We start from the raw sequence: 72089 nt of genomic DNA, 5'->3' as shown, positions 1-72089 counted from the left end.
GTGTTATCAGCACCATGCTCTGAGTGAGTGGCTAACCAGCTGGCCCTGCCTTTTTTCTCTCAAAATATCTTTTGTATTGTACTAACCCTTGCTCTTCCTGTGATCTCTTGATCTGATAACTGAGACAACTACTAAGTGACTAATGGGTGGGCAGCATATATAGTGTGAATGGGCCTGGGTGGGTGGAGTGGGATGGCACAAGATTTCACCACACTACTCAGATAGGTGCACAATTTAAAATTTACAAATTGTTTATTTCTGGAATTTTTCATTTAATATTTTTGGGCCATGGCTGACCACAAGTAACCGAAACCACAAAAATGGAAATTGTGGATAAGGGCGGGGCTACTGTAAATGCTGTCTGAGAGATTCACTTCAGATCTAAAGACACAAATAGGTTGAAAGTGGTCAACTGATTTTTTGACAAGGATGCCAAGACCATTTAGTAGTGAAAGAAGTCTTTTCAACAAATGACGCTAGGAAAATTGGATATCCACATGCAAAAGAATGAAGCTAGACTCTTACCTTATACCATATCCAAAAATTAATTCAAAATGGATTGAAGTCCTAATCTTAAGACCTAAAACTATAAAGCTCTTAGAAAAATAGACAAATTGAACTTCATCAAAATTAATATCTTTTGTGCCTCAAAGGTCAAAAGTGAATAGACAATCCACAGAATGGGAGAAAATATTTGCAAATCATATATCTATTAAGGGATTAATGCCCAAAATATGAAAAAAGCTCCTATAACAACAATAACCAAAAAACCAAAAAATCCAATGCAAAAATGTGCAAGGGACTTGAATGGACATTTCTCTAAAGAAGATATACAAATGGCCACTAAGCACATGAAAAGATGCAAATCCTTTTTAATATTATAATTTAATATATTAATTAATATAAGGATAAGAATGAAACAATCATCTTCTTAGATGCTGAAAAGTTATTCAACAAAAATTTTAACTCTCACTTTTACCAAAAAAACAAAAAAACAAAAAAGGCTGCGATAGGACATTAGATGGCTACTTCCTTAACAGGATATAAGCAGTCTGTCATGTGAAACACTAGAGGCATTCTGACTAAATCAGGATCTTTTACTTGAAGCATGATGGCAAGACAACATAAAGATTTTAAAAAATCACAATGAGATACTATAAAGGCATTAGAGGTAGAAAATAATAAAGGAGGATAAACTATCAATATTTGAATATAAGATTATGTATCTGAAAAGAGATACTAAACTCAAGAGAATCAACTAAACAAACTATTACAAATGAATAAAATAATTTTCTTAAGATAATGGGATATGGATTTGATAAAGACAGCTCCATATACAAACAATTACTAGTTAGAAGATATAATATGAAAGATCCCATTTAAAATAGCAGCCAAAAAAAGAAAACCTAGGAATCAACTTAACTGGAAAAGTGCAAGTCTTATGTGTGAATAGCAACTTGAACATGCCACTGAATATCACAAAAACACTTGTGCAAATGGAGACATATATCATATTTTTGGACTAAATAAAAAATCATTTATCTTAAATTAATTTATAAAGTTAATGTAATTCCAACATAGGCACAAAAAATAAATATATATATATATTTTTTGGAAATAGACAAGCTGATCCTGAATTTCATTTGGAAAAACAAACAAGAGTAGCTAGAAAACTTCTGATTTAAAAAAGAAAAAGAAAAAAGGAGCAGTAGGGGAGGGTACTTTCACTAGAAATAAAAGCATTATTTTATAACATATTATGACATAAATAGAAAGTCTTTATATATTAGAACTGTGTGGGGCTATTGCATGAATAGCTAATGATACCGAATAAAAACTACATAAGCCCCATATACATTTATGAATTTAGTATGTTATAGGTAGCAACTCAAGTCAGTTATGGAAAAGATGGACAATTTAATAAGTAGTACTGGCAAGTAGATGGTCATTTGAAACAAAATTAAGTTGGATTCCTACCACACATCATAAAGGAATAGAAAAAAATACAAGTGATGTCCTTTATTACTTTGGAATGGGGGAAATCCCTTTTAACTATTCAAAAACTATTAAAATCCAGAAGTCATAAAATAAAAGACTGACAAAATCTCTATATTAAACAAATATTTTTGCAAAGCAAAAACATAAGCAAAGCAAAAGATAGACTGAGAATAAAGTATTTGTTTCTATAGCAGAGAGGAAGGGCTAATCTCCCATATAAAGAATTCCTAGGAGAATAAGAAAAGGACCAAAAATAGATAAGTGGGTGCTATAGTCTGAATGTTTGTGTTCCTCCAGAATTCATGTGTTGAAACCATCACCAATGTGATGATATTAGGAGGTGGGGCCTTTGGGGCTCTGCCCTCAAGAATGAGATTAGTGCCCTTATAAAAGAGGCCCTACAGAGCTGCTTTGCCCCTTCCACCATGTGCAGACACAATGAGAAGACGTCTATGAACCAGGAAACGGGCCCTCACAAGACACCAAATGTGCCAGCACCTTGATCTCAGTCTTTTTAGCCACTAGAATTGTAATAAATAAAGTTCTGTTGTTTATAAGCCACCCAAGCTGTGGTACTTTGTTCTATCAGCCCAAATGGGTGAAGATAGAGGGCAAGCGCTATAAGCAAACTGTTCACAGAAAGGGAAATAATGGCTTTTAACTATATGACAAGATGAGAGTTGATAACACACTGTGTTGGGGGAAGGCTGTGGGAGGCAGCACTGATGCATTGCTGTTGGGAGTATAAATTCCTAGGGTCCCTGAGGAAGGCAATCCAGTTGTAAATATTAAAATTAAAAATGCATATAGCCTATCACCTAGTAATTTCACATCTGGTAACTTATCTTCCACATATACTCATATTGGTGGACGATAACATATAAATAAGGCTATTCACTGAAGTACTACTTGTAAGAGTGATTAGTTGGATCTAATACCATCAATAAAGAAATGGTGGATGGATGACGTGACACCTACACCATACGACAACAAAGAAGAGGGAAATTATGCATTGACAGGGAAAGATCCCAAGGACTATTGCTAAGAGAAAAAAAAAAGTGCAGAAAGCTGGTATACTTTATATTAAAGAGAGGAAAAGTAGGAATTTTTATTCCTCTTTCTTTGTACTGTATAAAGGAACTTTGTAAGAATACATGAAAAGTTAGTAAGAGTGGCTACATGTAGTTGGGGACTCGAACTTACGAGAACTAGGTAGATGAAGGACTGTGGAGGCCAACAAAACTTTCACTATCTCCCCTTAATACATATATTTTTTATTTTGGAACCATCTAGATACATTCCCTATCCAAAACCAAATACATATAAAAGAAATAATGAAGGATCTTGCCCTTGAAGAAGTAGCTAGAGGCATGGGCTGGCGCCAGTACACGTTCCTATTTCTGCTCTCTCCACATAGCTCCCCTGGTATTTTAAGGATGACCAGAATGCTGAGAGAGAGAGAGGCTTCCCAGCTCTCTGGTGTCTTCTTTCTGATCTCCCCTTATAACTCCAGTGGTATTTTCAGAGCTAGCACCTTGCCAAAAATGAAATGGACACATGCCTCAGGCGGGAAATGATGGGCTCATTGCAATTTTAATTTTCGTTCCAATAACATGCCTGTTCCTCTTACATGGCCCTGCTCAGATAATATCAGAACTCTGAGGAAAGAGTTAAAGAGAACCACTGGTATGGTAGAAGCAGGGTATGGAAGGCTCAAATCAAGAGAAAAGAAATGAAAACTAGACACAGCAATGTGTTAGGAGAGAAAAAAATAAATCACAACAATAAAGAGTAATAAAAATATACATATATAAAAGAAAATGGAAGTAGTATTTAAGTGAGACTTAAAATTACAGTTAGCAGAATGAATGTGAAAGTGTAAAATCCCTCTGGCAAATATCTAGAGCGCAGCTCTTCTGTTTGGTTGATTGAGAGTGTAAATTAAGGCATCAACTGTTAGGGGACCTAGGGGTGGGAGAAAGAAGTTCTCTGCATGTTGAGAAGCCTAACCAGAAGAGCCATCACACTGCCCTACCTTGATGAGCTGCGGGGTAGTAAAGACCTGGCCATGGTTCTTCTCAGGAAAAAACTTCAAATTTGCTTTTAATCACAGACAGTCAGGCCATTGAGGGCCCACACTTCTGCTCCATATAGCACAGACTCAATAATTTTATGCTGTAAAATGTTTAAGGAAGGTGTAACCAAAAGCCCACAGTGGCACATTTTTAAAAAAGAGGGAGCAAACTCAATAAAGCTTCCATAGAATGACTAGCTTTGAGCAGTGTTGCTTCCTGATGTACCCTCCAAGTTAAACTGTTTATGTAATGGAGGCCAAAGTAATGGAATGAAGTGATGTACTATATGCAATCATAAACTATACACAAGCCATAACTTGGAGAAAATCTCGTTTTGTAAAAAAATAAAACTAAGAGTTCTTTATGTAAGGATATTAAAAGTAGGTCTATTCATTTTTAAAATGTTTTTTTCAATTTGCCTTTTGATTTTATTTATGGCATTTCTTTCGACTAAGAGAAATATTTCTTTTTTATGTGAGTATTGTAATAGTATGCATTTTGCTTTGTTTATATGCTTAAGCTATTCTTTCTACATCAGAGATTAGATAAAAACTAAATTGCATTTTATTTCCTTCCTTTCTTTGCTTATTTAAAATTCTATGTTCACTGTATTATGAATTTTCATATATATGAGGCTCTATTCCCAGTTTTTCTTCTAGCTCTTTGATATAGCACATGGATTTAATTGTAAATTTCTGGGTTATTATTATTAATTACAAATGCTCCCTTCATTATTCTTTGTGGCTGCCATGGAAATGCACTGCTCAGATCTCCCTTCAAAAGACCCACTGGGAGAAAGATAGTAGACAGTCTCTAACTATTAAATCTTGAGATCTGTGTTGGTTTGAAGTTCTGGCTCTCCCTGGGCTGCTGATCCCAGCCAGTAACTGGGCATAGCAGGGGTACTAGAGCCAGCCTGTTCCTGCTCAACACTTAACACCCCTGACATGTAACCATAGTTCTGGAGTTCCCCATCACCTTAACCAAGACTTTCTTGAAGCTGAACTGCAATCTGAAGCTTTTCTTACTCAATTCTCCTTCAGATGTCAGACTCGTATTGTGGACTAATGGCTTTCTCCAACTACCTTTCCCCGTCATCCTTCACAAGTATTTCCTCTAGCAAATCTATTGCATATCTAATTCTGTCTGCTTCTAGATGACCCAAACTGTCACAGTCTGAGGATGTGCATGGTAAGATGAGGTTAAGGGACTGGTTCACTCATACTCAGCTGGCAATGAGGAACCCTTACTAAGTAGAATGTGGATCCCAGAGTCCTGGGTGTAAGGTGATGTCTTAATTGCGGAAGATTTCACTGGTGGTGATCTGGGAAAATTTCCCCGTGGAGGGGAGCACCCTTACCAGTGTGATAATTGAGGCAGTAGAAGGTTTTGGAAAGAATGATGCCCACACATGAGATAGGAGGTGCTCAGTCCTCCTGGGATTGGGTTTCAGGTCACTCCCCTGGGTCTCAAATCACTCCCCTGGCATCAGCATGTGGAGATTGAAATTGTAGGGGACAGACCTATGTAATCTTGATGGCTGAGCATGCTCAGTAAAAAGGAGTTTATCTCTTGAATGACCTCCCACTGGAGGCGCTAGACAGCACCTAGAATATTTTAAGTGTATTTGGTGCATGTGGTAGAATTTGACCAATGAACATGCTCTAAAAGAGATCAGCTGAGCATATGTAAGACTATATTACAGAACTGGGAACCACCCCTTAATTGAATATTCATTAGGAATCATGAATATGTATAGTCAAATTATAAAAGTTGAATCCAGGAAGAAGGTGGGCCTGTTGCTCATTCTCTCTGGTGCCAGTCTGCACTTTGTCTATGAGGTGTGTATATCTCACTTTTTCTGTTAAACTTGCCTTTAGCAGGCTGCTGTTCACTGTGGGATCGGTCTGCACTCTGTAGTGCATATTTCTTACTTTTGTATCAAACTTGGTGTGGCTTAGCTGCATTTTCCCTGTGAAGTCTGTATTTCTTATTCTTTACATTAAATCTGTTTTCATTTCCTACTGTGACTTAGCTCTTGAATTCTTTCCTGGGGTGAAGTCAAGAACCTGGTAGAGGATGGGGTGGGTTGAGGCTGGCTATCTGACCTTCTCAGACCCTCTCCTCTGGTATCACAAGGACAGCGGAGATAGTGGGTTATTACTCAGTTATATTAATGTCCTGCAGATGGATGATGAGAAACTAAGAGCAGTTAACAGACATAGTCTGTTTTATAGCCAGAGGGTTTTTTTGGTAGCTTAAAAGTGGGAGAGCAGATACCCTGAGGAATAAGTTCAGAATTTTATAACTAGAGTCACAAAGCTCCAGAGATGTTTATATGCTCAGCCAAGACAGGTCTGTTACACTAAGATCAGTGAAATATAAGGTCACTTTGTGTGAAACTCAGGAAACTGAAACATGAGATGGGGACATATACATTCACTGGTTTAGAGAATGTGTTCTATCTATTCTAATCAGAAATTGTTTACATTCACATGAACAGACAACAATATTCATTTGTTCCTGAGCTATGGTAAGAGAGAGTTCTCACCCTCTATCATAAGATAGTCTGAAGAGATCTGGACTATTTGGACACCCCCACAGAACACACATTGATCTATTATGTTTAGGACATCATGCTGATAAAGTGGCTACCACACTGGAGGCCTTGATAAGACACATGCACTCTGGAGTGTGGGAAATAGCCATTAAAGATTAATAGACCTGCCACTTAAGTAAACTTTTCAGGGATCCAGCAGTCAGGGCTGTGCCCAGACTGGCCCATCAAAATAAAACATGCATTGCTGTATCTTGTATTCCCTACTGCAAAGAAAGAAGGTCCTAGTGCCTGGTAGGCTGCTTTGGGTTCTGGAGTCAACACATTCCATACCTAGGAATACTGCTCTCACCCTACACTAAGTGACAAAAAAGGCAACCAGCTTTTAGAGGGGCCCTAAATAGGAAAGGCTGTGCAGCAATAGAAAACATTTGTGAATGTGATAAAATGAAAATAAAATTTTATGTAAGAAAGTGTAATTAGTCAAAATAGAAGACAAGTGGCAATGGAGGAAAGTATTTGCAAAATTAGACAAAGGATTATCATCCTTATTATACAAAGAACGCTTACAGATTACCAAGAAAAAGACAAGCCTTTAGGTTACATAAGGATAAAGGAAATGAAGAAACATTAAGAAAAAAAATTGAAAACTGCAAATAACTACTCATGGCTTGATTCTCCCATTGGCCCAAACACCAAAAAATTATTTTTCCTCAAACAATTCCTTAGCTACATATGAGTTTCCCGGAGCCTCCACAGAGAGGCCTTTTCTGACTTTTGCATAGAGGAGGCCTCTTCAATATCACCTCCTTTTAAGATATTTGGAAAAGAGGGTAAGGAGGGAAGTTACAACCTCTTATCTTGAGGGTCTACTCTACACTTCCTTCAAGTTCCATGTTCCTTCCTGCTACTCTCTTCTCTGCCACTGGTCACTGTTCACTTTGCCATAGATCATAGACTAGAAATTAATGGATTATAGCCCGCCTACATGTGATGCTGCTGTTTCTCCAAAGGCCTCTGTGAGTAGGATAGGAGTTGAGCATGGAGAATACCTTACTCCTTCCACGCACCATCATATCAGGTTGTTGTAGTGTCCCATATTTTTCTGAAGGGCCAGGAAAACTAAGCCACAAGAAACAGGCATCTTCCTGAATCCTCCAGTATCCTCTAGCATACAGGAAAAAGGGGGCAGCTGAGATTACTTTCCAGTGGAAAGAGAACACCTGACTTGGTCTAAAATGAAGCCACTTCCCAGGCAGTAGCATGGTGATGTGGCAGTAAGAAGCAACAAGCATCCACAGAAGGGGCTACTACTTTGTCCCAAGGGCCAGAGTATATACCAACATCTTGAGGCTGTGGCCTGGCATCTGGTCCTCAGAGCAGCAACCTCAAAGAGAGAAACAGAATTGGCAGTTAGGGAAGAAACTGACATAGATACCACTAGAATTTTTGATAATCTTCCAAAAGAAAAGAAAACAGTATTGGGTGAGAAGGAAGGAACACAGGAAGTGAAAAGAATAAGAACTTTCAGCTTTATTTTTATGAAAAGAACTGCAGAGAACTGTGAACATTTGCTACAGGGACATCTTATGAGCTACGCAGGGACTCTAAGGGGAAATAAATGACTTGGGAGACAGGGTTTCCAAGCATGGAAACTAAGATGAAAATAATACTATTTGTATACTATGACTATTGCTCATCCTGGCTGGTGTGGTCTCAAGACACACTTACGATCACCAGACTGGCTCATTTCAAAAAGGATGTAAGACAGCTTACAACGCTAGGCAAAATATAGCCAGATAACATCATCTGTACTAGATGAGAAAAAAAAGAAAGGGGGGTGTCCAAGAATGAGGCTAATATCAATAATGAAAGTGCCCTATTCTCTGAAACGGAGCACAGATTTAGCTCTAGTTTTTTTCTTTTTTATCAGCAAACATAAAAAAAAAAAAAAAAAAAAAATTCAGTGTCCCTAAGATAGTAGCAAATGAACTATTCAGAGGAAGCACAAATATTCCAATAAGGCCAGAATGAAATAACTGTTGAGAGTCCATAAAGAGCTCATTGTGTAATGTAATCAACAACATTCCTACAGTTGACACAATGATGAATTTCACAGAACTGCTTTGGAGAGTATCCTGTAATGCTGACCAATGGCTTCAAATTCAAGACAAATTCTAGGGGTAAGCCAGGAAGTTATTGTCCAAGTAGTCTTTGCCAGGCACTTGCCTGACTTAATTCTGGGGAACATTTCAAAGAATCTGAGAAAGTGATAAAAAGGAAATCCTTAATATTCCTTTATAATTACTGTTTACCACAGACAAACCCTAGAGGTTGATACTAGCTGGCTGGGGGTTCGTTCAATACTGAATATCCTATACCTGGAGTCCAGCTATGCTAGGATTTTTGGAAAAAAAGTGGTCTTAATGGAACATTAAGCTGGTGTAGGAGCGACATCTTTCGGGGAAACTTAAGAGTCTGATATTCAGTAGTTTTTGAGAGAGAGAATACTCTAGAGTTTGGCCAAGATTCTCTTTAGGAAAAAAATTTAATCTGTGCTCTCATACAGACAGATGGGCCATTTAGGTTCCAAATTTCTGCTCAATATAACAGTCTTAATTAATTTTAGTCTGGAAAATGTTTAAGGAAGGCATAACTAAACATAGTGGCCATGAAAAAAACTACCCCCTCCCCCCAATTCCCAATAAGCATCCACAGAAAGCCTGGCTTTGAGTGCTGTGGTTTCCTGATGTTCTTCCAAGTTAAATTATTTGCGTAATATACATCAAGGTATCTCAATGAAGTGACCTTCTGTATAGAATTAGGAACCAACCGAAATTTGGAAAACACCTTGGTAATTCTAAACTGTAAGAGTTCTCTATATACTCAGGATATTAAATTTTTGACAAACACTCATGTTCTAAAATTTTCCAGCTTGTATTTTTTCTATTTATGTCTTTTGGCATACTGAAGTTTTAAATTTTCATGTAATGAAATGTAGCAATTCTCATTTTACCTCTTGATTTATCCTTAATGGGTAGTTTCTCACCTACAGATGAGACATTCACCTACATTTTCTACTTCTTATTTTATATGTCTTTAAGCCCATTAATTACTTTACATTTCTTTTGGTATATAGAGTAAAAATGGGAATTTATTGCTCCCACCCCCATAATTAAGCAATTGTCTCAGGACTATTTAAAGAATATTTCTACATTTCCCCAGTAATGTGAAAGCAAACGGTTACTTATTCTAACATATTTTATAGTAAAATCTGTTTCTATGCTTCCTTTTCTATCCATTAATCTATATATTCTTGCATCTATTCCACATGGACATAAGTGTAACTTAATAATGTTTCTAAATATCCTACTGTACCAGTCTTACCCCTCCCATTACTCTATTTAAATCTTTTCCTGGATATTCTTGTCCACGTATTAATTCTTTATAGTTTCCATTTTAAATGTTGTAGTCTCCGAGAAAGGGCTCCAGCTTCACGTCCTTTGTGTATGTACATGCTTTGAAAGTGCTGAAGCCCTCAGACTTCAACTAAATGTTTTTCTATTATTTCTTCTCTCCCAGTGACAGTGTCCTGAGGTGAGGATGAGAAGAAATGAGGCAAAAAGAAGAAAATGGTGAGTTCTTAGTTCTAGTTTGCTCTCTATACCAGAAATACTGGTCTAGTTATAAAAGAGCTAGCATCAAAAATCAAGTACTTACTGGGGATAGATAGAAAATACACATAGAATGAAGAAAACCAACAATTAAAAAAAACAAAAACACCCCCCAATAAAACTGCCAGATATAGTATCAAACTTTCTTTTACTGAATAATGGTAAAAGGCCTTTACACCATTACTATGTCAATGTGTATAATGGAGATACTTTAAATTTGAAAATTAAAAAATAAAGGGAAAATATATTCAATTATAACATTTTTCTTTCTTGGTTTATTTTACCTTGAAATTGGAGTAAGAATCTTGATAACTTTTTTACTAAGTTATAGAATGTCAGATTTTTCATTGTGATGTTCTGGACAATTTTACCTTTGAATCCTTTAAAGACAAAGGGTATTTGATTTTTTCAGTCTCATATTCTCCCAAAATTGTTCATGATTGTTACTTCTGAACACGAATAAAACATAGGTTTTAAAATTTTAAAGTAACATTCCTTATATGTAGAATTTGAGTATTCTACTATTGTCATATTTAGGTTCTGAATGGAAGTTAAATAACTTCAACTTTTGTCTCCTCATTGTACTTATCACTATTAATATGCATAGGTGAAACAAATAGTGTCATTAAATTTTTGTAAGTTTTAAAATGAGAAAAACTCTTCTGGAATTCTGTCTTCAACCTCACAATTTTGGGAATGTAGTTTAGGCCACTCCCTTTTTTGGAAACCATTTTTGGTATTACGAAAATAAGCCAAAATATACTTTTCCAAATAATTTTCCCCAAATCATGATTATCCTAAGAATGAACATATTAAGTCATACATTTATGAAATCATTTTTGAATGTCTTTGCAGAGAAATATTCAAAGTGGTAAGATGAATTTAATTGCCAACCAAATTAGCAATCCTTATTTCAGTCTTCGCTATTAAGCTAAAAAGGTCATTTTCTCTTGAATGATGTAAAGAATTCAATCTCTTTCAACAGTTCCAAAAATCTCTACATACAATGCTACCTAACTTCCTGTCATACAGCAGATTCCCATGTGGTGCATCCACTTCACCAAGCAAAACACTGAATTGTCTGTAATACGAGCCATGGATCACATCCAGTTTATGATATCAATGACTAAATCCAGGATGTGGTCTATTTTTAAGGTTTTAGTATAAAGTCATTCTTAGGGAATAGAATAATGAATGGACTTAAGTTCCATGTCCTTGCAAAACATTACCGATTTAGATGTAGGCTGAATATTTAATGCTTTTGTTGGCAATCCACAAAAATGGGAAGGTTTGGCAAAGGAAAACAGGGAAGGATCAGGGTAGAACTGAGCCAAGAAAGAACCTTTTGGAGCCAGATGGTAGATTTCTGAATGTGATTTCTATTACAGAAAATCTGAGTTTTAGAGAACCGTTGTAGTTTAACCTCAATTTTAGCATATCTAAATATTCTGTTAAACATGTTATTCTAAAGAATGGTATGATTGAGTAATGCAACTGGTTAATATCTGACTCGATGCAGGAAAAAAAAAATTAAGACATTTACCATACATAGGGGCTATCACTGTGGTAACTTCAACAATAATCTGTAACCCCTAGATTCATTAAGAAAATCAAATATAAAATATAATGTTTTTTAACTACAAGTACATTATATTTTAATTATTTTCCTTATTATACGTAATTACATGTATAAATACGGCATTGTGTATTAAATAAGAACATGTGATGAAGAGACAGGGCTTACCAGTTAAGTTTTAGGTTTGAGTTCAAATATGAGAGAAAAACTTATATGTTCACTTGGGCATCCCTGTTGGAAGATGTAAGTGCTTCCAAAAAAAGAGATACTGGTCATCTTTCTTTTTCAATTGTTTCATTGAAAAGAATCTTTTTCAGGTAATAAAACTTACAAGTTAAATTAAAATGCACTCTACTCAATGGCAAGCTACATGAGCAAGAATAATGTGATCACAGTACTTGGAAGTTTTTGATTTATAACTATACTATTCTCTACTTATAAGGCTGCAGTCTAGGAGGCAGAGCAATGAATCATTACAATTGTATATCTGGGAAATGTCAAAAGATTAAGTAAGGGCAGAAGAAGAGAGAAAAGGAAAAACACATTTCTGTTCAAGAAATACTTCTCAATTAATGGGAATATATCAGTAGCACATAAATCCAGTACAGAATTAATAATTAAATTTTTAAAATCTTTAAGTATAACTATTAGTAAACCATAATGCTTAACCTCTCTGGGTAGAAGGCAGATTATCCTCTAAAGCTCTGATAACTAGATTTTCCTTATTCAACTATCATTTAGTGATCTACCCCTAAATACTAAAAGTCTGAAAAAGCAAATTTAAGTTGAAAAAATGAATTAGAAATTTGAACCAATCACTAATGGATCCAGCTTTTTAAAAAAGAACACATATAGTTTAATTGATACTTTGCCAATACAAAAATAAGCATACACAGAATGTTTATTTACTGTTTAAATTACTCCATATTTTCATATATACTGTGAACAGAAAATATATTTTACCTCACACATAGTAAAAACAAACAAGTGCAATTTTTCAAACATTAGAAATCATAATCAAATCTGTACAATGGATAAATAAATGTATACCTCTAACAGTTACCTTGTAACAAAATGAAAACATATTGCCCAAAGTTACCAGTTTACTTAAAATTCTACTTATGATAATACATCTCAATCATAACAACTTGAATCTTTACTACACTGCACAGGTTTAGACAGATAAATATTTTTTAAAAATAGGAGGGGGTGTAATAGGAAATATCAAAATGGCTATAAAGAGCTTTCCAAACATTGGAAATAATATCCAAAAATTAATTAGAGGGAAGAAACCATATTGAATAGATCCACAGGGTACTGGTATTACACTGGTATAGCTTAAGGCAAGGAAACAGGCAAATGCTTGGACTGGAAGGAAAATTTGGCCTTTTTATAAAAAAAAAGCAATGACAACATCAACAATGACAAAACCCTGTCATGGAGCCTTAGAATAACTCTGAGACAAAGTGTACAAAGATTTAGACTTGTCTATCTGAAAACCACAGTTAGAAAGAAAAATCATGTCAGGAAACATATAACATCAGAACATGAGCACATAAATTAAAGGCATACTGTTTATCATTCCACATCATTGCACTTATAAGAAAACAATACTGCAGTCATTCTTGAGTAAGAAAATTTTCAACGAAGTAGTAAGTTCCACAATGAATATAGAAGCAGACAGTTTTATTACCACAAATTTAGTAATATCAAAACACTCAGTGGTGTCACTAAGCTAATTAAATTATCTATACTTTTTACTGGAAAGGTAATCATTTCCCTGCCTTCATATGTTAACTTAAAATCATTTATAAATGGAAATAGAGATCCAGTAGAAAAGACTTTTCACATGCAGTCCTATACAATGCATTCTGGTTCATCAATTATTTTTTAGTATTTCACATGGGATATGTACATTTCCAATATATACAACCATATATGTTCCACAGACATCACTGAACTGTCCTCTTGCCACATGTTTATATTTACATATACATTTATATCGCCAGATAGATGCTTTTGTCCTCTAGGCAGACACAAAGTAAGCCTGAAGCATTTAAGTTTTTTAGGATTTTAGGAACTTAATGTCTTGATTTATCTTGAATAGATGATAAGATGAGGAGTCCACAAAAAAATGTAGCTATACATACCAACCGTTTCAAGAGAGATGAGTTATCTTTAGGAATAATAATCTGGGCAAGATCATTAGTGATCTGAGAAATTTCATGTGCCACACAAACAAATATAAAAGTGCTGACAATGATGTTGAGCATAGGGTTTCCAGGTATGAGTACCAAGATACCCCTTGTGTCCGCTGCCAGCCATATATGATATTGGCAAATAAATAGCTAGGAGGAAAAATATTTAAAGTTAGATATTTTAAGAGGGTCCAAGAATAAATCAGTTTTTTCTAATTTCAACATTTGATAGCATAATAATGTAAGAAGGCTTTTCCAAAACCATTTAATTCTGTCTCAACTATTGGCCCTGAAAAGTCCACTGCAGTCTACACCCTAAAACTCTGACCTCTATACAATCCTTCTTATAAATGAGACTAAAGAAAATGTAGAACATTTTTTCAAGAACTCAAAGATAAATTTATTTTCCCTATTTTAAAAGACAACTTAAGTTGTATGCTCTAAAATGTATCTGTTATGATTACAATATGAATTGTTTTAAAACATTCTATTTCAAATAATAAAGCTCATACTATTCAGAATGTATTTCAAAACCTACTGTTTCAAGCAATTTTATAGATAATTTCATATTGTGTATCTCACAAAAAATGTAACAAGTTGGAATTCCAATCATAATAAGGGGGGACTTTATTATGGTTAGTATCAATAAACTGAATTAGAGTAATATAATATTCAATTATGGAGATAAACAACAAATTAAAATTCCCTCAAGCTTTATTTCATTTATATCTGGTCCAATATTTTTCTCTCCTGATCTCAGCTTAAGACAATGTAAAGAATATTTTGAAAGTCACCTATTTCTAGTCATTTTAAAATAAGGCTTTAAAAACATTCTAAAATACTTTACTGCTGTTAAAAGTTCTGAGTCTTTTCCTTGTAATTCCATAGATAATGGCTTTGGTTTACAAAAAAAGTATATGTCAGACTTACACACCCACATATATATACACATACACATGTACATGAACACATAAACACATAACACCTGGCTGTTTAAGATAAAGCAAAATAGTACTGTACCAACCTCTAATGAAATTTTTCCAAACCAAGCAAAAAATGAACTGTAAACTGAACGAGCATATCCAGGGATGTTCCTTATTAGGATGAAGGCTAAAATCTAAAGAAAAACCACAGAGATAAATATTAACAATCTTTTTATTGAAAAGCATTTTGCCTAAAGCTTTCATTTAAGTGACAACCTTATTCTTTATGTTCTTGAACTTGATACATATACAATGTTTTTTTAAAGTTATTATTGTTCTAGAGTCTACCCAAACTGTATGTCTCACATATGGTCTGTACACTGCATACCAATGTGGATTTTAGGCAGTACATGGCTGAATAATTTTATGTATACTGAAAAAATACAAACTTGCCTGATGCCCTTTCTTTAGAAAAAGTTGATATATTTATGTGGCAAAACTTCATAAAATCCCATGATATAATTTTCCTCTTTCCATAAAGTATCAGCCTGATCAGCAGCCACCCCTTTCTTGACTCTCTTCAAAAGCTTCCTTCCACTCACAGCCATGTTAGTATGGGAAATGGCATGGCTTTTAAAATGTCTTCATATTTGCTCTGCACAGCCTGGCAAATAATGTCTTGAGCTGCATTCACATGTAATATATTTTCCTCTCTGGATTTTTTTCTTCTCCAAAAGAATCTCCAGATTTTGGGCTCCTGGGCCTTCACCCCTCCCTCCTATATTTTGTACCAGGTAGAACAATGCTGTATTTCCTAAACCTCCAATTCATAGTCTCACATTAAATAACCAGTTAAACAACTCTCCTTAGGATTTACCCTTCCTATAAAGAAGCAAGCAATTGTAAAGAAAAACAGTATTTCCACTTTCACGACTACCTTTCAAAACTCTCTCTTATAAAAGGATTAAAAAACCTATTTACACTTCAGAGAAAACCCCATATTCAGTGTTGATCACCTTGGCATCTTGTCAAAGAATCTAGGAAAAAGTCTCTGAGATACATAAAAGATGAGGAAATAGGAGATATATGGATAACTCTATCACTGGGGAAAAGGAGCCAAAGTGAACTACTCAGGTATAATTAAATTCAGTGATTCTCATAGGCCATACCATGAAAGAGACTAATGTTTGAATCTGATCTTTTGCTTGTATTAGATCTGGGACTTGTAACAAGGCACATAACCTTTTGGGTCTATTTCTTCATATAAATGGAGATAAGCTTTTCTTTGAAAGTTTGATGTGAACGGTAAGTAAGAAAACATATATGAGGCACTTCTAGCACACACTGTGAGTCATTTAAAGAAACATTAGGTAATTAATAGTATAGGTAGTATATGTAAATAATAAAAATCATGAAGGTGAGACCTAAATAAAGCCATTAAACATAAAGGCATTTAATGAATTATTAAAGAATTACATAAGCTGTAAAATGCTAGAAAGAATGACATATATATAAATATATATAAATCACGACCCTGAGCAACAGAAAAGAAAATCTAGGAATAGTCCTAAGCAAGTCACTTTTCTTCTTTCTGCCTGTAATGTACCATTTCCCAATGTGTATTTCATTTCTTTCGTATATTCAAGTCTTGTATTTTATCATATACTTAGTAAACAATGGGATTAGGGAAGTACGAAATCAAAGAAATAATGGAGAAGACAACTGGAGTTTGGGGAATTATTCTTATTAGCTTGATATAGAAATAATAATAATGCTTAAAATTTGATTGGCATTTATAACTCAGTGGGTACTGTGCTAAGCACTTTACATATGCTATTTATGGTTAATTACCTGTTCTATAGCTAAATCTTTCTGGAAATTTCAATACAGACTGATGGGTAAAACCAAAAGGACAGGATTTAAGGATTATTGCATAAGACTTCTGTTGGGCTGGGCTGGGAAAATACTTTCCAACTGGATACTAGGAATTTAAACATGTTTAAAATCTTAAAGGAGCCCCCTCAGATAAGTACTCTAAGAATATATATATAGATATATCTGTATTTCTGTCTCTCACATAAGGCTGAATATATAATCACAATGTCCTACCACACACACACACACACACACACACACACACACACACACACACACACACACATCTGTTTGCATCTAACTGTAAAAGTGAAATGTGGTGTGGTCAGGATAAGAACATAATCTGTAGCATTTGAAGTTACTTGGATGCTCTTAACTTTTACAATGGTAGACAAATGCAGTTGAACAGAAGTAGCAGACAATAAAATTAGTCCTTATTTTAGCGTGTGTTCCCAGTTCATTCTTTTATTCTGCAATGGAGAAGCTGAGGCCCTCACAAAAAAAGTAACTCTGGAAATGTGAGTACACAGAGGGTGGTGCCTGGGAATGCAGGCAATACACCTCAGAAGTGCTTATGTTAGTGTTATTCTATATGCAGCCACTCTCTCCCTTAGCTCTCCTTACATGCCTATTGTTCTGTACTGGTTAACTGGGTGTGGTAATGTCTCCCTCCCATCCTGTAAATCACAGAAATGATATCAGATATAATATACAAAGCGTTATAGGTAAGCACTACTACTGTCTGTAGAAGTCACAAAAATGCTATGCAACTATAGTATAATGCTTAAAATTTCATTATCAATTGTATTTCGAGAGTCTATCATATGCTTGGTGTTACTGACTATGTAGAGGTTTAGGAGAAATAAAATAGTCCTTGCATTGACGAGAACTAAAGACCTAAGAGAAGATCCTCCAGAAATTCTCCCTGCTCCTTCTTACTGGGCTACTCATCTTTCAGACCTCAGCTTAGACACTACTCCCTCCATGAACCCTGTTCAGATATCAAGATAGGTTATGAAAAACTCCCAGGTGTTTCCAAAGCAAGCTGTGCTCAACCAACCCCACACTAATCACAGAGGTATCGTATCTTTGCAAAATGTAAATCTGATTTGAGTTGCCCCTCAGCCTCTGCCCACCTCTCAGTCATTGTCACCGGCTTTTCTAGATGCTTGCTGTCCGAGTTCCAGCCCCATTGGCCTTCTTTAAGTTTCTTGAATGTACCATGCTCTCTTCCTCTACAGGTCCCAAGTTCTTGCTGCCTGCTGTGCCTTCAAACCTCCATTCTCAGTTTAATTTTCTCAGGGAAATCATCTCTGAACCCCTGATCACCTTCCCTACAAATCTAAGTAGGTCATATACTCTGATTATATTTTCTTATAGCATTATGTACTTCTATTTATAATTATGTGGTTATTACATGATTATTATCTGTAATAGAAGAATATAGGCTTCATGAGGGTAGGAACTATCTGGTTTGGTTAACCACTGCATCCTCTGATGTAACATCTAGCAAATAATAAGTATTCAAGTATTTGTTAAATGAATAAAAAAATTCATTAAACAAATGAATGTTTATTAATCCACATCTCTATTAGACTATAAGATTCTTGAAGGCAGGAGCTGTATCTTGTTTAACACTGAGCCTCTTACATCTAGCATGGTACTTAATACATAGTAGATAATAACTATGATTAAGTAAAGAAATAAAGAAATTTGAATAAATGATAAAAAAGCAAATATGAGGAGAATTACCATTTTCTAAGTGCCTATTAAGTGACAAATACTGAGCTGCATCATATGATTTAATACACAACCCTGTGAAAGATATTTTAATATCACTATTACTACAGTGGAAGGTAGGACTTTAGAAAGATTACTAACTTCCCTGCATTTTCTGGAGTTTGATCTCAAACCTCTCTGCCTCTAAAAACTATGTTCTTATCAAGAATTAAGAAGTAAAAATTTCTCTAAATCAAGATAATTACCTGTACCACAGAAACAGATGGGTGGAGTTCATTGCACTCTGCTTTGTTTTTACAACTGCTAGCCCAGATGGAATAGGTCTAAAACAAGAAAATGTATGGATCAGTTTAGAAAAAACAGTTAAGTATTACACAGGCATAATTCTCACTTAAAAATTTTTTTTTACAGTTTTCTTTATTCATAACATTATACTTCATTATGCTTTATAAAAGTGTCAGCAGAAACTGCCTGCTGGTTTGCTCATCACTTGTCATGGTATCCTCAACTGTCCAAACAGAAGAAAGCAGAGAGAAAGGAGCACAGGTCTGTGCTTTTCTGGGTAAAGTGACCCTGAGGCAGTGATGACTTTTTATGTCGAACACTTTACATTATATTTTTTCCCAAATTTATTAAAACTTTTAAATTCCTACTTCACTGAGCTCTGTTATTCTTCATATTTAACATATATGCATTCTCTTTAAATGTATGTCCAATTATAAAAATAAAGAGAAAAAAATTTTAAAGTAAAAATGTATTTATTAAAAATAATTGGTTACATCCTATATCTTAAAGCTAATTTTCTATACCATTAGAATTTTCAAAAACTAGAAGATTACATTTTAAAACTTACCAAGAAAGAAACTACTGAAATAAACAATAGAAAATTTGAAATTTTGTTCGAAAAAAGAGGTTCACCCTTTCCTTCAGAAAGTACTTGACGCTTCTGTAAAGCCAGATAGATGAAAGCAAACAGCATTCCATGAAAGACTACCTGAAAGATACAGAAAATTTGTTTTAAACAGTTACTTTTCAAAAAATAGCAAAAATATTTGGTTAATGCGGAATATATGTATAAAAATAAGTAGGTTAAAAGCTTAAAGGTTTGGAGTTTCTATGAAGGACTTAAACTTCAAGAGTAAAACTTTAAGCAATGAAATAAAGCCAATGATTATTAGAAATCATCAGCAACAGAGACAAGCAAACATCTCTCACAACAATATGAGACAATACAAGACAAAGCTGGTCCATTAGGAGCAGTCTCAGCAGCAAGTGAAGTAATAAAGACAATTTAAAAATAATGATAAGAAACTCTCCTAAAGACACGTGATAAAACTTAAGTGTACCCAACAAAGATAAAACACATTTTGTATTGGTCCCTTCAGTCAATAAAAACAAGAATAACACAATGAATCACAATTTTAAAAGGGAGTATATGTACACAAGAGTGGGGAAAAAATATGAACCAGAAAGGACAAGAGCTTTCTTTTTTAAACAATGACTTAATGTGACCTATCACTTCAATAGACTGAGTGTTTGTGTCCCCCTGCCCCAATTCATATGTTGAAATCTAATCCTCAGTGTGATGGTTTTGGGGGTAGGGCCTTTGGAAGGTGATTAGGTCTTGAGGGTAGAGACTTCATAAATGGGATTAGTGCCCTTATAGAAGAGGCTCCAGTGAGCTGCCTTGCCCCTTCCACCATGTGAGGACACAGTGAGAAGAAGGCTGTTAATGAACCAGGAAGTAGGCCCTCCCCAGCCACTTAAACCTGCCAGCAACTTGGTCTTGTACTTCTCAGCCTCCAGAACTGAGAAATAAATTTCTGCTCTTTATAAGCCACCCAGTCTCCAGTATTCTGTTATAGCAGCCTTAATAACCTAAGACAATCATATCATAGTAGACTGCTGTAATGAGAAAGTTGAGAATTTAAAATTATTTGATGTGAAGACTTTAGCAAAAATTTTTATTCATACTCATATACAGTTTTGAGATGCAATGCAGTACATTGGAAAGTGCATAGGATTAAAAACCAGGAATGGCACAGAACAGGCACTAAGAAAACATCTGTTGAAAGAAAAAAAAAGATGAGTCAAAAATGGAAGGAAAAGGGGAAAGAGTGAAGAAATTAATATTTATTTAGTGTCTATTATTTTCCAGATGCTCTGCTAGACATTTTACACTTTCTCTGCCAGTTGAATTTTAACCACCTTTCAGTGTTAAGTTCTTGGAATAATCCCAGACACCGGTCTTTCTTCTTTGCATACTATACCACAAAATCCATACTGCACAGTTTAGTACCACATTATAAGTAGTAACCTTGGGTTTTTAAATAGATTTTTAAGGCTTGGAAGCCTGGTCTTCTTTCTCTAATATATGCCTTATGATACCAACATCTAGGGCACATATTGGGCTCAATAAATATTGTTTTGAATGGCTGAAGTATATATATATATATATATATATATATATATATATATATATATATATATATATACACACACATATATATATACATATATATATATACACATATATATATACATATATATATGATACATTACTTATAAGTCAAAATTAGAACTCAGACAAAGGCCATTTTATAGATAATATTTTTACAGTATTTTCCTGCTGACGTACATACACATGTATACTCTTTTGCTGACGTAAAGAAAAACGGGGTGGTAGTGGACTGCTTTGACTTACTAAATCAAAATGTTCATTTACTCAAAAAATAAATAGATCAAAATTTTTTGAATCATTTTCTGACAGTATAATTTGAAATGGCAAAATATTACAGAGTAAATACATACGTAACGGTCTAACCTCCATCTGAACCACCATTCATATACGTTTCCTTTCAGTTCAAAACACTTAGACAATGGCCAAAGAGAAAATATCTTCTCAAATGCACCCTGAGAAAAGGAATTCAGAAAATAAATTAAAATGATACAAGTCAATACCTGCTTTGCAATTCTATTATATACTGTAGTTTTCTAAAGTTAGAATTACATAATGGTTACTCACAATTTTTGAACTCTATTTCATTTGAAAATATAGCTTCATTTGAAATTTATTTGACAATAAATTTATTTTACTGATGGCCAATAAAGACAACCTAAAACTTTTAAAACTTATTTTCACTTCATATGAAAGATTACTGAGATTGTAAAATTGAAAAAAAAAAAAAAGAAAGAAAGAAAGAAAAATCCTTGTAATTGGAAAAGTTATTCTATTTAAGGTTTTTAATCCAGTACACAAAACAGCTAATACTTACTAATCAAACAGAAAAGTACAAAATACTTCAGCCAATATGGTATAAAGATTCCAGTAATGATTGGCAAGGTTAAGATATAGGTTTTCTTTCTTTAATTGTCCTTAACAATCTATAATTAACTATTTAAGTTAGAAGAGTTCTCTGAATTAGTCACCTTACAATCAACCACACCCAAATGCCATTACTAACCTCTGAAACAAAGTTTACAATTTTACTCTGGGCAAGTTCATGAATGGTACCCTCTTATTAATCTGACAGCCTGGAAAATGTGGGAATGTAGGGGCAGAAGTCTTGGGTACATTTCTGCACATTAATGAAGTCTTTCAAAGAAGAGAACAAAAACCTCAATTTCCAGACTAAAGAATGACGACAAACTCTATAAAGTAAAGCTCCATTATCAGACTTAATGCCACATCATAAAAAGAGTAGCATCACAATTTTTAAAAAGGCTATTAAAAGCCAAAGAAAAAATATAAAAATAATATATTTTAGGTAATGTTGAATCCCTAGGTCAGAAAAACTTTATTATTTTAATAAAATGCAATGGTCGCCATTCTGTGGTCACCACAGAATTTAAAATTCACACAGCATATCAAAAATAGGTTCTATCAAAATCTGTGACTCAGAAAATTAAGGAGATTCTTACTAAGAGCTGCAATCTGAAGTACTTATGGATCATATATATATTGACATGAATATAGATATATAGTATAATAGGTATATATCTATTAGATATAGATATATGATCTTATAGATCAGAAATATAGCATATTTATGACATACAATGTATTTACAATTTAAAATATTATTTCTAATTAAAAACTTATTTCTTATGTGATCAATAAAGAATCATTTATTAAGCACCCATTTTGTGAAAGACAGTGCTCTGCACTGGACTGTGTACTATTTTCCTTGTCAAGTGGTCAATACTGACTCAAAGCTGGGAAAACCTTCTTAGTCCTTTTATTGAACTTCTGGTTAGCTTTCCTTTTTTCCCTCAGAACTGTCCACGGAGTGTTGGAAATTTTAATGAATAACTGTCAAGTAGTTGTTGCTGTTACTTGGCTATTTCTTTATACACTTGCCTGTTGTTTCCTTATTATTTTATGTCCTTTAAAAAATCTTGGATGTCATGGGAAATAGAAATGCTTTCAATACTTCTAAGTATGAAAATAAGTATAAAAGACCTCAAAAGAATCCCCAAAACAGTTTCATAGGATTATAAATACACACAAAATGCCTCTAGAGCATTTACACCTGACAGAGCCAGGTACAAAATGGAGTGTTGGAGATGCAAGTAAACTGCAGAATATGTCACAACTACAGGCAGTCAAATTAAAATATTTTGTTATAAATACCTCACTGCCCAAATAATATGTCTGCCTGATGGATTTAACCAGCAGGCAGCAGATTGTCATCCTGCTAATAATATAACCGAGAAAAACCTCAACCATCAGAATAGGAGAAGGAAACATCAGAGCTGGGAAAATGACCAAAAATTTTATTGAATTAAACACACTACATATATACAAACACCTTTGCTCTCAAGTTGGTTTTACTAACTGCCAAAATCTTACTCTCTGTAGTTATAGAAAAATCAAGTTACACTTTGATGCAATGAATAATGCACAAACTAAGTTGCAAATTCTGTCAAGAGAATTTTGATCTCCACTTAGAGTAGTGTCTTATGAGGCATTCAATAAACGTTTGATTGATCAAAGTCAAGTAAAATGGATCTTGAACAACTTGCCAGAGGAAGAGCTTTAAATTGCTCTTACAACAAAAACAGTGATAACAAAAGTAGATAGGTCTCAAAAGAACTACACTGAGTAATCAACTACACAGTGACACTTTTATTACAGTCATTAAAAAATGAAGCTGGAAAAAAGCTCTGACTCTTTTCATATACTTTAAGACTTGAACTTTAAAATAAAATATTAAAAAATATAGACTGAAAAGATTATACAAACCTGAGAATATGCCAAAAAACATATGCATAACAGCAAAAAAGCTAGTTTCAACAGTAAGCCAAAATGCCAGAAACAATTTCCTAAGAGAGAAAATATTTAATTTACTAAGAAATATAAAACTAGATAACATATTAAGTACCCTATTTAATGTATTTATACCCCGAATAGTTCTTAAAATAATTTAAGGCTGCATACAAGGATACACAAAATACATCTAGGTAGTATAAATTACAAGTAGGGCAAAAAGAAGAAAAGGTGGAGGATTCTTGCTAGGAATGAGGCTACAAAGTATAACTGATACTCTATCTACCTGCTGTTCATTCACTATATATTTTAAAATACCTCCTGGATTCAAATTGTACCTATTAATTACTGAACATTACAACAAAATTTGGAACAATCTGTTCAATGTAATTCTAACAAAAACTCATGTTAAATATAACTTAGGTAATATTGCTTAAACATTAAATTTTCAAGGAGAGAGTTTTAACTCCCTAATAAACTAGGATTTAACCACAAGATATATTTTAACATATGCATATTTTAAGTAACGTGTTCAAAGTTTATACACTTTGATTGATTATTTGATTAATATGCTGGGTTTGTGTAGAGGAATTAAACTACAGGGGCTGTCCAAAGATGCTGAAACTCAACTCTTTATTGAAGAATTATTTGGTATTATGATGGAAGCCAATGGAAGAATACTTTTTGATTTTTTTCCAACCAAATAATATTTGGCTGAAAGAATCAAGTTAAATACATTGTTAAAAATCAAAAATTCTTGGGCCGGCCCCATGGCCCACTCAGGAGAGTGCGGTGCTGGTAGCGCTGATGACACAGGTTCAGATCCTATACAGGGATGGCTGGTGCGCTCACTGGCTGAGCGTGGTGCAAACAACACCAAGCCAAGGGCTCCTATCCCCTTACCAGTCGGGGGAAAAAAAAATAAAAAATTCTTTATTTTTCAAAAAAAGGGAAGATTTTATTTTAATGATACGATCTTGAGGGAAAAAAGCATTAAGATGAATAACTGTGGCCTCACTTTGAACATTATCAGTAACTGGCTATGCGAAATTTGAAAATGGCAATCTTTTGGGTACCTAGGTTTCCTTATATGTAAAACAGGTTGGTAATAACTGCTAAACAGTTGTCTAGAAGATTAAATTATATTAATGCTTTTAGACTGTTTGATGTAAGAAGCCTTTTTGCAAACTAATATTTACTCGAAATCTCAGTATATATAAGAAATCAAATAAAGCAGGGCTGCCAAGATTGAAATAGGATGTAAGGGTTTAGAGCCCTATTTGGCTTTCCCTTATCTCTTCTTCCAGCCATGTCCACTCTGGCTCTGGGCAAGACAGTTTCAAAACTGTTGCACTAGTTAATATGTAAACTGGTTTTGAAAAACTTAACTTTAATAAAGGGAAAACACACACATAATATAAATGTAAACTATTATTCTGAATGTTACATTACTTGAACTACTTAAATGTAACATTTTAGAAACATAGTCTAAGAACAAAATTTCAAAATGTCAAAACAACAAATAACTTTAAAATGTCATCAAGGTAGTATAAATTAGAAGTAGGGCAAAAAGAAAAAAAGGAAAAAAGAAAAGATACTACATCTTTTAATAAAAATAATCACCCTTAGCAACTAAAAAGAAATTTAGTACACTGACAGAATACATTTAAAAATATTAGTAAGAGGATATATTTACCATTTGCTTTTTTTTGGATTATTTGTGGCCATAGTGCTAAAGTAACATAGATGACCATGAACCATACAGTGACCAAAGGGACAAAGTAATAGAATTGATAAGGCCGATCCATTACTATACATAACACCACTACCAGGAAATTGAGACGAAATAAGACCTATTAAAAAGGAGAAGAAAATGATTTTCATTCCAGGCATACATGACAAGCAAAGACAGATTTTCTCTGAAGGGGTATAAACGTTTAGGACTCAAATAATGACTGTACAAGTGTATTTTACTAATCACTAAAATTACTTTTGTTCTACCATAACCATAAACAGTTGAATATATAATACTCATGCATCATTATGTTAACTAAATCCCAGTAAAACACTAGCCTGAGCTGTCTTCTACTTACAATTGCCATCTTGTTAAATTAGGGGAAAAACTGTAAACCACCTTCCTAGGGCTAGAGTTTATAAACAGAGATTAGATTATCTCAAGAAAAGAGTGTCCATTTCTTCTCCTTTTTAATGTTGATTTACCCCACTTGGGATTAAATTGAGAGTTGTCATAGATAGAAAATCATGTTACTTAAGTTAAAAAGTGTCTTTGGGACCTCCGTAACAGATGTAGCAGATATCAGTTTGATGTCACTCAAAGAACACAGAATGTGAGCAGATTTATATTAGCGCTGTACCACTTACTATGCAACCTTGGGCAAATTATTTAACCTCTCTCTAAGCCTCAGTTTCTTCATCTATAAACATGAAGATAACTCAGGATTGTATTGGAGGATAAATAAAATAATGTTTAGAAAATGATTAGCAAAAGGTAGAAGCTTAGTAAATATTAATCTCTTTTGCAGAGAGAAAACAGCACATTATAATAATTCTAAGTAACTGTGTACATTTCTACAAAAGTGAATCAGCAATGTTGTCCCTTATGTACCGGTGCTTTTATTATATATTCATCTAAATTATATTTTCTTTCCATCACTAATAAATTATTTATCTGAAATTACTAAACTTAGAGCACAGAAATAATATAACTTTTAAGTGCTATTTCATAAAATCAAATTATTCATGGTCTTACAATGACCATATTTATATTTTCACAACAGTTAGGCACAAAAGCATGTTGAGTTGAAAGAAAAAGAAAATAACTGGATGTATTCCTACCTGACATACTCTATGAATTCCAAAGTCTCCTTTGATCCAAAAGTATGAGAAATGCCCATATCCTGTCTGAAAGAGATATGCAGCAACCAGAACTCGAATGTGCATATATACAGGCAAAAACTGTGGACAAAAGTAAACAGGTAAAATGTATGTTATCATCAATTGCACCTTGAATTATAACAAGTACACTTAACAAAGATAATGAATCATCATTATCATTTGGCATTAGCTTAATAAAAAGAACTATTTTCAAAGGCTAGGCATTATAGCAGGGATTACAAAAATGTAGGCTTTGGAATCAGATAGACCTAGGTCCAAATTCTGGTTCTACCCCTTTCTTAGCTATGTCGCTTTAAGTTTAAGTTTTCTGATCTGCAAAATGAGACTCTCATCTCCTTCCTTAGAGGGTTCTTGCAAGGAATGAATGAGATAATAAATGTGAATCACTTTGTATATTAAATTGCACCCAAATGGAATTCAATATATGATAGCTATAATTATTAATCATCACATATCCTGAATACAAGATTACCCTGAATTTCACATTTCTGCAAAGAGAAGATGAAAAACAAAACAAACATAAATCCCACATTTTTGGCCCCCTTAAACATAGAGACTTTAGACCTGTACGTAAAATAGTCAAGCGACTAGCAAAAAATACATATTTTCAAAAATATATGCAAAGACAATTTAGAAATATAATTTTCCTTGCATTCTTACTTTATGAGACAATTTCATTTTACACTCCTACATCACAGTCTTAATCATGACCAAGCCCGAGTCATTTGTCATGATTTTTCAGAGATTCACATCTTTACTTCTGTCTAAATTAAATAAAATACAACACATTTCAAATCTACATATGACAGGAGTCACTAGAAATGTAATCCCATTTGTAAGTACTAATTCTTATAACCTTAGAACACTGCTATTCCATCTGTCCACCACCCACTGGTCCTTTAGGTGTATATTCACTATCTCCACAACATAACCCGTGTACTGCTTTTAAAAATGATCTTTAAAAGGTTTGATGAGTAACATCCAACCTTTGCAATTATAAGGCCATTCTTTTCAAGATAATTACTGAATCTATGCAAAATTTCTTTGGCTTCTATTTTATAGACCCATCTGATCACCTCTGCAAATACCAAGGATTGATTAACACTGCTTATGGCCATTTTAGGTAAATGTGCCTTCCCCAAGTGATACTTTGTAGGATAAAATTAAGTAATTAAGTGGACACATTAAGTAGACTTTATAAGGCCTCAAATGTATGTATCTTCTGCATACATCCTTGAATGCATATCTTTCTTTTTTGGAGGGATATTTTTTCTGGAAGAAAAAAAAATCTGAACTACAATAGATCATAAATTCTTCTACATAGCTGCTACTCTAACCAACCTGATAGATTCTCTGTCTCTAAAATTGCTCCTTCTTATGCTTCCTGGTTAATTCTCTTTTGTTTACCTATTTATTCTGCCCTGGAATGTTTATTCCCTAACCACATTTTGCTTATTCAAATCCTATTCTTCCTGGTTCAAAATTCCAATCTTTATTCTCTGATGAAAGTCATTTCTCCTTCCTCTGAGTTCCTATAGCACCAACAAACTATATATCAAACATAGGATTTTTATTTATTGCCCTTCATCATTAGTTCTTTTTAAATGTATCATCTCATTATTAGATCAGAAATTTTTAATGAAGATATAACATATTAGCAATCACAGGCATAAAGGTTGGAAATATAGTACTGAAATAGCCTCAGAATTTATCTAATCCAAATCTGTATCCTTTTCTCATTCTTGAATGCATTCTAAAACATCCCCTTTGTGGATTTACCTAAGCATCTTTTAATAGCAGAAAACTTACAAACTCCCAAGGCAATCCATTTTCAGATGGCTAACTGCTATAAAGTTCCTTTTCATAAAAAGTTGAAATCTAACTATAGATAAAAGCTACCAGCTTCAGCCCTCTAGATCAGCATTGTCAAATAGAAATAAAATGTGAGCCATAAGTAATCTTTTAATGTGGCTACCAGAACATTTAAAAAGTTAAAAAAAAAAAAGTGAAACAAATTTTAAGAAATGTATTTTATTTACTCAAATATCCAAAATATTATCATTTCAACATGTAATAAGATGTTTTACATTCTTTTCTTATATGAAGTTTTTGAACTTAGTATAAATTTATCATAACAAATCATTCTTAATCTGGTATGTGTTCCACAGTTACAGCACTTTAAAATTCTGACTAGCTACATTCAGGTGCTCAATAGTCACGTGTAGCTAGTGGCTACCATAAAGGAGAGTCCAGTTCTACAGCCATATGGCTGAGTTAAATCACTCTTACATTTGATAGCTCTATAAGTATTTGAAAACAGATGTCAAAGCTAGGTTAACCGTTCCCAATTACTTTAACCACTCTCCATAAAACATGCTTTCAAGTCCCTTCAAGACTGGGACTGCAAAGTCGGACCTTGGTTATTATATTTAAAAAATAAATGCAATTCACTTAAACTCAATTAAACACTATCACAACAACTTTCCAAGTTCCTGCCAATGTTGGCCTATTACAAATTTCATGTTCTATTTCTCCCAGTTTTTTATTTTAAGATATTTTAAAGCAACAGGAAAGTTGTAAGAATAGTACAATGGACACATATAGCATGCTGAACCACTTGAAAGTATGTTGCAGACCATGTGACAGTGCTCCTAAATATTTCATCACGTATCTCCAAGGAATAAAGAACAGTTTCTTACACTACCACATTATAATTATCATACCCAAGAAATTTAACAAGAATATAATAATATCTACTATACAATCCATATTCAAATCTCTCCAATTATTCTAGTAATATCCTTCATGGTTAAAAAAAATTTTTTTTGATCTAGGAACCTCAAATCAAGGACAACATATTGCATTTAGTTCTCATGCCTCTTTAGTCTCTTTTAATCCAAACTGTTTTCCTTTTGTCTTTCATGAGTCAAGTATTAAGTAAAACAAAATTTTAGTATTGAAAATATATTTGGAATTCCAACTTCATTAGATTTAGGAGCCAGGCTAGCTTCTGGTTCTGTTCTTTTTCTAGTCCCCCAAATTTTCCTCATGATCTTTTACTCAGGTCTTTTCATGAAAGTTACAAACTCTCAAAGGCAAAAAACCAATCGAACACCAAATCATTTACTGTATATACCAAACTTGTTGCTCTCTCCATATTAAACTCAGCATTTTATCCATATTTGATATAAATTATATTTTAAAAGAATGTTTATACTAACAGTTACAATCTGCCAGACCATCTGGATTTTTTTAGTAATTCTCTGGAATTTGACAGTTTCTCTTTTGGCATAAAAACATGGCACAACTAAAGTTTGACATATTTTACTGAAAATAAAAAACATTAAGATTAGGTAATTAAAATAACTATGGCAGTTAAAAAGTTTTTAATGAGAGTAATTCCTCAAATATCTAAGAATCCATCCTAAGATATGTTATAAACTGTATTAATAATGCTTTGCCAATGTACATATAGGTAATTTGAACTACAAAATCCTATATAAAGTAAGAGATATATTCATTGATCATTACAGATGATCTGTTAATGAAAAGTATATCTTACCAAAGCAGGATTTTTTTTTTTTTTAATTGTAACTTAGAATGTACTGGTATGTAGTTTAAGAAGATCTTCTAGAATTTTAGGTTGGTAAATGACTATAATAGAATGCCAAATTGACTTCATTCTTTTATGATCTAAATCCTTTCTGAAATCACTGAATTGAGGAACTTAATCTGCCATTAATTCTTTCTACCTGATTTTTTTTTTACAGTGGTATCAGCAATTAATTATGTCTCGAGCAGCATTTTCTTAAAACAAAGCCCCTTTTTCCCCACAAGATAAACCCAGTCTTTATTCATACGCCAGAGATATTTCTAGGATTCAATATTCATTTTTACTTACTTCTTAGAGACTTTCTAGATTTATCCTGCAAATTCTGAGCTGGGCTTAAAAACTAAGTCTTACTATCTCCATTCCTCCTTGCCTTGGATCTCTTTTACTGTCCTGGCTCTTCCATAACTATGAAATTCACTAGCTCTCCTTCAGTTGCAGTATCACAGGAATTTCACTGTTGCCACAAATATACATATCATAGCCATATCGTTTCAGTAAAAATTACACTTCATTCCTCTGCTTCTGCTCTTCAAACAAACGATCTATAAAAATCACCAACCATTTTTGAAAATAATAAGACAACAAAGAATTGTTTTCAAATTGCTGGAGCTACCTGAAAAATCCCAGTAATAAAATTATTTATCTTCTTAATTGCTGTTATGAAATTTTTAGAATACTTTCTGGTAATATTCCCTCTTACTCAATTTATCATTGATTCAAATTATTGTTTATAGATGGGTTTAACATGGGCAAATAAAGCAATAAAAAACAGCTCAGTTCCCAAATTATGAATGAGTTTCTTAAATTTTCTCAACATATTTTATAGAAGTCAGATTGCATCTTTACTATAAAAATTGTGTGGAAAGTGGTTTTTAGGCTCACCCATTTTTTTTTTTTTTTGACCGGTAAGGGGATCACAACCCTCGGCACAGTGTTGTCTGCACCACACACAGCCAGTGAGCGCACCGGCCATCCCTATATAGGATCCGAACCCGCGGCCTTGGCGCTACCAGCGCCGCACTCTCCCGAGTGAGTCACGGGGTTGGCCCCACAAAAGCTTGTTTTAACTGTAATGTAGCCGGTATGTTACAACTCAGAATGAATACATTTTTTCTAATCCTGCCATATCCAAGGTGGCCATGGATCATGAGAATCCTAAGTCTTTTAAGACACCTAGGGAGAAGAAAACAAGAATTTTGTCCAGGTACAAAAGGTACTGGGTGACTAAAGTAAGGGTCCTCCATAGCATGGAGGAGATAATATGTAGGAAGTATGATATGCCCTACCTGGTCTACAAGGGCAATCCAGCTATATCTGAATTCTGAACACTGGGGCAAGAGAGTTCTAAGTTTTTTAATCTTTCAAGATGTAAGCATAGTTGGTCAAACTTCCTAAAATACAGTGAAGGGTGGAATATAAAATATAATAATCTAATTTGATTTCTTTTGATAGTAGATAGTAACTTGCCTATTCTAAATCCTCTGTACTTGTCATCTACAAAGTTTCTTGATACTTTTAATTAGTTGTTCAACAAGATGACATGAAATAATATCCTTAGGCATCAGCTATTTCTATAATATTATAATTAAGGCCAACTAAGTACAGATCAGTTAATGTCTAAATCTTTTTTTAAAAAATGCATTTTGCTTTTAAAATTACACATTCTCAAAGAGTTGGGAGAAGAATGGGAAGGCAGAAAGACTGGGTAGGAAATAAGAAGGGTCTATAACAAGTAGAGAATATAAAATACAAGAATTCAGTGCCCTGAAAGAAACATTAAAGTGATATTATTTCCTATACTTTCTGAATTAAGTAAATTCAAAATACTTACTGTACTTGCTCCAGAGATATGATAAATCAAAATCACAAGTTGCATCCAGCCTTTCCATTCATCTGTTTGTTCTCTATTTAATACTTTAGTCTGTGTAAAGAAACCAAAATCTGTTTTAAAATTCATCATAAAGTATATTGGACAGTATATATTAAGTATGTTAAATTTTTTCTTACAGAACATAAAGCTAATACTTCTGTCAAAAGAACCTTTGGGGGGGGCAGTTAAAAACTGCCATTTCATTTCTTGCTAAAAGCTGAAATAAAACTATTTTAACTAGAATAGAAATTTGAAAATAAATATAAACTAAAAGAAATTTTGAATATTTAAGTTGATCCTTATGGTTTTATATTAAAATGACATTTAAACTATGACAGATGTGGGTATTTATAAATCTAAAAATGGCATTCTATAATTTTCTTCAATAAAATCTTAGAATCTCAGAGTTAAAAAAAGATTTTATAGTTCCCTTATACTTTGTTGTTAGAAAAAGCTCCATTATTATAATTTATTTTCCCTAGTATATCCTTGCTGGAGTTGAAAACCTGATTAATTATCCTTATATGAGAGTTACGTTTTACAAGAGAATTTATTAATTCAAATAAATCATGCCTTGTAAAGAAGTTATACAAACATTCTGAGCAATGACAACAATTCTAAAATAGGAAATTCAGAATATTGTGAGTAGTGGGCACATCATTATGTAAGTTCTAATTTGTGTGTGTATATATATGCGTGTCTGACTGATAAATAAGTATAAAATATGTATGTCCATATAGGCATTTGTTAATATAATTATATATTTTTTACTTTATAAAAGATAATAGTATCATGTGCTTGAAGACCACTGTAAAAACAGGAGTGCTTCCACTGCTCTATCCCCAAGCAAAATACTACTAACTCAGGACATCTTTTTCACAGGTTGTATTTTCCAACTTTTCAACAATCTTCATGTGACTCTCTGAACCTCCTCCAAACTACGCTGAGAAAGCAACAGTTAAGAGTCTACTAAGTGAAGTATAACTTAACATTCCTTCATCCTCATCTATATAAATGTCTGTTTTATCCGGCATGACAAATGATATTATTTTTTTAATTTAGAGTGTGTAATGAGATAAGAAAGATAACATGAGCTAAAAAGAAAGTTACTCTTACCTCTTTAGTATTTTCATTGTAAAATACTCCCAAAACCAAGATGTAGATAATTGGAATAAAGAAAGATGAATGTGTATAAAATTTGTTTTCTTTCATAAACAGATTTGCACGGTCACACATATAGAAATAAGCCATAATCAGGCCAAGTTTGCAGAAAGACTGTAAAAGTATTTCTAATGGAGACACAGGACTACTGACAATATTTTTCTTCTCCTCTCCACTTTCCAAATCAGTACATGGCTTATTCTTCCGATGAGCATTACGATGAATTATATAAAAAATTAAATATCCAATAATAGATAAAGTGAAAAAACAAGCAGCTAGCTTCTGTATGAGAGTAAGAGGAGGCCGAGGTTGACAACAGGAACCATCTACAGGCTTCAAAATCTTATTGCAATACACGTTCATAAGAATCATTGCACTCTGTGAACAAATCAAGTTATTTGGTTATTATCTTGTCAGTGATATATTTCACATTAGATTTTCTCCTGTGAATACCGTTGAGTTTTCAGCCCTGAAACCAAAATGCTTTTGTACTTTTTGCTACCATTTTCAAAAACTCATGCAAATAATGGTATTCCTTCAATCTGTAATAGCTAGCTCAAGGTGTTTCTAACTTTTGGAGCTATGATCCATAATAAAAAATTAATTTTATATTGTCACCTAGGACATATTCACAGGAAACAATACCTATGCTTACTACTTGGGATGCAGCCTGACATTGTTCTATTCTATACCTAAAAAAATATAATACTGATTTTATGACTGTTAATGGGTCATGAACTTCGGTTAAAATATTGACAAATGCCAAGGACCAAAGAATTTTAATTAGCAGACTTTCAAAACAGAATATACCAGGATATTTAAGATAGAGTTCCAGTCTTTAGATATAAAAAAAGAATGTAAAATAACTGCCACCAAAAAACTATTAATTCTTAGCTAACAATATTTGTAATAATGCCTTTCATTTGGTTTACAGCTTATAGATCATTTAGGATTCTAGTTTTAAGACTTTTAACATTAAACAAAATGTAAAATCTTTAACGTGGTTTGATTGTAATAAAATTATTCTAAGCAAGCTGTCAAGATTCTAATTGAAGATTTAGTTAAACTAGTTTCATAAAAACTTTATAGTTCAGGCATCTGTAGAACTCTAGATTATTTAAACCCAAGCATTCAAAGTACTCAAATGTTTAGAAAATCTTGCAGATGTTAGCTTACAAGTTCCATCATAAGGTTTTTAAGCAGCTTCCGGGGGATGGGGGGTCCACAAAAGCCCCTTATAGTATATGGAGAACCATGTATCTATGCAGGAGAGAAAGAGAACCATTGCTTTTTATCAGATACTGAAAGGGCTTACGTGTCCCTCAAAAAAGGTTAAGAACCACTGCTCTACAAGAAAAAAAATTCCAATCTGTTGTGTGTGTGAAAATTTATAACTATGCAGTTCTCTTTCGTACTTAACTTAAATCTCTTTCCACCAATCAACCAAGGTTTGTTCAGTAGCCACTCTGTACCTTGAATAATGATTAGGGTATAAGAGCTATAAGGAAATAATACAATTTAATTTATATATTAAAAAAGTGCTCTTCACTGAAGCTTAGTCTTGTAAACTTAAGGTTTAAGGTAAGGGAAACATAAAGTAGTAGTTTTCAGACATGAGTATGCTGAGAACTTATGCAAGCTTCTTATGAGACAAGGTGTATTAACTCATTTCCTCTCTTCCATAACTTTTCTCAGAGTATACTAAAACTGTCACATATATTCAGCTAGATGACAGAAAGCAAAATTATTTCTAGACGTATCTTTAAACTATCAGTAATTACGATTTCAGTAAAATAATTTATTTATAATCATGTTATAGTGACTTATGGCTATAACCATCTACTGACATATACAATCTCCATCTACTGACAAATGTAAGAATTCTTACAGTTTCTCTGCTTGATTCAGGAAGATGTAAGCCATCCAAAGACTCCATGATGGTTTCTTGAGCAATTAATTTGGAAACACTGAACATCTTAACATTTGATTTAGAATTTTTGGTGCTACTATTCAAAATACTGACTGCAGCTTCATTATAGGCATCTATCTTCTCATTAGTGATCATCTTCCTATTTTCACTTAATAGATCTTCATAAACAGGATCTGCAAGTGAAATAATTTTTAAAAACATATTTTAAAATCCCTATTGGTAGAAATTGTGATTGTGCAAGTTAGTCAATCCACATTTCATATTTTGTTCTAAAGTACAGATGATAGCAGGTGTCTAATAATTAATTTTTACATAAAGCTTGCCAAGGTTTACAATAGATTTCCTATCTCATATTCAATTTTTGAGTAATGTGAATATCTCCCACAAATTTAAAGAACTTTTGTCTCTTCCCTATATACACAGCTTTGGGGAAACATTTTTATGTTTTACCATGTCTTAAGAGTTTACAATTCTTGGATGATGGGTTATACTGGGTGACAAGAAATTAAAATTGGATATGGAAGATTACTCAATTAAGAATAGCAGTGAATCTTTTTTTTTTCTCCCGTCACTGCTTAATTCCATAAACTCTGTTCACACAATTTGGTTGTAATATTATTGAGGATCAAGGTCTGTCTATTTTCACTTACTATAAATAATTTAAATTTAATTTTATCTCATTTTAGTAAGATAAAGGTTAACAATGAGTCTGGGAATAAAACGGACTGTGAAACAGACTAGCATCACCCTTTCTTGTTTCTTATTTCCTTGACATTTAACTTGGAAATAATCATGAGTTTCTGAAAAACAGCTTAATTGCTAAAATATCCAAGGCATTTCATATTGTGCTAAGCATTAAATTATGGATATTCATAAATTCCTGAAATGAATTGACCTAATGTCTACTTTCTCTTAAATAATTTTATTACCAAGTATAAACTAGATGGGGTGAATTTAAATATATTGTCAAGTTAAAAGTATGTTTACTTCCAATGATTCTAATATTATAAAACAGACTTATTAATATTTTTCTCTATATTTCTCAATTACAATAAATATATTTTGTAAGAAATAAAAAATCAGAGGTAAATATCTCAGTTGCCTTTAAGACTTATCTCTTTGTTACATTCTACAGCTACTCTGCCTGCTGAGATTCCTTGGGGGATGTTTTTTATTTATTTAGCTTTTACTTATTACATTTATTAGTCTGTTCCTTAAATTTAAGAAAGGAAAGCAAATAACTCAAGTTTATTCTAATTTTGCAACCCTTATTTCCAAATTTATTCCCATGAAGCTGTAATTTGGCTTTGTGAAGCAGAAGATGATATAAAAACTCATGCCTCAAAATATATACAAAGCGACATTTTTTCATTACTCATTCCTTACCTTGTAAGACCCAATAAACATCACTAGTCTTTGCCAATTTTTCTAAAAGTGGTGCTATGGAGGTAATGTTCATTTTATATTGAGAAAGCGCTTCGTTGCTACCATTGTGAATCTTGATGGACCACTAAGAAGTAAAAATTAATACTGAATTAGTATTCAGTATTTATCAGTAAAATTAAAGTATATAATTTACCTATTATAACAAAGGTTGTTATTTTAAGACAATTCCCATTTTTACTCAATATTAGAATAAAATTTGGTCAAATTATTTCATGAAATATATGAAAGCAGTTAGGAAAAGTATCTTAAAATCAGACTTTCAATGTATAACATTCAAGAAAATATAATTTTAAATATAAAATAATACTAATATTTAATACCAAATATCCTAAGTTCATTCAGATCTTTTTATTAAAATTATTGTCTGATTAATTATAATAGAAATAGAAATTAAAATAAAAGTATGATCAAGAATTTTACTAACATAACTTTTTCTTAGAATGTCCTTAAGTGTGAAACAAAAATCATTATGTAAGAATACAAATAGTAACTTACTGTGGCAGCTCCTGCTACAATCACATGGGGCTTTGCAACAGAATCCTAAAGGAAGAAAAATCTTCATAATAGTGTTATATCCAGTTCAGGGAATTAATACAAGTACAATCATTTAACTTTTTCCTTAAAATTTAAGTTCTTCTTCCTTATAAATGCATTTTAAGTTTCTGTAATTCCCTGTGGGTTCATGTTATAACAAGATAGAAATCTAATGGCTAAAATTTTACATGGCTACATAGTTATACAGGATGGCATGAGGCTTGCATAGTTTAATTTCTTGGTGTTCTTAAAAAAGACAAAAAACACTCAGAAATCTAATATGACCTAATAGTGTTTTAAACTCTAAGCAAATTGCTTAGAGTAAAGCTCTAGTGTATCGTGTCAACTAAAAGGTATTCACAGAAGCCCACAGGGTACACAGTATAAGTATTAAATACAATACAAGACTATGTTACCTAAAGAAACATAGTTTTTTGGGAAAGCTAAATCCAATGTGTATTTAACAAAAAAAGCTGATAATTATTAAAGACCACATGTGGAAGGAAAAATCCCTACAAATCCTCACCAAATGCAAATTTTACTAATTATAATATATAGTAATGGTATATTTGAGTATAGTTGAATATATGTAGCTAACTATACCCGATGTCTTCAAAAAGTTCATAGAAAGATTCATATTATCTTTTAGTTTTATTTTTCCAGACTCTTTGAAGTACCCTCATATATGCTACCTATATAATATTATAGTACTTAGTAATTTACTAAGTATTTCCTCTTAAATTACCTCATTTTAATATAGATTCTTGCCACTCTTTGAGGTAGGCAGGAAGATATTATACACATCTTATAAAACAAGGATACAGACTCGGAATGGTTAACTGGGTATTGCTGAGGCCTGGCAGGGACAGAGTCAGAGCTTAACTCTTCTGACTTCTCAGTTCAATGCATTTCCCGTAATATCAAAGGTCTAATATTACAATCATGTGCACAAGAAACAATTAAAAATAAGCAAGAAATTCTAAAAAATCAGATCTACATAAAATTAAAATGATAGTTACCGTCTTATTATAAAGATAATATATACTCAGTGTAGCATACTGTGAAAATAGAGAAAAATAACAAAATGAACCCATTTCTCTTCAGAGATATGCCCATTTCCAGTCTAGCATGCTTCATTTTACACTGTTAGAGAATTTTTTAGTGAAAAAAGTATTTTTTTCTTTTTTCTCATTCCTAGTTGGCTCCCCTTCTCATTCTTCCCAGTGGTATTCCCAAACCTTATACTCCTTATTCAGGTCCCTCTTGTCCTTCTTCTCCTCAGCATGAAGTCTACTTCTCAAACTTCACAGAGAAAAAATAATTCATCTGACATGTGTACTCTTGCCTTCTTTCCTCCATTCTTACAACTTCATCTGTATACACAACCAGCCTATCTTCTTCTGACAAGACAGTAAAAAAAAAAAAATATGTCCCTATTTCTTTCAATGGCTAACCTCTTACTCGGTGTCTAGATTCCCTCCCTCCCTTTTCACTTCTGGAGAATGATCCATGGATCTTCTCCAGTTCTCAGTATCAATCTCGTCCTCCTCCCCAACTCTCCTTCCTTCTCTCAACCAAAATGTGTTAAATCTTTATCCTCAAAAATTTTTCCTTCAAAAGCTGAAAGCTTTTCCTTTTAGATCAGAAACAAGATAAGGATCCCCCTTTCACCACTTTACTCAAAATCATAATGGAAGTCCCGCAAGAGGAAGAAATAAAGGCACCCAAATTGGAAAGGAGGAAGCCAAACAGTCCCTGTTTGCACAGAACATGATCTTGTATATAGAAAACCCTAAAGACTCCACCAAAAAACTGTTAGACCTAATAAATGAATTCAGTAAAGTTACAGGATACAAAATCAACATATAAAAGCCAGAAGTATTTTTATATACTAATAGCAAACTATCTTTAAAGAAAAAAAAATCAAGAAAACAATTCCTTTTACAATAACTCCAAAAAAAAGAAAAGAAAAAAAAGATACCAAGGAATAAACTTAACCAAGGAGGTGAAAGATGTCTACAATGAAAACTATAAAGGTTTTAAGAAAGAGATTGAAGGGGACATAAATAAATGTAAAGTTATCCCATGTTCATGGATTGGAGGAATTAATTTTGTTAAAATGGCTATTCTACTCAAAGTGATCTACACATTTAATGCAATCTCTATCAAAATACTGATGACACTCTTCACTGAAATAGGAAAAACAATCCTAAAATTCACATGGAACCAAAAAAGACCCAGAATAGCCAAAGAAATTCTAAGGAAAAACAAACAAAGCTGGAGGCAACATATTACCTGACTTCAAATTATACTACAAAGTAAAAGTAACCCAAACCACATGGTACTGGCATAAAATCAGACACATAGACCAATGAAACAGAATAGAGAGGCCAGAAATAAATTCACACACTCACAGCCAACTGATCTTTAATAAAGGTGTCAAGCATACATATTGGGGAAAAGATATTCTCTTCAGTAAATGGTGCTGGGAAAATTGGATAGCTATATGCAGAAGAGTAAGACTAGATCCTCACTTCCTACCATATACAAAAATCAACTCAAAATGGACTAAAAATTTAAGTGTAAACCCGAAACTATGAAACTATTAGAAGAAAACACAGGAGAGATGATCCACAACATATGACTGAGCAAGAAATTTTTAAATAAGTCTTCAAAAACACAAGCAATAAAAGCAAAAATAGACAAATGAGTTTACATCAAACTAAAAAGCTTTTGCACATCAAAAGAATCTGTTAGCATAGCAAAGAGACAACCTACAGAATGGGAGAAAATATTTGCAAACTACATCTGACAAAGGATTAATATCAAGAATTTAAGGAATGTAAACAACTGAACAGTAAAAACCCAAATAACCCAATTGAGAAATGGGCAAAGAATCTTAATAGACATTTCTCAGAAGGTACAAAAATGGCCAAGACGCATATGAAAAAAATGCTCAACATCAGCAATCACCAGGGAAATGCAAATCAAAAGAACAACGAGATACTACCTCACTCCAGTTAGAATGGCCATTATCAAAAAGACAAAAGAAAATAAGTGTTGGTGAGGATACAGAGAAAAGGGAACACTTGCACACTGTTAGTGGGAGTATAAACAAGTACAGCCATTATGGAAAACAGTATGGAGGTTTCTCAAAAAATTAAAAACAGAACTACCATTTGATCCAGCAATCCCACCTACTGGGTATATAACCAAAGGAAATGAAGTCAGTATGTCCAAGAGATATCCATACTCCCATGTTTATTGCAGCACAATTTACAATGGCCAAAATATGGAATCAACCTAAGTGTCCAACAGTGGATGAATGGATTAAAAATGTGAATAGAATGGAATAGAATACCATACAGCCATGAAAAAGAATGAAATCCTGTCATGTGTGACAACATGCATGGACTTGGAGCTCATTATATTAAGGAAACAAGCCAGGCACAAAAAGATGAAAACAAAACAAAAAAAGTTGATATTATAGAGACAGAGAGTAGAATAGTGGTTACCAGAGATTGGGGAGTGGAATGGGGAAAGGAAGACAGGGAGAGGCTGGCTAATGTGTACAAAACTACAGTTAGACAGGAGGATTAGGTTCTGGTGTTCTATTGCACAGTAGGGCGACTATGGTTAACAGTTGTTTTGTATATTACACAATAGCTAGAGGAGAGGCTTTGAATGTTTTCACCCCAAAGAATTGAAAAATGCATGAGGTGATGTATACATTAACTACTCTGACCCAATCACTATACAACAAATATGTATCAAAACATCAGATTGTACCCTGTAAGTATATACAATAAAGTGTTGATTAAAATAAATTAAAAAATTTTTTCCTTCAATCCTGTCTCACTCTCAGATTCTTCCCCCCATACCCTTAACCAACAGATTATTTGAATGAATATTCTGTCCTCACTATGCCAATGTTTTATCTCTCATTTATGCTTCAATTTACCATGTCTTGGATTTGGGCTTCACCATCCATTAAAACTGTCTTCAGAATGCATTAATAAACTGGATTGCGTAGTTCTGTAGCTTCATTCTACCTTATCTAGTTTCTAAAATGACACTACTGACTATCCCCGTTAAGATTTTTCCTCCCCGGAATGTAATATTACAGTCCTTCCTCTTTTGCTTCTCTTCCTATCCCTTTTACTGCTGCTTCTCAGAATCTTCTTGATAACTCTATTCCCCATAAGCTCTCTCTTTAATGTCTAAATTCTTTGTCTATTCAATTTTTTCCATTCAAGTAACTTCAAATATCACTTCAATCCACATACCAAGACTCCCCAAATCCACCTAAGTAGGTCAGACTTCCCAATGACTTCCATACAGCTACAGAATTAAATTGAAATTGCGAGTTTCTTCACAGTTTAGCCTGATTTCCTACCACTACTCCACTTTATCTCATCCTTTTCCTGTTTAAAACATTCAGTGGTTCTCCACTACCCTCAAAATAAATTCAACCCAATGTCCTTATTTTTAGGAAATATACCCTGAAGTATTTAAAAGTAATTAAAAACTACAAAGATAGGTAAATAAATCTACTCTCCCTTCCCAAACATGGTTTAAAATATCACTCATAATCTAATACCTGCTTATCTCATCTATTATCAACTCTCTCCAAAATGAAGCAGATGAAAAGAACAACCAAAATGAAGCACAAATGAAGCACATTGTATTTTAGTTCCAGCCACCTAAAATTGCTGGTGATTCCCTGAACAGGATATATTCTATCTTCAGCATCGTTGCACATGCTGTTTACTTTGCATGGGATAACCCGACTTCTCACTCCATGCCCTCACCTTTAATATCACTATCTGACCATTAGTTTTACACTTAGTGCCTACCCTCTGCAATCCTGTTGTACACTACATTTCCCTTATTTTAGCACTTGTCACATTGCTTCCTTAATTACCTATGTATGCCACTCATCTAGAAGCTCTCTGAGGGGAAAAACTCTTTTATGGTAACCTGTGTATCAACAGTGTCTAGCCTAGTGCCTAGAATATGACAGGTGATTTCTACATATCTGCTGAATAACAATCTACTTAGTCCTTTCAATTCAACTTTGCTTTTAGGTCTATAGGCTGTTCCAGTTAATGAGTGTATCTTTCTAAACCGTAGTTCTGAAAATATTACCTCCTCTGTAAAACTTTCTTAGATCACCTATACTCACACCACCCCTCATCCTAAATGCCTCTATCCATGGTGCTTTCATATGCCTTTGTACTCAATTCTGTTTTAGCCTTTGAGTTACCATATCATTATTCATCAGTAAGTCACTATGTACTAGACAGCAAATTCCTTGAGGGCTGAGACTGGGGCTAATTCCCAGCCACATTTCTGATACTCAGCACAAAACTAGCAATAGTACAATAATAATGAAAATGTGGGTCTTTGCATTCTCATGATCTAGCAGTTAACCATGGTCAAAAATAAATTCATACACATGTGCATACATACATACTCCCTCAATGAATGAAAACAATTAACTAATCAATCTTAGGTGACTACATGTCCATCTACCTAAAAAAGTTGAATCTTCTTTTTCTCCTACAAATCATGGGAATTTTACAACAGAATCTAGGGCTTAAAAACTAGTTTTAACAAATTATATGAACTGAAAATCTGGATATGCAATATGTATGTCCAGGTTAGCAAATAACTTAGAATTTTTCTGTAATCTAATGGGATTTATAAATTACACTATGTTGATGTTTGCTTAACTGTGAATTTCTACTACTTCAATGAATATACTTTCAGGTCCAGCACAGATAATGAACATATGTTTAAATCATTTTAAACATACATAGAACATTCTTCACTTCCAGACATTTTAAAATGTATCAATAAAAACAAAACACAATAAATGCAGATCCCAATTTATCATAAAGTTGAATTCTAGGAGCTGTCTACATGTTTGTTTTTTGGAAACCTGAACACATTTTCCCAAAGAAACAAAATTTAAAATGGTGGCTAAGTTTCCATGGGACCCTACAAAAGCCTATTATTGTATGATGTGGCTGCAGTACACTTACTGTGAAAAGAGAAAAAGAAATACTGTTGCAGAACACGTAATTAAGCAAAACAAGGTCAACAAAATTGAGTATTGTTTTATCAATCCCAAATGCAAATGCCTCTGGGAAAGAATACAGGTTTAATTAAAGGAATGACAAGGGGCTACATGAAAACTACTGTGGAAGACTATAAAGTAGACTTGTAAGAACTTAAGGATTTTCTGAAATTAACAGTGTGCTTACACTTATATCTAATTTATCTCCAAATATTATGAGCTAAAACATACTAGTCTTGTCTGCTGGGCTACAAATGTAAGGATGAAAGGGAAGAAGGTTATAAATTAAAAAAAAAAGTTTCCTGAGGTACCTGGGCATGGGTTAAAGGATGAAGTGGAAAAATGTTGAAGAGAATGTGTACTGTGCTGGAGAGATTATCTTGGTTTGAATTAGCTGAGCTACAGCAGTAACAAAAAATTTTAAGTATGGAAATTCTGGTATAAGCATAATCTGCTTTAGGGTAAGAACGGTGATAGCAGGGTAGAGATACTGGATCAATACTTTCTCTTCCCAGTAAAGTGCTAGAATCAGTCTAGCACAAATGAGTTGCTATCGAGAAAGTTGGGCATAAACTATAGGAGAGTAGGACAGGTGAGGAAAGGAAAGAAAAACAATAGATACTTGTAAATTTTTAAAATTTGGTTGCTCAAAAAAAGGCCTATATTTTCAAATACAGACCTCAGTCCACACTTTGATACATTGTTTCATAGAACCATTAACTTCTGGATGCCACAGAAAATCCTAAAAGAGAAATGTTAGAAGCAAACAAAAAGTCAAATAAACTTATTTCCACCATTCAAAATAGCCATTAACATTCTCTCATAGTACTTAAAAATAGAACATGACTTTGGTCCTCTCCCATCTCAATTTGGCAAGCATCTGATGATGATTCTTGTATCCAATTTTGCCTTCATTTAATCTATTCTTCACATTTTAGCCAGAGTAATCTTTTATAAATTTAACTGATCTTGCCACAACCTGCTTAAATATTCAGGAATTTTCTATTGCTCTCAGAATAAAATCTAAAGTCCTTAAAATTGTTGAGGAGGTGCAGGTTCTGGCCTTTGCCTGTCCTTTCTGCCTTTTCTCCTGCCACTTTTACCCTTGCTCTGTATGTACCCTTTCAGTTCTCATTCAGCTCCAGGAAAGTTCTATGTGCTCTTTTTTCTCTAGGACTTTGCAGGTGCTGTTCCTTGTGTCCATAATGCTCGTGCTGAGTCTGGCTAACTCCTATCTACCCTTGAGAGTTCAGTTAAAACATGACTTCTTCAAGGAGAAAGACTTCTTTCAATTCCTTGCTCTATGAATTCCTGATGGCCTATTTTTTTCTTTTCTGCCATCCTTATTCCACTTGTATTTGCATGTAGAGAACTACAATAACTTGAAAGCTCCATTAGGTCAAGAACACTTTTGTCTTGATCCCCACTGAATTCTCACCGTGATTGGGAATTCAGAAAATTTACATATATTCTTTTATGAACATTAATCCTTAACACATACTGGTTTCAAATTAATGTCCAAGATTATTTTTTCCCAGATAAAAATTTGAGAGACCAATTTTTCTATTTTATTACGTAAAACAACTCAGGAACATTTATTCCATTACCTTACTATGCTTATCTACTCTCAGGGAATACACTGAAATGTATTTAGTATGTACAAAGCATTAGCTGATCTACAACTAACTTAACTAGTGAATATAGTTTCAACATTATAACATTCAGTCTACTGGGATATATATACTTACCACTTTAACTGATGCAATCTTGTCTTCAAAAGGAATGTTTTCATGCTGCCATAAAAAAGGAGACAACAGAGAACACCCAACATTAATGTATGAATTAAATATATATAAATAATTCCCCTTTTAGCTGCTTTTGCTGGTTTGTTTTTATGCACCAAACCTCAATTATACAGTCAACCTGAAGTGGAAAAACCCTACATAGAATACGATAAAATAAGTGACACTAGATAAATTGTTTATATGTGACTTTCAACATCTAAGATGTAGTTCAAAGATAAAACCTCAATTACAAACAAGCAAATACATGAACATGCCTGTGTAAATTATCTTTTTGCCAAGCTTGCCAGGATTCTAATTTAGTCCTAGTATTACTTTCTATGGCAGAGACTGCTTCCCTACGTTTCCTGAGTCTCTTCCAATTAGGCAGGGCCACATGATTAGAGCCAATGCAATGCAGCTAGATGTGACATAAGTCACTTCCAGGCTAAATTTCTGTTTTGTTAGGATTGTAGTAGTTTGTTGTGGCAGCAACATCTAATCCATTCTCATCTGTATATTAGCACAGGCCCAGACTGTACAGGAATGGACATATGTATATGATTCTAGATTACTGTAGGTTTCACTTTAAAGACAATAGATAAATAGTTCATTTACAGAAAAAATTAAAATTTGGAGACTACACTTTTTATAACCAAGAGTTCCATATAAAGAATGGAAATCTTCTCAGAGTCAGAATTCCTGCAGGGGGAGGGTAGGGGAAAGGGTGGTCAATAAAGAGAAGCTAATTCTGTTCCTAAAACTAATGAAGAGTTTTCATTAATTTAACATAGTATTTACATTTAAATCTCAATAAACTAAAGTTTGCTTTTATCAACAGGCTAACTTTTTAGATTCTTGCTGGTCCTCCTAAAGTATCATTTCCTGAAAGGAATCTTTGGAACATTAATTCAACATAACTTTAAGGTATGTTAAATGAAAAGAGTTTCCTTGATCAAATAAGTCTGGGAACTACTAGGTCAAACAAAAATCACACAGGTGTTCTCCTCCTCTTACCTCACCCCCAATCTTTTAAAAAATTCATCCTCAGAGATATAACAAAGAACTTTTTCCTTCCTTTAGTATAGCTTAATTAATTCAACTCAATTTCTTTAGTATCTGAAGGTAACATTTAAAAATACATGTCACAAATATGAAAGTCATAAAGCATAGTAAAAAATAAATACTCATGAATCCATGACACAAATCAGAGCATTACCAACACAGTAAATGACCTATGTGGTCCCCTCCCTGTCTTAACTCCCTGCTTCACCCTCCCAAAAAACCACTACCTTGAATTTTGTGTTTATATGTTGCTTGTTTTTTTACTGTATAGTTTTTATCACATATATATATATATATATATGCATCTTTAAATGATATATTGTTTAGCATTGTTGGCTTTCTCTCCAGTTTTTAATTTTGAAAAATGTCAAACTTATGGCAAAGTTGACAGAATTAAATGAACACCCAAAACCCTTTACCAATCATTAACATTTTCTATGCCAGCTTCATCTCTCTCCCTCTCTCTACACACACATATACATAGTTTTTCTCTTTTGCTGAACTATGTAAAAGTAAATTGCAGATGTAACATTTCACCCTTAAATACTTAAGCATATATCTCCTAAGAACATGAACATTCTCCTACCTAACCACAATACTATAATCCCACCTAAGAAATGTGACATTGATAAAATATTATGTAATTTAATATATAGCCCATATTCAAATTTCCCCAATTTCCCACTAACGTCCTCTCTATACCTCCTATATTTTAATCTAGAATCCATTAAAATCAGGTATTACATTTAGCTGTCCTGTCTCTTTAGCCTCATTTGATCTAAAACATTCCTTGGCCTTCAAAAATGTATATATATCAATCAATTTATCATATCAATATATATCAAATATTATATTTATTATTTTTGTAGAGCCTACATTAGTTGATACAAAACACCACAATCTAGATTATAAACAGCACTGATGGTTACCTTCCTGTACATATCACTTAATAACAGTTTAATAATAGTTCCATAGGTCCACAGACTACACAAATATTCACCCTCACACGATGATGCAAATTATTTTCTGAAGTGTTTGTAACAATTTGCACTCTTTGCAGCAGTTTATAAGACATCTATTGATACAGAGCCTCTCTAATACATGTTTTTGTATTTACAAAAAGATTTCATATTTTTTTGCCATTGTCAGATTTAATTTCTGGCATTAGTCTAGGTATAAAATGGCATCTCGCATGTGGTTCTAATTCATATTTCCCTGATTACTAATGACATTAAACATCTTTCAGATTTACATCAGGATTCATGCTTGCACTTCTGAAATGCTTGGTCATGCTTAACACCTCCTCCCTCCTTTTCTTTTTCGTCTATTGGGTTGTCTTTTTAAAAATTAATTTGTAGTTCATTTTATTTCTTGGATATATGTTGCAAATATCTTCTCTCAGTTTGTAGCTTCTCTTTTAAAAAGTATCTGTCAATGAGCACATACTCTTAATCATAAGGTATGTGAATTTATTCATCTTTTATTTTATGGTTAATGCTTTTTGGTTCTTATGTAAAAGACTTTCTTCTATCTTGAGGTAATGAAGATATTCTCCTACATTTTTTTCCCTAAAGGTTTCAAAGTTTTGACTTCCACATTTCAGTCTAAACTCATCTAGAATTTTTTTAATTGATGGTGTGAGGTAGGGATCCAACTTCAATTTTTCCATGCACATAACCAGTTGCCTCAGCACCATTAATTGAATAAAACTTCCTTTTCCCAAGGATCTTCAGTGGCATATGTTACTTATTAAGTCTTTGTATATGCATATGTCAGTTTTAGAGCTCTATATTCTATTTCACTGGCTTCTTTGTTTAACTTTACACCAATACCACACTGTCTTAATTACTACAGAGTCAAAATAAACCTTAATATTGTAGAAGAAGTCCTTTCCACCTTGTTCTTCAGATTTGTCATGGCTAGTCTTGGTCCACTGCCCTTCCACATAAAATGTAGAATCAATTGCTAAAGTTCCATAAAAAATCCTATTAGGATTTTATTGGAATTACATTGAACCTACAGATCAATTTGGAAATAGCTCACATCTTTACAATGTTGAGTCTTCCCATCCAGGGATATAGTATATTTCTTCCATTTAATTATGTCATTTTAAACTTTCAATAAAGTCTTATATAAAGATCTTCCACATTTGCTAGGTTTATTTCTATGTAACATATAATTTTTGTTAATATTGCACATGGTATATTTTAAAAACTTTTTTGAACTCTACATTGCTGGCATATAGATATGCAATTAATTTTTAACAGCTTTATTGAGATAGTGTCATTAATTTTTATACATTCATCTTATAATCAGTGACCTTGTTAAAAATCTTTGTTACTTCTAGTAAATTTTCTATAGATTCTCTGGGATTTTCTTTGTAGAGAATTGTATATGGACTCCTGAGTTTATTCCTTCCTAATCCTTACATCTTTAAATTTTCTTCAGCTAGAACTTCTAATATAATGCTGAATAGAAGCAGCAATAATAAACAATCTTGTCTTTTTTCTGATTTTAATGAAAATCTGTCTAACATTTCACTATTAAGAACATTTACTGTAAGCTTCTAGAATTTTTATCAGAAATTTTTAAGTTTGGAATATAAAGCAACCTATGTAATAGAGAAAGAATGATACCAACTCTCTGATATTGTTGGGACTGACTTAATGATATAATATATGGTCAAAAAATGTTCCATGCATGCTTTGGAAAAACATATTTTCACTAAGTGAAAAAGACATTACTATTTTATACATACACTATTTAGATTTACAAACATGTTCACTGTTTTCTTTAATCACTGTTTCTTATATTTTTGACCATTTTTTTCTGAATATTTCTCTCCATCCTGATGTTTTTCCTTTAGAAACTCCTTCAGTATAAGTCTATTTGGTAGTAAACCCTCATAGTTTTTGTATATCTAAAATATCCTATATTTCAAGAATAGAGAAATTTTAATGCTATGTATACAATTCTAGGTTGAAAATTACTTTCTCTAAGAACTTTAAAGCTATTATTCTACTGTCCTCTGGCTTCCAGTGTTGCTGTTCAGAGATACACTGGCCCAAAGCTTAGTTTTCTACATCCAGGGAATTACAGCTATTGGCATCTGCCTTCAGGGGAACCCAAAACTCTACTGCTTGCCTATCATCATTGCTCTCATCTCTGGTTTTGTCTCATAGTTTCTTTTTTGAGGAGTGTCTCCTATTTCCTCAAAGTCAAAAAATAACGTCAAGAGTATTTTTTAAAATCTAGAATCTTGTTGGTTTGAAGGAGAAGAGGCCCCCAGTATATCTAGCCTGCCGTAGGGCTGGAAGCAACCAAAAATTGGTTTCTTTACTGCAAAACTTCTCAAGTTTTTAATATCCTAGCCTAAATTAAAATCATCTAAGAGGGAGATAGGATATTCAGCTCTTCCCAAATTCATTTGACAAGAGCTTCTCAAAGAACTAGTCTTCTACTAAGTACAATTTGGAAAAAAAAAAAAAAAATCTAGCTCTAGACTCTTTTTAAAAAAATTTGCCTTGATACAGAATACAAATTAAATTCAAACAAAGAATTATCTTCAACACTCCTATTCCTTAAAAAACTTAATGCACTTTTACAATATGCCAGACAGTACTAGGCACAAGAAATATATTTAAAGAAAAAAAAAATGATACGCAATCTGTGTCCTTGAGGTGTGCAGAGACAAGAGAATATATAAAATATAATTTGGCAAATGTTCCACTAGAAGTTTGAACTAAATATTTTCTTATAAAAATAACTCTCTTTAAGACTAGGACACACTATCTTTACTCATTTCTTTTTTGAATACGTATAAATTAAAATGTATTTTGTTTGATAATTTTGGGATAACTGGGCACCTATAGAAAATAAAAACTGTAAACCTAAATGTTATAACTAGGGCTCAGAAACAATGTACCATATTGTATCTACTTCTGGCTGTAAAACCATTACAACTTTTTTCAGCTAATTGTTGCTAAATCCATTATTCCAATTTTCAGAAAGTCAAACGATTCTAAGCCCAGAAATATTAAAACCATTTCTATGAAATCAGAAATCTCTCTACTTTTTACAAGTTTACTAAAGTTTTTTTACTTTAAATTATGATAATTTCATGCTATTAAATAGTCAACTCTTCTGTGTAATTTTGTGTGTATAGATACAAATGGAAAATACATTTATTGATACCAAATGAAATGAAAAGTTGACTTTATTGTTTTCCATTATTCTCACAAAGAATAGTTCCTAAGAATTTAAGGACCTCCCATCATCACCACTATGTGAATAGCTACTTAGCTGTGAAGCCCCTAATTTTTCAACTCCCACAACAGGGCAAGTTGATGTGTACAGGCAGATTTTCATCACAAATTCATGAGTTACTCCACCTACAATTCTGAACTTTCTTGTCCTCCACTTTTCTCCCCTTGCCATTCCCCACTCCTGACCATACGCTGTTTGAAGAGAGAGATCAGAACTCTAGATCACTTAAAAATATATAAACAGAAGGATATGATAATTCACCAAGAAATAAACTAAATAATATATAGAAAGATATTAATCCTTGTTAGTTTTCAAAGAAAGATATATTTTTTAAATGAGAAATTTTCTGTCAAAATAGCAGAAATGTATGGCATTCTTTTGATTTACAGCATGATTGCCCAGTGCCAGAAAGGTTGCAGAAAATTAGGCCCCAACATATATTGCTAGAGTGCAAATTGAAATAATTTAGCAATATAATCAATAATTTTAAAAATATTTATATTCTTTAACCTAATATTTGCATTACAGAGATTCCATCTTAAGGAAATAACTTAAAAAGCAAAGTTTTCACACAAAGAAGTAATGAAAAATGTCCTTTATTACAAAAAAAAATTAGAAAACTACAGAAATCTGAAAAAAGGGGAAAGATTATATAAAATTACATTACATCCACTCAATAATATGTTGCCATTAAGAAGCTCCTTAAGTTGATTATATGATAATATGGTGAATTATGATAAATGGTGGGGGAAAAAGCAAGATGTAAAATTGCACATGCTAAAAGATTACAAGTATGTCTTAAAAAAAACAGACAGAAGAAATATGGCAAAATATCTACAGGAGGATAAGGGATATTTCCTCTGTCTTTTTTCAAAAAATTTTTTAAAAGTTTTTTCATGGTAAGAATTTATTTTTGAAAACTAAAAGTTTAAGTTAATAAAAAACTTGCCAATATCTTACCAACCACTTCCTTTTCTTATGTTCCCCACTATACAAATCACCCCTTTTCCCCCTACCTTTCCCAAAATCAAAATAAAACTTTTACAGTCCCTATTGTTAATCTGGAGAGGCATATTCCTACCACAATTATTCAGTTGGTTGATTTCTAAAACAACACCCTGGAGAAAGGAATAGACAAGTTTTACCTTATTTCCTTCTTCTTTGAATTGGGGATTAATTATTTTTACAAAAGAATAAAACAACTGACGAATTCTGGAATCTCCAATAAATGCAATATGTTTATCTACAAGGCAGTTCTTTGCTTCACTGAAATCAACAAAGAAACTTTAATTAAAATAAGTAAAATCAGCATATTGGCATTTCAAAGACATGGCTTATAATGAAAGTTGCACATGGTTATGTTGCTTTAGAAGCAGGTGGCCAGGTTTGTTTAACTTACAAACCCATGTATGTATGATCAGCTAACTCCCTAATGATAACAGACTGATTCATTAGATGTTTATGATAACTATATTAAGTGCTTTATATCCATTATCTCTTAATCCTCAGAATAACTATATAAGGTAGGTATCCAAGTCACAGAGCAAGAGTCCTTTGTGGGACTAATGGGTACTAAGCTATGCTATCTACCCTAAGTTAATCATTGTGTAGTACATGCGTGTATTGAAACAATATACTGTATAAATAAATGTTAAAATATTTTGAAAAAATAAATAAAACACAGCCAAAATAAAAAAGGGCTATTGCCTTGGGCCTGGTTATGTCTCACCTGAGATCAAGCAAGGAGGCCAAAGCCCTTTGCCTGAAGCTGTAGGGCAGAAATCTTCATTTGGAATCAGCCCACTTTTACCCTCAGTCAGCAAGTCTCTACCACCATATTCAGGAGAAAAGCACTCTCTTTGTTTCACTAAGCCCTAACAACTAAATATAAGACCCATCCTAGAAAAGAAAGCAAACAACAAAATAAAGAAATCAATCTTACCTAATTTTGTATTTATGCATCATACAACTGTGAGGTTGCCAAACTCTCTCTCCAAGAAATCTGCCACTTGAGAGAAGGTATTCACATGAATCATTGCCTATAGGAGTTAAACACAACAGTGTTGTAAACAATAGTTAAAATTGTTATATGTTGGTGCGAATCCATTAAAGATCCTTGAGATCAGAGAACACAGTTCTCTATGCTTCACTATACCTTCCAGGTGCATATCACTCATTTATGAGAAGCATGGTGTATATTAATACATTAATATTCAAGAGGATAAGAGCCACTAATGGTTTATACTTTACCCTGTGAGAGAGACTCCTAACTCCTAAATCCTACATTCACTGCTTTGGCAATTCCTTCTGCTTCAGGTTTTCTTTCTAGGGACATCACCTCAACTTCAGACTAGCCTTTATGTCTGTTTATCACTTCTATTTCTAGTTGGGAAATAAAAGTTTAAAGGATAAAAGAGAAGACTTTAGAAATTACTTCTTATTGGACTATTATAATACATAGTACATTAGCATGTCTAAAAACCTGGTTTTAAACAGAAAGTTCCGTACTAGAAAACCCCTCAGTCCCATGTACACCAAGACTTCCTTTGGCCATTTTATTGTACGTTAGCTAAATAAATACGACCAAATGGGTTAAAAAGGGTTTGGAGGCATTAAAAAAGCTCAAGTATGTCAAAAGGATGAAGGAAAAAATGAGATGTTTATATTAACTGTGGGATTATAAAATATAAGTATTATTTAATCTAATCTCTAGTTCTTTATTAACGGTCAACAACAAGCTATATTTGTTTTACGATTAGTTAAGGTCAGGCTTCGAAGAATACTACAGAACAAAAATGGTATTGAGCCATCCAGGGTGGAAACATAGAGACCCAAACATATTTAAAGTAGAAGAACACACCTCTTTCCTCAACTCAGTTATTCATTTATCTGGACAAAATACAGACAAAAGGAGGTACAAATGCAAGACAGGTATGTACAAATACTGAAAGAGTTGTTGCTCCAGTGTCACAAATTCTAAAATAAAACAGGTAGGAAAAGTGAAAATGCTGCATTACCTTGTAGGTGGAAAACTGGATAAGGAAAGAAGGATATCAGTTATTAAATTTTAGTAATTATATATGTAGCCTGAGCAGATTTGTCTGTATTTCAAAAATTTTTAATAACCTGTTTCTAAGTAAGCTATAAATAACTACTTCTTAATTCTTTCCAATTATTAAAAACTAATTCTAGTGCTAAAAAAACAAAATTAAGCTACATAAATAACCAAGGATAAGTAAAGAAAAAACTGTAAGAACACACAATTAAGTTATTTTCCTAAAAACAAACCTCCTGCAGCATTCTTCTATAATGATCGTATCGTAAAACCCCATTAAAAATCGAGTAAATATTTAATATTAGGATAAAAATTCCGTATTTATAGCATTTCTACTTCTTTAAACACATCTATTAAACCAAGTTAAAAGTTAGTAATACATTTACTTTTTTAAAAAGGTATAAGTTGCAAATAACTGGTTATTAATTCTGTGGGGATTTTCTTCCTTTTTTTTTGATTATTTGATTTTTGTTTTTTAATAAAAGCCCAAATAGAAACACACCTTGATCAATCTTCAGTGTCCAGTACTATGTTATTTGTTATGCATTTACATGGTTATCAATATAAGATTTTGTGGAGATAGAAGTGCCATATCAAAATCTTTAAACAAAAAAGTCTCTTCTCTACAGCAGAAAATGTGTTTAAAATGCAAAGTTCTTCTTTTCCTCCTCAGTACTACTACTCATAACCATGTTTTTCAGTAGTTCAGCTAATGCGAAACAACGTTCTAATCTGATGAATTCATACTAGCAAAACCCCACAGCAAAATGGATCTGAAGTTATCACTAACCAAAAGGCATTGTAAGCACAGTATTTTAGAGACTAGTGGTCTTTCCAGGGAAGAAATTCTTAATTTGTTAATCTAATGAATGCTAGCTGATGATAACTCTTCTTAATATATTTCATAATGCAAACGTTTTTTTGTTTTGTTTTGTTTCTTACAAGCCTTGTATCTAAAATTAATAGTCATAACAGTGAGGTATCAGTAGTTAGGGTCCAATCAGAAGACAGAAACTATACCAGTTATTTTAAGACAGGTAATCTAATATAAAAAATTGTTAGAGAAGTAAAAGAATTGCTAACTAGATAACCAAAAAGTCAAAGGAGAGTGGCTTTTTAATATTTGTCAACAAAAAAAATAGTAGTAATAAAAACTATTATAATCTAATTAAAAATAAATTAACCTGATCTAGAAAACTCCACAAAATTCCATATTCTTTTTTTTTTTTTTTTGACCAGTAAGGGGATCGTAACCCTTGACTTGGTGTTGTCAGCATCATGCTCAGCCAGTGAATGCACCGGCCATTCCTATATAGGATCCGAACCCGCAGCATCAGCTCTATCAGCACTGCACCCTCCAGAGTGAGCCACGGGGCTGGCCCCAAAATTCCACATTCTAAAACAAGTTCTCTTTTCTTGGGAAGGAAACATTTTTTGGATCAAATCACTAAATGTGAATCTAGATGCTAAGATAATGTACCACATTTTTATGATATATACAAACTACATGTAAATATCTGCTGGCACATATTTTCCTTTCTAAACTTACCAAAAACGAAACAAAACCCCAGTCATTGTTTTCAATTGCCTAATATAATTCTGATAGCTTCTTAACATAACCAGTGGTGAGATGAAAGTTGCCAAGTGCTCAGTTAAATCAAGCTAGGAACACAATAACATAGAAACTAAAGGGATAGAATTATCTACTTCAGCTATCTCCAGTGGTAAGATTACCTGCATAAATGGCTGTCTTCCTCTTTATTCCGTTATTTAAATATAAATATATGGTATGGCAATCTACAGCCTCAGATTTGCATGCATGATTTTTCTATAATAGAAAGATATTTAAAAGAAAAGACAAAATGCAAGCAAGCAAACAAACAAACAAACAAAAACTAGCTGAAAAACAAATCTAACAACTAAAGAAAACATCTGATGTCATAAATAAACCATAACATATTTTCATTTGAAAAGAATACCTTTGGCACATTTCACCTTTAGACTGAATTGGCCTACTAAAGCTGTGTGTTTCCTACTACCAGCCATGAAAATGTCAAATCATAAAGTTTACAATATGGTCTGCAGAATATTTTGTTTGCCTATAATTCAGCATTTTATACTTTAGTCTGTGCTGAAAAATCACCATTTAAGTTTTTCTTTAGACAAGCTATGTGTCTCATTACAAGTGGTGTCATATATATCAGGATCTTTTCAGTAAAGAAAAGTCTAAAAAATCTAGAGCTTCTTTCTTGCTTTAATTTCTGAAGTTTTCAATTTACTTTTCTCCAAAACATGCAATATTAAACATTGGCATTTAATAAGCTCAGTGACAGAAAGGAATTTGATTTCAACAGAATTAAGGCATTTGAAGTAAGTTAACTTTATCAATTTAAAAATTAAAATTTATCCAGATTGGAACTATCTAAAGACTACAGATATTGGCTTCTTAGCACAGAAATGATGTTTTTAATCTGTAATCACATTATTAATGGTCATTTTGTGACTCAGTTATGTTAGAAATTGATAAAATTTAGAAAAAATATTATTGAGAATATTTTAAAAATGTCATTCCACTATGTTACAAGAAAATAATAATATTGCAAAAAAAATCTACTTTCTAAAATTGAAATTAAAACATAAAATTCAATTAAAGCCACAAAAGAATCAAATGCAGGGAGGAAAACAGAAGGAAATAAGGACTTTGAAAATCTATTTATCCAATAGTTATTTATGGCGTTCCTATTGTGTGTTAGGTTCTGACGGTTTAAAGATGAATAAGATAGTCTTGGAAGCTCACAGTTCATGTGGAGGAGGCAGATACCAATTACCACAATACAACACGATAAGTATGTGCAAGTTGCTGTGGCAGAACTGAATTCCTAATTCCTGATTCTGTAGTGGTAACATCTGAACCAGGCCTTGAAGGAAAAACCTGTACTTTCTTTCAAGGGGAGAGAGGTCACTGCAGGCAGAGAAAATCAGATATCTGTGAGATGTGTAAAAAGGCAAAAGCATGTTTAGACTGTACCTGGAATTCAGGAAGAATAAGGAAAAACACCTATAACAAAAAGTACGCTGGGGTCAGATTTTAAAGTTTCACACATGTAAGTTTAAGAAAATTACCTCCTGACTGGAAAAAGAATAGGAAAACTCTTGGCTGGTACTTCAAGGTTGAATTAGTGGTTCTAAATTGTTTAACCCATGCCTCCCTGGAAAATGCTTTCTCACTCCATTTTCTGTACATCCCCACCATCTAAGAAGCTCTGAGAAAGGCAGACTATGACATAAAGGTATAACTGGGTTCTAAACCCTAGCTCAGTCACTGACTAGTTGTGTATCATTAAGCAATTGCTTAACCTCTCATGCCTCATCTTTAAAATGTAAATAATACTGTAATTAACTGCATTTAAGACCACTGATTATAAAACACATCATTATTTTATGTCATGGTACGAAAAAATGTCACCCATTGAACTTTGACATACAATCAAAGTTTTGAAGACTCATCCTGATTACAGAGATGTTAAAAATGGGGAAAGGGGAAATGAAATATGGTAATTGTATCTACTTCATAGAATGGTTGTAAAAACAAAATTAGTTAAAACATGTAAAACCCTCAGTAGGAGTGCCTGGCATATAAGTGCCCATTGTTAGCACACAGTATTTGCCAAGCTTTACTTTCTGTAGTGTGCAATTCTTTTACTTTCTGTAGTTTGTAAAGCAAGAGATACTGAATGTGTATTCAAACAGCATTTACTCTCCCTTGCCTGAGGCACACTCATACCCACACATTCCCAATCTCAATATCAGCCTAAACCCCCTCATCTAATATAATAAGGTCCTTTCTTATTTTAAAGATTTATGATGTAATTGAAGTGTATGGTTATTTTTGTAAAGGGCATTGTACCTGACTTAGTTTGACACTGCCAAAGCATGAGGATGGCTAAAATGTTCCTGGTAAGGTGTTTATTTTTTCCAAATAGTCTTTGGCTCAAGTTCTTGACATTCAGTCTGGGCAAGTACACACACCAGGTGTACTGCTTCACACTTAAGGCACTGAAGTACCTACGGAAACTGATGACTCTGCTTCTGGAGGAGGCTTTACAAACAATCCCAGATTGCTTCACTGACTCATAAGGTCCCATCTGACATTCTACTCTCCCTGCTGATGACAGATCTTGATAAGATGAAATATATAATCTAAATATAAAAGATAGTATTCCAATTAAAAATAAAAAGCACAATTTTAAAAAGGGAGTGGTAAACTAGATGTTTACCTTTAGGACAATAGCACAGCAGTTACAAAATTTATCTCTACTACCATCACATGCAGAAACTTGAGTAAGATTACTGTCATCTTATCCAAATTAGCATAAAATGATTAATAGTAGTTAAAAGAAATATTTCCACAAAATTAACATAAATCAATGTATCAACATTACTAGTTTTATTCTGCACATGAAAGAAGTGTTGAACTTCTATTACAGGGACTGCAAATGAACCAAAGTTCTGCCAGGTCATATGGCTGTGATCTGAAGGGGGCTGCAGAAGAGGCCAAAAAAGTATAAAGAATCTCTATATCAATTTAGTATATTTATATTAAAAGCTGTTCATCCAGTATGATATTAGAGTATAAAATTTTTAATCTTCAAGAGTTGGAGGAAACAAAGCAGCAAAATTGATCAAAATGCTCTACACTTTGAAAGATCTTCTGGGAGGAGAAGACAGCTCAGATTCCAGTACTCCGTTTATTGGATATTTTGCCAAAGTGGGTATGGACACACAGTTATGAACACAAAGTTAAATGGACACAGCGTTAATGTGCACCTGTCTACTACACATTACATCTTGACTAATTAAGCTCGCAGTCACCAAGAGCTATCCAGATAATGGCTTTGATAGTACTAATAGCCCAAAATAAAATATCCTATCATTATTAATTTCCTCCTGCCTATCAGCCTCTCTCCTAGTGACATTTTTACACACAACACACACAAAAAATAAATCAACAAGGACGAGTAAATTTCCCTTCAACTGTAAGATAATTTGTTCTGAAATAAGATCATATTTCCTTTTCCCCTTAACACCAGTTTCAAAACCCATAGAGAAGGCCTGCTTTCAAACTGCTTACAACTTGGCTTTCACGCCCACCTCTACTCCTGTCAACCCATAACTTCTTTCCAAAAATCTGCCCCAGCGCCTTTACTTTGCCAAAAGCGTTCAACCCAAACCTTTTAAACGTCTCTCAATCACAAAGGCTGGGTGGCACCCCCTCCATTTGACCACAGGCATCTTTTGCCAGCTGTCGCCCTTTTGGCAAAGGAAAATGGGGCAGCCTTTGCCGCTGTCCAACAGCTCGGCCCTGCTATTGCAGGGCAGAGGCCGAGCTAAACAAAGGCTAAAGAGCCGGACCCCTAAGAAGCACACTCTGTGACCCCTCTCTTGGCAGAGGTGCCCCTTGCAGGAGGCCTTCACGGTCACGCGTCCCGAGCTGCCCCCGAGGGCAGCCTGTCCCACGTCCTACAAGCAAGCCCCGGGCCTGGCGCGTCCCCCTCGGGCCACCTCGCACAGGAGCCGGATCTCGGTAGCCCCTGGGCCAGACCGGGGTTGGCGACCCCGACCCCAGCGCCGGCTGCTCGGGGTGTGGGTTGTGGGGGTAGAAGCACGGGCCCTCGTCCAGTGGGGCCCGCACTGGGGTCCGCCCACTGGGCCTGGGGCGCCCGCCCGCCGCCGTGGACACCTGGGGGCACCGCCTCCCCCGCCGGCGGGAGTCCGCGGGAGCGTGGGCGTGTGTTGGCGAGGGGGTCGGCCTCCAGTCGCCGCCTCCCCCCGGCCGTCCCGGGCAAGGGGGAGGGCCCGCTCACCTCGGTAGCGGCGGGAAGCGACGTGGCACGCTGCGAGCAGCAGCACGGCCACCAGCGCCAGCACCTTGGCGCTCCTCACGCTGAAGTAGTGGTTGATCTCCCGCTTGCCGAGGTTGTAGGCCAGAGCCGCCATCTTGGTTCCTCCATGACAACAGTGCGCGGCGGAGCGGGGAAGGGGCGCCGCACAGGGGCAGCACTGGGGATGCCGCCGCCAGCCCCCGCGGCCGCCACCCGCGCCTCCCGCCGGGGTGCCTGACCCCGCTGCCTCGGCCTCCGTCTGTCCCTCGTCGGCCGCGGCCGCTTCGGCGGCCTCCCCCAAGCCCCGCCGCCGCTGCTCCGCCGTGCGGGTTCCCCAGGCGCCCTGGACGCCTGTCTCCTCCCCTTCCTCCTCCTCCTCTTTAGCCTCCTGCCTTAATAGCGGCTGCGCCTGGGAAGGGGGTCCGGATGCCCGTTGCTCCGGGGTCACGGCCTCCAGCCGGCTCTCCGGGGTCACCGGGTCACGGGCGCCAGCGGGCGGCGGCGGCGGCGATAGAGACATGGGGGGGGTGGGTTCTAGCCTGGCCCGGGCGCGAGCCCTGGGGCTATCTCCTGGTTTACTGGCCGCTACCTGAGCCCAGGTTGGGGCAATACAGCTACAGTTCCGGGAAGAAAAGTACACATCCCCCAACACTCCCTTTCTACTCCCTGAACCCGCCCAGCGGGTTACAAAGGCCACCCCAACGACACAGGGGCTTATTGTCAGGCTACCCGTGACCTGTCTTGTCAGTCTGGCTGCCTCCAGGTGCTGGCCAGGGCTTGAAATTGCCGGTAGTCCTAGCACCCAACCCGCGAGTAAGACCAGTTGTAACACTTAACTCACTGCCTTGGCTTATTTCTCTTGAAACTTTAAAACTTTTTTTCCCCTTTTCATGTCCTCATTTTGCCCAGTTCCACTGGACGAAGAAACACCAAAGTACAGAGTGGCAGGTACAAAATGAGCCTTAGTGTAGGCGTTGATGAGAAAAGAACCTGATTCTCATTGTATTTATACAAAGGTTGGCTAGGTGGATACCCCCAAACTTAAAACAACAACAACAACAACAACAACAACAAAAAGTGTGCTTATGATAATTATCCCTGCTCCTAAAGTTGGTCGGTGTTTTGTCATTATCAGCAAAGCAAGCACTCCCTTTTCTTTGTAAAGCGCTTGTTATCCCTACTCTCGCCCTATTTTTCTTTTCTTTTCTTTTCTTTTCTTTTTTTTATTGGTCTTTCTTGTGCTTCCTTCCAGATGAGAATGGTTATTTACATTGCTTGCTGTTCTACTTCCCTTGTTTAGAATGCATCATTGGTTAGTTGGGGTGTTGTCAAGTATTCTTTACAACTTTCCCAGTTTAGACATTCCCGAACTTGTGCTTGGCCTCTCTTAAAATTATAGAATGTTAGATATGAAGGGACTGTAGAGATCTTGTCGAGTCATTCCCATTCTTTTCATCCAAGGACTCTTTTTATTATATTTTCATCCATGGACCTCATATCTTGAAAGATTTTGTCACTTAAATGAAATCACATATATCACTGTCATGGATGTAATGCTAATAAGCAATAAAGTTAAATAAGTGTACAAACGCTTAGGCACTGTTCCCTGCATTTGGTCGCTTAATTTTGGCTGTCATTCTTCTGGGTTGATCACATGCTGGAAGAATTAAATCAGTTGAAAAACCAGATAAATAACTCTGCTAACAATCACATCCTAGACATGTCTATGAAGTCATCAACAGCAAATTAGAATTTCTGATCAGCATTCAATAACCAGTGTTAGCCCACAGGGTTGATTTAATGCCTGCCAAAAGTAAAGAAACTTGACATTTTATTTAATCGTAATTTCCAGAAGGCTTTCTGAAATATTGCAAATAGCTTGTGAATCTTTTTCCTTTCCTCCAGTTTAAAGCGAATCCTTCTACCTCTGCTCTGAATCTCTTCCTGCCCCCTTTCTTGGGGGTGTTGATACCCCCATCAGTTTTCCCCACGTAAGTCATCCTCTCTCTGCGTCTTCTTTAAACTCTCTCTCCTGGCTGTTTGCCTTCTTCCAACGAACTTCTCTTTTTAATGGAAAACATCCATGGACTCTATGTTACTGCATGTTTGCCTCTCCATCTCTTGCCTCCTCTGACAAACATCTAGAAAGGGTAGTGTTGACTTGTGGTCTTCACTTGCTCAGTTCCCATCCTCTCCTCAGGACACATCATTGTTCTTCACCAAAACTGTGTGGAATGACTTCTTGTTAAATCCAGGGGAAAGTTTAGATTTCTTATCTTCCTGGACCATTTTGTAGTATCCGACACTGTTGACCATTCTTCCTTATTTGGTATCAATCCATCAAGTTTTCCTCTTTCCTCTCTAGACCCTTTTTCCATCCCTGCTTTAAATAATAGTATCAACCAAGGGTCTGTTGTCAGCCTACTTTTGGCTATTTCTAAGTGATGTTAGGATCACTTATCCATAACTTAGTGGTCTCACCACTCCCATGGAATCGATTACTTTCTGCATACACAGACACACAACACACACACACAGCACACACACACACACACACCGGATTATATCAGTTCATATGTATCTCTTCATCTCTATACTACAGAACTATCTGCATATTGGATCTCTCTATCTCTGTACTAGGATATCTCTCAGGTACCTAATACTTATTTCAAAAACAAATTCCTCATCTTCCTTCCCTTCTTTCATCTGCTTTTGACTTGTATGCCTCATCTTTTCACCATCAACCCAGTTATTCAAGCAAGTGTTTGAGTCATCCTTGCACCACTCTAAGTAACTCTCAAATATGTTGCACCCTTTCTATTCCTTTGTTGTTGCCTTGGTTAAGGCATAATTTCTTGCCTGCATTTCTTATCCTTTAACTCATCTTCCTCAGGTCTCGCTCAGAAATCCAGTCCTATTGTCGTTCTGTCATACCTCTTACTAGATGAAACTTTCTTAAACTCAAATCTGATGTCATTTCTTGCTAAACACTGTTTAGCAAGTTGGTGGCTCCATGTTTATTTGCCTACCCCTAAGCTATCCAGAATTTTTATCCAGTTTACTAATGCTCTGCAGGTTACCTCACTTCCTAATAATCTGATGAAAAACAAACAAACAAAAACACAAAGAAAGGTACCATCTGATAGGAGCTCTCTCAATGGTATATTACTTTAAAATAAGGTACCATATATTATTCCTTCCCTTCTGACTCAAAGAAAAATTCCTCTTCCCATTTCCCAAAGTCACTTTCATTTGTGACCATAAGTGTATCAATATCATTTTAGTCATAGATTTTCCTTCCTATTTCTACTTTCAATTTATCCCTCTTCATTGTCTGCCAAATGCTTCCTATCTTAAAGCACCTTCTTTTTTTAAAATTTTTATTTATTTATTTATTTTTTTAAATTTTATTTTGTCGATATACATTGTAGCTGATTATTGCTTAAAGCACCTTCTTAAATACACCACACAATCTCCTCTTACTTGAGTAGTACTTTAGAATTTCTTATGTTTATTCAATTATTTTATTGTATGGTTTTAGGTTTTTTGGTTTTTTTTTTTAATCAGGAAGTTTTCACCTTGATAAGAAATGATACAGAAATCTTCTCAATAATCATTTGGAAGTTGTATAAGAGAAAGAGTTTTATATGTGATGTATTAGTCTTCACTATATGGAATATGTCCTGGATTCATTCTATATTCACATGTGTCCTATTTATTTGTCTTCATACTGGAGGTGCTTGAGGTTCAACCTTAGATCTCTGGTTCTTTTTGTTTAAATTATCTTCCTATCCCAAGTGTTTTGTTTTTCTCATTTTTTTAGCTTCTCTTCTATCTCGTTTTTTTCTGCTACCAATTGTAGCGATTATCAAATTTCCGTACTTTTGAGAAAACTTCACTCCCAACCCTGGTGGTCTCAGGTGTTTTAATGGCTTAGGCAATGGGGAAAGCAGGGGAGCTGAGGGGAAAAAAATGGACAGACTGGAGACAAATTTAGAAATAAAATTGAAAGAACTTGCTGATTGATTGTACGTGGGAGATGAGGGACAGGAAAAATCAAGAGTGACTTCTGTTTCTGGCTTGAGCAACTGGAGGCTTCAGGGACCACTATTGACATGGAGAGCCTGGAGTAGGAAAAGGTTTAGGAAAGCTTGTTACAATATTTCTTCCATTTATTCTTGTTAAATTAAAATATGTTTACAAGTTAAAACCCAGAAAGTACAATACATATTAAATTTTCATGTCTAAAACTTTGCCCTACCCCACCACCCTTAATACTTTTTTCCCGAGGACAGAAATACAAAATGTACATCTCCCACTCCATTCCCAAGTTGCATGCATGCGTTTTTCAGGTGAAATCAACATTTTCCATCAATGAATTTAAACAAAAAAATTGGGTGGGGGGAGCAGGGAGAAATGATAGTATAATAATTAATTTGCCCTGGGTGTTCCTCAAAGCCTGAGACAAATTTTCTTTTCTGCAGAATAGTTTGTTTACATTAGCTGGAAATTCACAGTTCACTGCTTTTTAAAAGGCACCATGTCCCTTAGGGAAGGTAAATATGAATATCTCCTATTGTTTCTGAGGTGAAGGATGCTAACCGTTGATCAGATGAGTGGAACAATTTGAAGGGGAGAAGAAAATTCTAAATGACCTGCCTGGTTTCACAGCCTCGTGGTCCAAATGGTACTGACATTTTCATTAAGCAGGTTAAGGGAAACAAAAGAGGTTAATTAACTTAGTGGTGTTTCAGCTGAAATGGCCAAAACTGCCCTAGGCCTCAGGTAAGTCTAATGCTGTTAGCAGCATCTTGGCCTTCCACTTTACACTATATCACCTTTGAATGTCTGTAAACAAATTAGGATTGCTTTTTGTGTAGGGCTGTGTAGCTCACAGGGATGTGTGAAAATGTATTAGGTAATGTCTGTAAAGCACTTTAAATGATTTATTCTTTAGCCAGTTTTTCCTAAGGGATACCTTGTCTCACATGATTCTGATTGCCATCTAGCTAGATGATAAAGAACAATCTTCAACTAAACACTTAGTGAGTTGCAAGAGATGACTCATAGATCTTTCACTCTATGCATTCAGAACGTATACTTACATTTCCCATCATGAAATTCTGACTTTCTAACTAGCTTATTTTTTGTGTGTGACATATATCATTTTAGTCCTTTGCAGAAGTGGCAGGTATAACTTTGTGGTTGTTAGAAAAAGTTTTACTACGGGGGTAGAATAATGTAGTAAAAAGAGCGTAGGTTTTGAAAGAACATTTGGAATTTGACACCTGGCTCTACCATTTACTAGCTAAATAAAGTGGCAAATTATTTTACCTGTTGAACTTCAACTTTCTTACTTGTAAATAGAAGATAATAGCACCTATCACTCAAGGTTGTTTTTATGACTAAGTGAGTAATGTATAGTTCTTGACACCCAGGTGACACTCAATAAAAAATTCTCTTTCTTTCATCAAACTTCATTGTAACTGGTAAATTTGCAAGCAGGTGTTCTTAAATCTGCTCTCTACCAGTCTGTATCCACAAGTAAATATACATTTGATAGGGACTGGATATTTAATTAACAGAAAATATCCATGTCAAATGCAGATACATTCTTTCAGATAATTAAGTAATCCTTGATTGAGCCTGCTTTAAAAAAAAAAAAAACCCAGTATGACATTGAATGTCCCATCTTTTTACAATCCACCTTTTTGCCTTATTTCCAGGTTTTAAATAATTTTGATTAACAGTCCCCTCTTTTGATCATAAATAACTGTAGAGATAATTCTTGAGCACATACACACAGAAGGCTAGTTTCATTATGTCTTGACCTGATTATTTATGTAGTTTGGCAAGAGGTATTAACTAAGCACATATGCTTCTCTGAGCATTCAATACTGAGCAACTATAGAGGCTGAAAAGTTCTGCCAGGTAATTTCATTAAAAATATAGGATTTAATCATTTAAAAGCCTCTTATTTTTTCTTCTATCCCAAGACTAGGAAATCAAGCCCTAAATCTGTCTACCAAGATCTCACCTTTATTATTTATAGATTCTGGTGAATTCTTTTCTATCTGAAGTCTCCAAATATGCTGAGGTTCCTGTCTGGCCACTGGTAAGTGATGTTGCTTATCACCTGTGAGGGTGACATTTGTAGACATTGCTTTCACACCTTGCTCCTTGATGATGAGCTTTCTGTATCTGATTAAACATCATTTATTCTCAAATATGACTCCAGGTATGGGCTTGTATGACAATGTCACACAGTCATCAGAAAATAAACAAATAAATGTCTACAGTATTCCAAACAAATAACTATAAATTTCTGTTATCAGTTCATTTACTTTTATGTATTTATTCCTTGTTCTTCTGGGCTTTAGGTCATCAGGCTGCTTTCATGAAGTTTTCTGTTTCTGTACTAAAATGAGTCCTGGAAATCCCCACTCAGTTTCTATCTACATTGGTCAGTTATGAGGCAGTGTTATCTTTATGCTCCAAAGCTGTTACTCGTTAACCTATACATTGTAATATTGTAAGACTGGCCCGAAAGCGCGAATCTTACTTGTTGGGAAGGCTCATCTTGCAAAGACCAGGAGACAGAGATCGCTGCAATCAAGCAAGAGGTTTTTTTATTTCAGGACAGAAGTGGCCCTGAGCCCATAACACAGGCGCTTTTTATACGGTTTTTAGACAGACTTTGGCAACAGGATAAGTTGTACATAGCTCATTGGTCATCTGAGGCGACCTTTAAATCATTGGTAGCTTTTTGGTGGGTTGGCACGCTAACAAGGAACAGTGTATTGCTTAATCATCTTCCCCTCTGGGTCAGACCTGATGGCCCCTAGATAAGGAACTGGTCAGTCCTTCCTGGAACTGGGTGTACTTTTGGTGGTTACTCCCTTCCTGGAATCTATCGTGCCTGGGCCCGCCTTGACTATGCTTATCCTCTACATGACCCCTTAGAAGCTGCCTTACTTAAAATGGCTGACGCACTTAAAATGGCGCTAATTATGTTCCCGGTCACAAGCAAGCAGTAGTACAGAAGCAAATCGTGTATGTTAGAGTAATAAAATTTCCTTTACAATATCAACAATTATTAGTACCTGATATAGTTCTTTCCATGAAATTCTGAGATTGTCCTTCTTTGATGAAGGCAAAAATCTTAACCCATGAGCAAGCATTGGAAGATAACATCAATGTTCTGTTAACGAGAATAAATGATGATGGTTAATTTACTGGGTAACCAAAATTGAAGATAGCAAAATTCCCTATTGGGGTGAAATATGTAATTTTTTAATAAGAATTAGATCAGTGTTTTTCCTGGGAGTAAGAATATGGACAGTGAGAGCACTGACAAATCTCCAGGGCCATTCAATTGTCTCTGTAATGTTTATAATCTCAGGACCATATATATGAGTAATATTTTATCTATAAAATTTATCCTTTAATTTGACTATTCTTTTGATCATTCTTATAAAAGTGTTGAACTAATTAAGGGGAAAATATGTCAAGAAAACCATTATTTTGGGCATCACTACTTTTATAAGACAAAAGAATAAGTCTTCATGATTTTCCAGGAGTCTTATGGGAAATTTCAAAGATACGTTAATGTACAAAGAAAACCTCCAAGGTCTGTTGTGAGGCTGCCACATGCAAAAGGAACCAGAATAGTCAATTGAGAATTTAAAAGGGGGTCTTTATTGGCTGGCCGGCAACTGTCCCTCCAAGAAAGTCTTGGAAGAGATCAGCAGCCCTGACTTGAAGTTTAGGGGTTTTTTTAAAAGGTACATTTTTACATTAGTCACACAGTTAAAATTATCAAATAGTCACACACTTATAGTTATCATATAGTCACCCATAGACACACATACCCTCCTGGCATGAGGAGGGCGTTGGGGGAGGCCTAGTGCAAGCTGATAACAGAATTTGAAACAAGTCAGTTAATTGCTGAGGGGCAGCTTGAGTGGGGAACAGCAAACAAAATTCAAACTTCTCTAAGTGCAGGCTAATATTTAGCATTTAACTTCTATCAAGAGGGCCGAAGAACTGAGGGAGATTTTCAAACAACAACATTTTCTAAGCAATTCAAACACTATTTAAACTTAATCAATCTACCTTTTCACACAGCAAGCAGTTTCACAGAAGTGAATTGCGTATGTTATGAAAGTGGGGGTCACCTTATCTCATTTCCAACTCCTCTTTAGGAAGGAATCAAATCATTGATTCTTTAGTACTTAATTTATTATACCTGGTATGTAGGACAGGGAGTTTAACTGACCGCATCCATTCTTGGATGTAACTAATTAGGCGGGAGACCAGGCAAGGTCCAATAGTGACTAGGAGGAGGAAGAAGACTAGGGGGCCTGAAACTGTTGTTATTAAAGTTGTTAACCAAGCTGACCAAGAGAAGAAGCTCTTATACCAATTATTGTTGTTATTATATGACTCTTCTTTTTCTTTAATGTGTTTTCTGACTAAGGCAAGGCTGTTCCTAATGACACCTGAATGGTTGGTATAGAAACAACAAGCTTCACCAAGAGCTACATATAATCCCTCTTCTTTAAGGAATGGCAAATCCAGACCTCGCCTATTTTGTAGGACCACCTTGGCTAAAGAGTTTAGGGATTTTTTAAAGTTTATTGACAGATTTTTAAAAATTTCCCTAGGTTTATGTTTATTTGGTGGCTAAGTTTTTGAAGATTTTGTTTTTCTGTGTTAGTAGCCCTTAACTCCCAAGTATAATTTTTAAGCTGATGTGGGTTCCCCAATACATGCATTACATAGTGAAAGACAATTAATGCAATCAAGGGGGCAAGCGAGAGAGTCTTATCTTTAGCAGGTCTTCTGGTGAGTGCTGGACTGTCCATCTTTCCTGGAGTCATTCTGGGTCTGATGAGTCTAGTTTGGAGGCCCGTTTGAGTGGGGTGTGATGCAGCCAATGGCTCTTTCCTGCAACCCAAACAAGGTCCCCTGGCTGGTGCGAATGCGGCACCAGGTTTTTCGTCAGCGGGTGGGCTTATTGAACCTGATGATGAATTTGGCCCAGCACCTGTTGAAGGGCTTGGAGAGACTGAAGTAAGTTGTGATTAGTGATTTTAGCAAGTTTTTTTATCCCTGAGACGTGGTACCAGAGAAGGTGGCTTTCCAAACATTATTTCATAAGGAGTGATTCCTTTTACATAGGGGGTACATCTGGCCCATAGTAGGGCAAAAGGAAGGAGACTCACCCAGTTTTCACCAGTCTCTACTTTTAGTTTAGTAAGAATTTCTTTTAAGGTTCTATTCATCCGTTCTACCTGTCCTGAACTCTGTGGCCTACAAATACAGTGAAACTTCCAATTTATCTTGAATGCTTTTGCTAATAATTGAGAAATTTGGGCTATAAAAGCCAGAGCATTGTCAGACCCCAAGGATATAGGCCGGCCGAATCTGGGAACAATCTCCTGTAATAACTTTTTAAGTGTTATCTGAGCAGTTTCAGACTTTGTAGGAAAATCCTCTACCCAACCTGAAAAGGTGTCTTCAAATACCAAGAAAGAGCGGTACCCATATTGTCCAGGTTTTACCTCAGTGAAGTCAATTTTCCAATGTTCTTCGGGACTGGATCCTCATGCTCTGGTTCCTGCTGGTACTTCGGACTTTTGTCCAGGTTTTATTTAGGAGCAGGCCTCACAGTGTCTTACAAAGTTTTTTGTTAGTTTATCCAAATTATGAACATAATAATTTTTCTGCAACAATTCCATTAGCTTAGTAGCTCCGAGGTGCATCCCCTGGTGAAGCTGTTTTATTAATTGTCTACCTAGAGCTTTGGGTAGGTAGATCCTTTGATCTGGCAAAACTTTCCATCCTGCATCATTATCTGAGGTGCTCAGTGCCTTTGCATGAATGATTTTTTCTTTTGTATAGTGTGGGGCTGGTGGCAATTGTGGTGCCGGTATGACCACCATGGACTTTGTTGGCCGCACTAGTTTTAATGTGTCTTCCTTTGCTGCTTGATCAGCAAGAACATTTCCTTGGGCTTTAATTGAGTCACCTTTTTGGTGTCCTCAGCAATGTATGATGGCTACCTTTTTAGGATACCAGATAGCTTCCAGGAGAGCCAAAATTTCCTCGTTTTTTTTCCTTTTCTCCTGATGTTATCAATCATCTTTGCTTATAAAGAGCCCCGTGTATGTGGGCTGTAGCAAAGGCATATCTACTCTCAGTACATATATTGACAGTTTTGTCTTTTTCATATATTAAAGACTATGTTAAGGCTGTAAGCTCAGCTTTTTGAGCAGAGATGTCTCGGTCTAGAGCTTGTGCCCAAATGACCCATTTCAGCATCACTACAGTTGCCCCAGCATACCTGATCCCATCAACGATGAAGCTGCTTCCATCTGTGAACATCACCTTATGAGGTTCCATCCAGGGCACATCTGTCAGGTGAGGTTGGAGTCCTTGGAGGGCTTCTGCGGTTTTAAGGCAGTCATGAAGAGGCTCCTCTGGGTTGTCATCCAGGAGGAGAGTTGCTGGATTCAAAGCTGTAGTCCTAAGAAATTTTATTCGAGGTTGATCTAAGAGCAAAGCTTGATATTTGAGTGATGCGGACATTGGCGAGCCAATGCGTGGGAGCACTCTTTAAAAGAGTTAGCACCGAGTGAGGTGCCACCAGGCTTATATCCTGCCCTAGTGTCAGCTTCTCGGCTGCCTTCACTAGCAGGGCAGCTGCCGCTATGCCATGGAGACAAGTGGGCCATCCGGCTGCTACATAGTCTAGCTTTTTGGAGAGATAGGCCACAGGCCTCTTCCATGGCCCTAGGGCCTGGGTGAGCACTCCTTTGGCTATGCCTTGTTTTTCAGTGACAAACAGGGTGAAGGGCTTAGCCATATCTGGCAGGACTAGGGCAGGTGCTCTGGTGAGCACTTGTTTTAGATTATCAAAAGCCTTTTGCTCAACCTCAGTCCACAGTAGGGAGGTATGTTTTCCCCCTGTACTAGAGTATAAGGGCTTGGCTATTTCAGCAAACCCAGGTATCCAGAGGCGGCAGTATCCTACTGCACCCCAAAATTCATGGACCTCCTTCTTAATTTTTGGGGTTGGGATCTTTAGGATTCGGTGAGGGCCATTACCATTGCTTTAGCCATTCTTTTTGTCTGTCTTTCTTCTGGGTCCTCTCTGGTATTATAGACCCTTTGGGCTATTTCAACTAGCTCAGATAACAGCTTTCCTTCAAATCCTTCCTGTTTCTGAAGTTTCTTCCTAATATCTGGGACTGGATGGGTAACAAAGGCAATGTTAATTGCCTGTTGGTTCTCTGGGGCCTCTGGATCCACAGGAGTATAGAACCTATAAGCTTCGATGAGGCATTCCAGAAAAGTGGCAGGGGATTCATCTGCCCTCTGGATAGTTTTGCTCACCTTTGAAAGATTCATGGGCCTCCAGGCAGCAGCACGGAGCCCTCTAAGGAGAGTCTGGCAATACTCATTGAGAGCCTCCTTACCTCGGTCTATGTTGGGGTCCTAACTTGGTCGACTAAGGGGAAACACACAGTCAAGGCAAACTGGGTCATCGGAGGCCCGCCATCTACACCAATGATGGTCTTTCAAGCCTCCCAGCGGATGCTTGAAGTGAAGAGGGTCTGGAGGAGTTGTTGACAATCATCCCATGTGGGCTGATGGGTAAAGAACACAGTCTCCAAGAGGGAGATGAGACCTTGGGGTTTCTCAGAAAAAGGGATTTTAATTTTTCCAGTTATATAAGTCACTAGTAGAGAACAGGATGTACATCATGAATGGTGCCAGGTCCTGGGGGGTTCCCAGTGGAAGGGGGGCTTGGTGCAGCAGGAGCATGGGTGCAGGTGAAAGACTAGAAGAGGTGGGGGCAAAGTCAGGCTGGTAAGTGGTGTTGCTCCAAGTATGAAGAGGGCTAAGAAGTTCAGTGGAGTCAGGGGAGAGGGGATATGGTGGAGGCGTGCTGGGAGAAACAGGAGGTAGGGGGAGAGGTCGATGAGATCTTTGGAAGTTGTCTGCAGGACAGCAGGTGTAGGCGGCATGGCAGAACCTGTTGGAGGGATGGGTTTATCAACCAGAATTTTCCCTTTCTGCTTATTTGATTTCTCTTGTAAAGAGGTTGCCCCACTAATGGGCTTGGAGTTGCTCTTGCCTATTTTACTGAGCAAGAGCAGGGTGCCTCAATCTAAAAGGAGCACAGTCTCAACAAAAGTGCTAGGAAACACTTTACGGATAGAAGGTATAGGAGTGCTAAGAAAAACTTTTCTATATTGGTGCAATCCTTTGGGGCTATAGACACTAATCCTATAGTTAGTGTTAAGACGAGCAACAAAATAAAGGTTAGAGAGACAAGGTGGCAGACACTTATCATGTCCTGTAAAGGCAAACAGGAGGCTATGAAGGGTAAGGAAATGCTGGATTGAGATTACCTCCTAGACCTGTTGGGAGAAGTCTTACCCACAGTTAGTGACATACACTCAACTGACAATACACAGAAGACAGAGACAGTGGCCATGTTCAACACTTAAACTCTATCATTACTGGGACCAAGGTGCCATCTTGGGGGTCCCTGGACTTGAGAAGTTTGTGCTGTGTCCAGCCTTCTGCACA

At 34.9% G+C, this 72089-nt stretch overlaps 1 protein-coding gene across 2 annotated transcripts; it reads right to left on the bottom strand.

The window, feature by feature from the left end:
* Nucleotides 1-13275: 13275 nt before the first annotated feature.
* Nucleotides 13276-59958, bottom strand: CASD1 (CAS1 domain containing 1). 2 transcript variants are annotated; one of them, XM_063099655.1, is made up of 18 exons: nt 59469-59958; nt 52492-52588; nt 51695-51815; nt 45186-45230; nt 44117-44179; nt 37317-37361; nt 36762-36885; nt 35334-35548; nt 33401-33823; nt 32246-32335; nt 26742-26861; nt 25582-25738; nt 23862-23941; nt 21428-21529; nt 19470-19610; nt 18862-18939; nt 15103-15195; nt 13276-14228 (listed from the first exon to the last, which is right to left on the bottom strand). In XM_063099655.1, the coding sequence occupies exons 1-18, from the start codon at nt 59599-59601 to the stop codon at nt 13962-13964; spliced, it is 2394 nt and encodes a 797-aa protein (XP_062955725.1). In that variant the 5' UTR covers nt 59602-59958; the 3' UTR covers nt 13276-13961. The 2 variants fall into 2 exon arrangements, with proteins under 2 accessions (XP_062955725.1, XP_062955726.1); XM_063099656.1 differs by lacking the exons at nt 51695-51815; nt 59469-59958 and having other exon boundaries at nt 52492-52539.
* Nucleotides 59959-72089: the final 12131 nt, after the last annotated feature.

The sequence above is a fragment of the Cynocephalus volans genome, chromosome 6 (assembly GCF_027409185.1).
Source record: "Cynocephalus volans isolate mCynVol1 chromosome 6, mCynVol1.pri, whole genome shotgun sequence".
Taxonomy (NCBI): domain Eukaryota; kingdom Metazoa; phylum Chordata; class Mammalia; order Dermoptera; family Cynocephalidae; genus Cynocephalus; species Cynocephalus volans.
The sequence above is the reverse complement of the archived record's forward strand: the minus strand, read 5'-3'. Positions and strand labels throughout refer to the sequence as shown.

Coding starts and splice junctions, on each gene's coding strand:
- CASD1 (XM_063099655.1), bottom strand. CDS start 59,601: ATGGCGGCTCTGGCCTACAACCTCGGCAAGCGGGAGATCAACCACTAC. Junction 45,231..51,694: donor TCAAAGAAGAAGGAAATAAG/GTAAAACTTGTC, acceptor TTTTTATGGCAG/CATGAAAACATTCCTTTTGA. Junction 33,824..35,333: donor CTGAATCAAGCAGAGAAACT/GTAAGAATTCTT, acceptor ATTTGTTCACAG/AGTGCAATGATTCTTATGAA.